This window comes from Lygodium microphyllum, chromosome 23, assembly GCF_053477565.2.
Source record: "Lygodium microphyllum isolate KBCC chromosome 23, Lygodium_microphyllum_v1.1.10, whole genome shotgun sequence".
Taxonomy (NCBI): Eukaryota; Viridiplantae; Streptophyta; class Polypodiopsida; order Schizaeales; family Lygodiaceae; genus Lygodium; species Lygodium microphyllum.
In genome coordinates this window covers 38,129,351-38,201,439 of record NC_141157.1, presented here as the reverse complement: position 1 = coordinate 38,201,439, position 72,089 = coordinate 38,129,351, and the positions used below count along the sequence as shown (strand labels likewise).

Genomic DNA, 72,089 nt, shown 5'->3' with positions numbered 1-72,089 from the left:
TGGCCAAACTCCTAAAAAATAGCCAAAAGTGCACAAAAAGAAATGCACCAATGTGCCCTCATCTAAAGTGTCTAAAATACATAAAATGATAGACAAAGACAATGTCAAAGCTCCTAATGTCCTCGTCTAACTCAAACTAAGGGTCACAGGCATGAGATAACTACACAAGGCACACATGACTGCTAACAACTTTTTAGCACTTAAAAGTGGGTAGTTGAAAGTACTTATAATTTTAAAGAGAATCTCAATAGTTAAATCCAATAAGATAATAAATTTGAAATTTTTAGACCTATAAATTTTTTTCTCTCCTTTTTAATAAAATGGAGAGGTTAACAATTGTAGTCGCACCCTATATTTATACACACGTGTATGCACATACACACATTGTGTGTGTGTGTGTGTGTGTGTGTGTGTGTGTGTGTGTGTGTGTGTGTGTGTGTGTGTGTGTGTGTGTGTGTGTGTGTGTGTGTGTGTGTGTGTTCACAAGTCTATAGAAGTTGAAGCACCGTCCTCCTCTCTCTAAGCTTTCTCTCTAATAGCATTTTATCTGGGACATCTCTAAGCTCCGTGTCTCCCTCCCTCCCTTCCCCTCTCACTCTCTTCCCTATGGAAGCTTAACATATGAGGAGGCTGTGGAAGCATCACAAATGACACACACATGCACACTTCAATGCATTCCTAGATTGTGCTCTCTTGGCTCCTCTTCTACATTTTCCTTAAGGTACAACTGCCTTCTATATGAATAGATAGTATTGTTGCAAATTAATGCAATATGTTTTCATGTTCCTACACAATGGAAGAGTCTAGTAACGATTTGTCTTGTTGTTCTTTTAGGTAAATGCCTTGCAAGGATGGAACTCTCCATCAGCTCTCCATCATTGAATAGAGAGGCTGAACTTCAGTGTAGAAAAATAAAGAGAAAATATTGGGCTTCTCAAAAGCATAAGTAATGAGTGGCAATTGTCAACTCTAGGATAAAATGTAATAATATGGTGCTCGATGAACGAAACAAATGCCAAATATGTTAATGCATGATAGAACACTTCAAGAAATTCACCGTTGGAATGGATGCATGTGCTAGGAAGAAAATCTTTGATGAAATTCTTCAAAATCCTTGCTTCCAATGCAAAGTCAAAAGAGTTGGAAGAGATTGTAATAAGAAACATCTGCAACCCTTTGAATCATTTGAAGATCCTAAGACCTTTAGATGAGTTTGTTATAAAAATTCACTGATGACAATGTTGATGGATGGAGAGTGTGTGGGCAAAGCACTAGCATCAATATACTACAAGCTGCCAAGCTTATGGGGACCCACAAAAGAAACCCATATACATCCAAACATCATGCATATCACAAATAGGATGGATGAAGAACCCACATCTCTTAAACCGTCAAAGACTTAGTCTTTCAATTTTGGATGTATGCGACAAGGATATCCCCCAATAAAAAGGATGCTTCTAGTAAAGGACTCGCTAGATGTTCATATGTAAGACATCGAGTCCACCTTCTAGAGGAACCTCGCATAGTTATTTGTTTATACATACCATTATTTACTGGTACTACAAGTTATCTTGGGTGTTTTGCACCAATTGCTAGTCATAGTGCAATGCTAAGAAGTTTGAAATATTTATTCTCTCTAGCAACTCCAAATGTAATTTTTGCTTCAACATGTCTCCATTTTTTAAGCAATGATGTTGGTGAATAGTGAAAGTGGAGTAAAGCTCTAACATTAGCACAGTGCAAGATGCCAAGCTTATGGGAATCTACAAAAGCAACCAATACACATCCAAACATAATTGTAATGGCGAGTGAAGCCAATGGTTTGTTACTAACATTTGAAAATTTAGTATACTCGTCTATAAAAAATTACAATGTTATTTTACTTTGGTATTTCTAATTATTTCTAGAGCACTTTATCCTTATGCTTATATCCCAATCCTTTCTATCTTTGAAAGAACAGCTTTTTCATCTTATTGGAGCTAGTCACAAGTGGTGTACTATAAGTCTTTTCTATCTCTAAATAAGTGTTCCATTTTATACACCGCTCTTCTATCTCTAAACCAGTTTTTCATTTTATTGGAGTTAGGTACAAGCAGTGCACTACAACTCATAGTGGTTGCCAACACTAACACTATTGTGCTACCACTAACAAGAGGCATGTGACCTGTTACAAGTGATGCTCTACCACTTACAAGTGATGCTTTACCACTTACAAGTGCTACGCTACCCATCACAAATTTTGTGCTTCACTTACAAGCACTTCACCACCACAATGTGCTACCACTTACAAGCTATGCACCTCCCATTTGAAAAGGTGTGTTACAATGTACAAGTAGTCACTCGGCCCATTACCACTTGTAAGTTGTCTCCTCTACAACTTGTAACTAGAATACTACCCCTAAAAAGTGGGATGCTACCAACCATAAGTGTTGTGCCACTTCATATAAGTGGACCACTACACACAAAAGCATTACAAAATATTTTCAAGGAGTCTATCTCTCTATTAAAGGTCCAACACCACTACAAGTAGCATACTACTTTGAAAATATTTCCTTAAAAAATCATCTAAAAGTGGTCCCCCTACCACTTACAACTACTCCTCTAAACTTTACAAGTGGTCTCAGCAAACCACTTGTTACAAGTGGTCCTCTACCACTTGCTTACAATTGGTGCACTAAGCTCCCAAGTGTTCCTATAGCACTTATACTTGGAGAACTACCACTTTGAGGTTGTGAGCTAACATTCTTAAGCGGTTTGCTTTTCCTTACAAGTGGTCCCCTACTACTTAAAGTCAGTGCATGCAACTCTCAAGTGGTCTATAGCCACTTATAGAAGAAATGTGATCTTTTCAAGTGTCTCACTACCACTTACAAAAGTTGTGTGCCCACCATACAAGTGTCTTTACCACTTACACATGGTGCACCACTATTTGAAAGTGGTCCCCTACCACTTAGAACTACTCTAAAATTTACAAGCTGTCCCAGCACTTGCAAGTGCCTCCCTACCACTTGCAAGTGGTCCCCTACCAATTGCAACCAAATGGTGTGCAAATGGTGTGCTAACAGTTATTACAATTGGTCCATTCACACTTACATGAGGTGCACTACTAGTTCCAAGTGTTCCCATAGAACTTGTAATTAGAACATGACCAGCTCTAGGCTAAGTCACTTTTAACCAAGTTTACAAGCCAACTCATATGAGTTGTTACACTAGACAAGTGGAATTTATTGCTAATATCCCTCACCCTAATGAACCTTTCTAGCCTTTTTTTGGGAACCTTGATTGTAGCAACTAGCTAAACCTCCATGGTTCAACTTGCATTGTAACATCAAACTACTACTTTGAATGGTTGATCATAGCTAGGTCACTAAATAGACACTATGACTATAGACCTAGGATCATCTATGGATTCTTGCCATCTCTCAAGGATCGCTCCTCGTAAATTACTCATGTCTCTTAATGATGGTTTATCCAAGATGGTTTCTTATTGACCTTTTGAAAGTTTACCTTGGAAATTAGATCGACTAATCTACAAGTTTCATTGTTTACATTCCTTATTATAGTTTTTCTCTCCTTCTTTAATAGAAACTAATTCTCTTTAGGAATTTAATAAAAAATTACTAAAAAGAAACAATCTAACATACAATAAAACCCATAAATTAATCCCTTTTTAAATGTGAAACCCTAGTTTGTAAACCCTTATGTGTTGCTACTCATAAAATGATTAAATAAGTAGTTTATTTTGGGATTCCAAGGATAACATCATTCCCTTTTTCTTTCATTTAGCTAGATAGAAAACAAGGTAAATCAACTTCCTTTCCCACTCTTACTCATATGCAAACATAATCTATTTTATAATCTTGACTTTGCACCCTGAATTAGAAATTTACTTCTACAAACCCTCTACTCTATTTCCTTGCTAAAATAAAAAAGTTGTGATTATTATGAATGAATTGACTTTTAACATCCACAATTGGCGGTAGGCTTATCCTCATACCACCAATTTGGTGTGAATAGAAAGATTATTTTCGAATATAACGATAAATTTATATACGTAAATCTTTTAAATTATTCATTTGCATAAAAAGAATAATTTTTTTTACTTGAATATTAATTTTAGACTATCTCTTAGCCCAAATACTCTTTTCAATCACATCTTGAAATAACAAGTATGTTTTTTTTTTAGTGAACATGTACAATATATTTTTTTAATTATTATATTTTTAAATAATATTTAAAATTATTATTAACTACAAATTATATAATATTTAAAAGAGTATTTTAAAATTATCTTAAATCATCATTTATTTTAAAAAAATTACATAATTTTCCATGAATTAAAATTGTTATTTTCAATTAAAATGGAGTATTTTTAAAGTTCTAAATATACTAATATTAATTTTAAATTTTGATAAAAAGTATCATGGACTTTTAATAGCATGAAAAATATTTTAAAAATATGGATTTTTATTATTATGGATTATGGTGTTTCTTAAAACATTTCAACTTATATTCCTAAAAAGGTTGAAAGACTTACATTGTCGAAGGGTTTTCGAAAACAAAGTTGCGACCACAAAGGTCCTTGAGAAATTCCAAGATGGAAGATCAGATCGAGACAGTTACAAAACAAGACTTTGATGACAAGGTTTAAGTGTATTACAATTTTGGTTCAAGTACAAGCGGCAAGACGAATTACAAATATAATGATCAATCAAGAGAGTCGATTCTCTCAAGAAAACCACATCAAGATTTATATCAGAATACAAGAGCTTCAAATATGTCACCCAGTCTTCAAGAGAATGTCTTCAACTCCAATAAATGGTCAAGGCAAGATAATCTGCTAATCCAACTGCTAGTAACTTCCAACAAGAGTATCCTCTTTGAACTCGCTTTGCAGAGTTTTCCAAGAGTCTTCAACGTTTACTACACTGTTTCAAACTCAAGAGTATTCCCCTTTGTTCAAAGCTCTGATTTTTATGAGTAATGAAAGATGACAATGGAAATTACTGTCCCAAAAAATCTACGCCTTCTTTCCCAAATATACCATGAGTAGCTTAAAAAGCTAAGCATCAATATAGCTTAAAGAAAGCTACCAAGTCTGTAGCTCCCCAATGCCCTGCTTGAGCTCTGATATGTCTTTTAAAGCTTCCCGCCTTCAGCGTTGTATCAAATCCATCGATTGCAATCACAGTGACAATAAACACTCCAGATTTCTGGGCATCATCAGACCATACGCTTTGTAGTGAAGCAAGGAACATCTGAAAAAGACCTCTTGAACTGTATGCGTTGTAGTGAAGCAGGGAACATCTCAAAAAGAAGTGTCAAAACTCTGGTGTAAAAATTTCTATGGAAGCGGATTCAAAGAGGCAAAAAAATGCTATGCAAGTAATCCAAGACAAAGGAGCCTTTCTAGAAGATTAAATATGGAGGAATGAGGGGAATGTGTGTCTCTAAACTGCCTGGAAATAAACCGTGTGATGGTGCGATGACGCACTCCATCCAAATTCTTGAAGGTCTGCTCTGCCCCGCAGATAGATGGCCTGCTCGATGAACAAAGAAAGAGGAAGAAAAATTGAAGATGCACGATTCCTCCCCTTGATGATTTATTAGTTGTGTAATTTGTACTTTTCCATTGGCACAGCCGAAGCCCCCAAACTCACCTCGCTCGTCATCATACTGCTTGGCATCGCTCTCGGTGTCTTCAAGAGGCATCTGGACCTCAGCTACTATAATCAAAGACATAAACCTCTGCACTGACAGTCTTACTTGCAATAAGAAAAGGATTCTGTGGCATATAGCAAGCCCAATTCACCTCCCCTTTCCTCCTTGCCTTCACACGATCGCGGCCTCTTCATCCACTCTCAACAAGAAGATAGGCCAACATCTACCTTCCGTCATGCGCCGCCTTGTCCATGAAACTTTCAGCTCTTCCGGATGCTTTTTCTCCAATTCCTTTCCCCAGCCCTCTTCTATCTCCCTGTTTTCTACTTCTCTCTCACCACAAGCGATGATCAGCCGAGACCTCCTTTTGCATGAGGCCCTTGGCACCGAGATAGTCTCACGGCCCTTCGGCAGCAGCAGGTTTGCCTCCCGAGATAGCACGACCCCTCTCAGCATCATCTCCTTCCCAAGGTTGTTATCTTCGTACCTTCATCATCATTGGCTTCCTCCACACAATTTGAGTGCTCTTTCTTTAGCACCACCTCCCAAAATTAATAGCTTCATCAAGCCTCCACTTTGACGTACGTTGCTATCAATGTGAAACATTGCCGTCTCTGTTCACAGCAAATATGCTAATCAAGAGAGTGAAATTTTTGCTCGTAAAGCAGGATCTGGTCATGAAGAAGCCGCGCCAACTGCGAAGCCAAAGAAGCTGCCTTTTTTTTTCATTTGCAGGCCTTGACTCCTTCTCATAAAGCATGTCGATCTGCTCTGATGCTTTTCTCCAATCCTCCTTAAACTCCGCTTTTCGTTCTGCTTAGTATGTCCCCCCCAATAGCTAGCTAGCCCATCTGCTAAACACGGCTCCCTCATCCTTGCAATCACATTGCTTTTACTCCTTAAGCCCTGCTCCTGTCTTAGATGGCCACTGCCTTTCCCAAAACACATTCAGCATGCCCCCAAAAAGCAGTGCGTTCCGAAAAAGCTTCCTTTTTAGTCTCGAAAAAGCTCGTTTCTATTCAAGCTTTGTTAGAAGCTTGTAGAAGCTTCTTCTCTCCAATCATTATTTATCCCCTTTCACACATAGCATATTTGAATTAGATCAAGCAAGGGCTTTTGCACTCACTAAAGTGCGGGTTTCTCGACCTTGATTGAATACACACACATTCACACGTAATCATGCACACATAGGCTAAAGAAAATACGGGTACTACCTGAATAGGTACAAAAAAATATAGGGAAAAAACATCACACACATAGGAAAATGCAAACACAATGACTAGGTATGCACAAAACACAAATGTCACACACACAAACTTTTTGGTGGATTCCACACCTCGGATGCGCAGCAGCACGACATCCACCCCCTCTGATCTTGCGCATCCTCCAGATGGGCCAACTACCCATGATCATTGTTGTCCAGATCCACGAACAAGTCAATCTCTTCGTCTTCTACTTCGGTTATACCTGCAAGGTTATCTGGCACGTCATCCACATCATCTATCTCTTCTGCTGGAACTTCTTCTCGTTGCTCTTCTCTTGCAAATTCTTCCAATGCATAATCCTCCTCATCTCTTTTCTTGAAAATCTTGATTCTTTTTCCTGCAATGGGCACTTTAAGCACTGTCCCACGCAATTCTGTCAGCTCATATGTTGCATTGTCAAAGACATGTCTGACTATGTACAGCCCAAACCATCTTTTCACCATCTTCCGAAGTGCAGTATGCTGATTTTCAAGGCTGTTATCAAAGACTAATACCCACTCTCCCTCTTCTATTGCTCTAGGCCGCAAGCGATGCCTGCTATCAAACATGTCCTTATTTCTAAGTCTAGCAACCTTCAACCTATCAATAGCTAGCTGAATATCCTCTGGTCTTCTCTCCAACTGCCGGATTCGAAGAGCTAAGAGCTCCTCTCTTGTCAAATCCTCCTGCCAAGGTAAAACTGACCAAGTCAAAGCATAACTCTCAATCGGCATAACCGGTTTCTGGCCATACATCAACTTTGCAGGCATATATCCTGTGGTAACATTGTGAGTCGTACGATCAGCCCACAAAGCAAATGGTAGAAGTCTTGGCCATTCTCCAATCCGTCCTTTGCATGCTTTGGCTAATGCTTTCACTATCGATGGATGCCCTCTTTGACTCTTTCCATTTCCCTCTGGATTGTATGCTGTGGTTAGAGCCAACTTGATTCCTAGTTGAGAGAAAAACTCCCTAGCTTCATCTGCATCTAATTCACCGCAATCTGCAGTGATCTTACCCACACAACCATACCTGCAGAAAATTTCTTCCAATAAGAACTTACACACTGCACTAGTGGTCTTCGTTCTCAAAGGTCTGCCCTCAACATGATTGGTAAGATCCTCACTAGCCAATACAATATATCTCATCTGCCATAGACCCATTAGCATAGTAACCAAGTCAACTAACCGCTTATAATGAATGCATAGCGGATAGGTCGATTGAAGCTCGTCTCGATGACGCACTACGGAATACATCTGACAGTCTCTGCAAGTCTCTACAAAGCGAGAAACATCTCTGTACATGCCTTTCCACCAATATTTTTCCTTGATTTTCTCATAAGTAGCCCGCCATCCTCTATGGCTAACCCAAGGACTCTCATGAAACTCTCTCATCACCTGTAACTGGATCTCTTTATCTCGCAGACAACCCGCAAGGGTAATCCACCTCTTTTCTTCGGGTGCTTCGAAAGAAATCCATCCTTGAGAAAATAACCATAGGCTTTTCTTCTGATCTTCTTGAACTCTTCATCTTTCCATTCATCTCTTTTGCTTAGTATACTAAGGTACTTGCCAATCTGCAACCAATCTCCAACATAGAGTTCTTCTATGAAAGCCACAATATCATAGACATGGCAAACATGATCAACCATAGCGGCTGAAATTTCTGCATCATCCTCTTCTGTAAGTAGTGTCTCCTCATCATCATATCTGGCTCTAGACAGTATATCCGCCACTAGATTATCCCTCCCTGCTATGTGTTTAAATTCTGGATTTAATGACTTGATGCTTCGCAGGTGAAGGTTCCTACCATAATACCCACACATATGTCCAACAATGATGACCTCATTTACTCCAAAAACAGATTTCTGCCCTGATAGTGTCAAGTTCACTTCTTCTAACCTAGCCAAAATATTTTCACAAGCTGCAATATGATGAGCCACAAAGTATCTGCATCCCTGCTCATTTAGACTCTCATTCTTCTCTTCTTCTGCACACCCCTTAATGGGCACATCATCCAAGAAAGGCATGGTAAGCTGAGGTATGTACTCGCGAAGGACCTTATGCATGGCATTCATCATATGCACAACAGAATTAGTGGCACCTTGAGGCAAGGTACACATCCTGACAAGCCCAATAGGAGTTCTTATAATGGTTAGGTCCCTGCTTTCCAAGGCCAACTGAAACTGATCATATCCCGAATACAAGTCACCTAAAGAATAGATGGCACATCCAACAAATGCTTTTGCAAACTCATCCACAACTGGACCTATACCAACATTCCTGATAGTAACTCTATTTACTGGCTACATGTCCTGTATAAATCGGAGAGTACCGTTCTTCTTTGGAACCGTAAACCATCTATTTGAGTATGCGCAAATGACGACTCTAGGATTCTCATCCTGATTTTCTCATTCAGCAAGTCAAGTAGCTTTGGCAGGTGTACCCTAGGCACTGGAATAGGTCGGAGGTTCCAGGGAATATGAGGGATAGTAAAGATCACCATAGGGGCAACAATATCCGGATTCACACAGCTAATCTCATGCGAGAAGAAAGCAAACCCCCTTCCATGTCGCTCAAGCATATCCTGAAAGCACTACTTCTCTGAGGGTAGCAAGAAATCACCATTTTCAATTTTTAATTCAGCAAGAGTCTTTGCTGAAAATTTATGGCCTATCAAGCTCTGGGTTCCTCAAAATTGGCTGCTTGGCAGCCCTCTCTATTTGCTGATCACTGTCAGGTGGAAGCGGTCCAGCTACTAGCTTCACCTTCTTATCCAAATTCTTGTATTTCGTGTCAACCCTGGCTTCATTATGATCCTCTGCACTACTCAAATCTTGCTGTAAATCAACAATTCTATCCTCTAGTGGTTGAATATCCTCAGCCCTCTGCTCTATGGACTGCATAGAAACAACCCTAAACTCTGGATGCTGAAATATTTCAACAGTAAACTCTGTTGGCTGAAAGTTTTCAGTCCTTTGTGTCTCTATAGGCTGATCATAATCAGTTGAAAACTCTATTTGCTGAATTTCTTCAGCACTCAACACTTTTTGCTGAGTCACCTTAGCCTTTGACTCTATCTGTGACACAAAATCTGAAATTTCATGAAACATGTCCAGGGACTGCACTGATACATTACTGCGACAACTCTGTATATCAGCTTTTAGCATATTTTCCATCTCTGTCATCGTATCTACACAAACCATACTATCATACATCCCGTCTATATGCTCATCGTCCTCTAAAATACCTGCATTTTTCAAATCTTTCTCCTTCTTGCATATGTACATATAATGATAGTATTTTTCAAAACTCAAAAATCTAGGAGAAAACACTGCTGCCAGGAGGCGAGAACTCCAATCTCCTCTGCTTTGTACCACCATTGTCTCATGGGACAGTGGTACCTAATGAAAATCCGAATCCCTTGCAGTAGGCAAAGGCGCATCTCGAAGAGTATCCCTGTTTCTAGCATGATTTACACACACAGTCATAAATTGGACTGCTCTCATACCATCTTTACTGCGAATCTGTGCATAAGCAGATCCGTCATCCATTACTTTTGTCTCCATGCGCATCTCTGTGATGAATGGCTGTCCTAGGATTATGGGGTAAGAGCATGGATCCTGCACAAAGAAATGGAAATCCTCCTCTACATCTCCAATAGAAATCCTGACACTGGGACAGGCAGCATACAAATTACTTGCAGTGTTGTTGGCGGCTCTCATACGCCACCCATGCTCTGCATCCATAGGCCATCTATTACTTTCATAAACTTCGCGAACTAGAGGCGAACTATGAGATTAATCCACCAAAGCAACATAAGGCACCTGTTTCTCTCCAATTTTTACCATTGTTTCTGTAGTTGCCCTAGCCCAATGACTCCGCGAAAAGTGACTGTGCGGTACCAAGATAGGCTCATCAGTTTCAGCATAATGCATAGGCTGAATCCTCTTCTCTATCTGCGGAAAAACAAAAGCATTCTCGACCATAACCTCATCCTCATCCTCATCCAACTCCCCAATCAAAACTCCCTGTGTATCAGTAGTAGGCAATGTATGTCTTTTTCTCTTTAGGACTTCTTGGAACTGATCTTGAAACTCTCTTTTCAAGATGCCCAAAACCTCAGAAATAGTAAAAGTCACCTCACTGCCAAGTATCTTGTCATTAAAGATTTTCTTCATGTCCGTAGATATCTCAATATCGGACATTAATCTAAATCCTGGCTGCTTTCTCTGTCTAGGTTCCTACCTCTTTTCTTTCTTCTGAGCATCCTCCATTTGTCGTTCTGGCCCTGGTCTCGAAGACAGCCCTGCAGTAGGTGGAGTAACAAACTCACCCCCTCTAGTCTTTTTAGTTGCATTTGGATTCTCTTCATCTCTCTTATGCTTCTCCTCAACAAGTACATCTGCTCCTTGAGATTTAGCCAGGTAGGCATAAATAGTGTACCTGTCAATAGGCGAATCCCAACCTGTCTCAGATCTGATGCTAGAACCTGCATTAGACAAAACAGTTTGCTGGATTTTTCCCTTGTTTGCCATCTCTATAGCATAGGTCCATAATGCTGACTGATTCTCTGACCCTTTCTCAATCTGGACTCCATATGCAGAGGCATCTCCTCTAGCTGCTACATAAGAAGTACGCGCAGCCATGTCATCCACTAATTTCTTCATTCCACCTTTCCCAAAATTGGTAACAAGCGGAGCTCCTGTTTCAGTCAACCAGATCTTGCCATCTTGTCCCCAAAATACCAAATTCTTCCTCCTTGCAATGATGGTCCGTACTATCACACCAAATACATCTTCAATCTCTCCTAGGTGCACTAGGAGCACTAGAAGAAATAGTAGGCGCGGTCGAGGCAAACTGCTCTTTTAATTTTCCCACCAATTCTTCTTTAACTGACTCCAGTGTCAAATCCGTTATGCCTTTGATTATGTCGTCAAGAGAGGAAGGAACCAAAGGAGCGGATAATTTCGGAGTAGAAGGAGCCGGCATCGGTCTAGGAACACGAGGAACGGGAGGATTAGAAACAATAGGCACTAGCATAGGCCAGGTAACTGGCTGAGGAAGAGAAGAAATGACAGGGGTAGAAGCAGACATAGGAGCAGAAGACAACATCGGAGTCATAGATCCATTCTGTAGGCAAGTCTTCCATATCCGCCTCTTGGTCAAAGTCGAGACCGCATCTTGAGCATCCTGCCAATCTGTTTTAAGACCCATTGGCTTCGTGCAATCCTCAAGAAGCTCTCCTAATTCTTCCTGAAGAGCAGGATCTATAGCTTGCAAGAAAAGCTCAACTTTCTCGATATCTAATGCTCTTTGTTCAGTGGCATCAAGCTGACTATACCTCTCTTCAAATTCTCGTATCAATTCTGAAGCAGCTAGACCTTTGTTTGGCATGTAGACACACTCTCGGAATGACCGCCGTGTAGCCATCCCAAATTAGGCCACTAAAAATTTGTTACATATTACTAGATAAAGCCATATTAGCACTCGATGCAGAATGGGTGATCATTGAGTTATTCGAGATAGACCCAAAAACTTTCTTATTTTGAAACTCTTGGGCATGCCCTAAAAACATGTTGTACCAAAGTGTATAGGATAGTCACTCAATTGCATCATTGTAAAGAGACAAATTTTTAGCAAAGGATTTCCCTTTAGCCACTCGGTTTGGCCCATTTGTTAACCTCCACTTCTCTAATCTTCTATCAAGTTTGTTTTGTTGTTGTATCAGCCTGACTATGCCCTTTGCAAAATTGGCCCATGCCACAAGACTAGGGCTATAATTTGTCCATCTACATTTCTACCACATGAATTCACGTGCAAAATGCAAGCTTACCTCATTATTCAGATGTGCTCCTTAATATATCTTATTGTGTAAATGGATGCACTCTTTGAAGAATTCTAGCCTTAAGGTCCTCAAGTGAACCTTCTCTCTTTGATATCATTTATGTAGCCACACTATCAACCACTCCAAGTTCGCAAAATCATTTTCATAAAGAAGTTTCTAATCTTGCCTATCCTAACTCGCCCCATATTCTGATTCGAAGTTTTACTTTTAAAACAAATCTAGTTTGAATTCATAATACTAATCATAATGCCAACCACCTCCTTGCAAAAAAACATATATAATATGAAGTCATTATGCAATTAGATTATTAAAAAAAAAACCTCATGTATTTTTAGTGTGTGCAACATCACAGTGGTGCTTTTTAGCTTTGTGCCAGCACTTAAAAGTGGTATACAACTACTAAATGCAAAGTGGTGGTCCAATGCTTTTAAAAGTGCTAGAGCACCACTTTTCAAGTGATAAAGCAATCAAAATAAACTTTAAAGTTCTTCATCACATTCTAACATTGGTTGTAAACCACTTTGGAATGGTTCTCCCTTGGTTCTCCACACCTTATAGGTGGTGGAACAAAACTACAAAGCATTTAATTGGTGCAACACCAATATAAAGTGATATTACACTACTAGCAAGTGATGCTAGAACTCTAGACTAGAATAGAACCACTTTATTATAGTATTGAAATGATTATAAGCCACTTTCAAATGAATTTACTTTACTTTTTATTGTTGTATCAATACAAAAAGTGGAATTACACAACAAGAAAGCGATAACGGACCACCTAAACTAAGTGAAGCACCATTAACTTTAGAATAGGAATGGTTATTACCACTTTCAAGTGGTTATTGTCCACTTTTTGTTTATGTTTTACAAAAAAAATAAAAATTCACCAAAATAAGTGGTTTTGAATCACTTTAATTCAAATTAGAGGAACATCACTTTTTCACATTGTAATAGAGACTGCACACCACTTTCAAATGGTTTTATTCCAGTATATATTGGTGATCATTGCAAAAAAGTAGATTATAGCAATTGAAAGTGGAAATGCAAGCTATACAACACCACTTTTGAGTGTTGGAGTATCACTTTTTAAGTGCTGGAAGATAGATTTCTAGTAGAAGAAACCCTACCAATTAACCAAAAAAAGAGAAACACATAACACAAAATACAACCAAACTTTAAAAAGAAAGAACACATAAAGTAAGATTGCACATGCACATGTTTAGTTACTTGGTGTAGTTAGTTACATGCATGGTTAGGGTAATCCTTTTAATGCTATGAGTTAGTGACAATTAAGCTCCGATAAGTGGATGGCTACATATGAGAGAATACAAACAAGGTGAAGATGCACAATGCTATAAGGGAATGGTTTAGTTGAAGAAAGATTAACATAGAAAGGTAAATCAAGATTATGACATGGGAGTACTAGAACTATTATTTCCCAGGAAAGTTCTTTATGGACAAATCTAACTCATTAACAAGATAGTGGTTAATGTATGATCTATGTGTAGATTTGGTTATCGTTTCGATTTGGGAACTACTGAATGCTTCTACCAAGAGTCAATTGGAGTTGCAATGTCATTATCCAAATATAGGTTGTTTTGTACCTAACCCATATAATTATTCTTTTTGAAATGAAAGAAATGATATATCACTTTAGTTACTTAGAATTAATTAGCATTCAAACATAAGATATTATTACAAAAAAAGAAGAAGAAAAAGGCTATATATCTAACATGATTAGGAAAATATGAGGGCCTACTCACATGAGATGGGACATTAGCACTAGGAAGTGATCTTAGGGGATGGTATGTTTGCATGACTTGGTGAATTTCATTATTTCAGTGATTTATTGGAAATCCAATAGAGGTTAATCATGTATTTGTTTCACTTTCTTCAGTGATATAGTGTAGTTGAGTAACAAGGGTCTCTCCACAAAATTTTAACTAGAAATAGTGTGGATGAGAGGTGCTGATTTGGTTAGTATATTGTGTTTTTATTTTACTAGGCAACAAGGTGATTGATATCATATGCTACATTACATTCCTCAAGTGAAGATGTTAAGTTGAGATGTTTGAACACTCAACTTTGTGATGACTTAATAGCCTTCTAATCATTTCCTCTAAGTATAGAGACCTAACATAAATTTAAAAAAATAATGTTCAAAAGACCATATGTATTTATTTTTCAAAGAAAGAAAAAAACCCTCAATGGATGAATAAAAATTTTTAAAAATGAAAAAAAAACCAAAAGAAGATAACCATCGCGCCTGTAAAGTCCTAGTAGGATGTGGGAATCTTTTTTATGCCCTATGTTTGATGCCTTGCATCTCTTTGGCGTGCGACATTTTTGGATGAAGAATAAATATATATGCTCTTTTGACTCAAATAGATAAGAAAGAAAATTTTTAAAGGAAGAGAGAGAGAAAAAAAGAAACAATGGAAGTTAGGGACCATTGACTAGTTGTTCTAGTGGGACATGGAGGGTTAGCAGTTAAACCATAGGAGTCCTATTTCATATTATGGTGTTAGCTTGCCTTGTATGGGTTCCTTAATAGGTAATGTACTTATTAGTGATGCTTTTTCATAAGAAAGCAATGTAGCATTTTATTGCCTAGAGGGATTGTTGTTGCTTAGTGGCTCTAGAATGCTTCCTAGTTGGTATGCTCCATGCATTGGATGAACCTATGTTGTGCACTTTAGTGGGGAGAGTGAGTAAGGGAATAGCTAGATTGCACAAGTTTTTAAGCACTTTAAATGAAATATTTGTCTTGCTTGACCTATAATTAGATGCACGTTGTCATGCTGTTGCGCATTCGAGGTGTGGAATCCACCAAAAAGTTTGTGTGTGTGACATTCGTGTTTTGTGCATACCTAGTCATTGTGTTTGCATTTTCCTATGTGTGTGATGTTTTTTCCCTATATTTTTTTGTACCTATTCAGGTGGTACCCTTATTTTCTTTAGCCTATGTGTGCATGATTGTGTGTGAATGTGTGTGTATTCAATCAAGGTTGAGAAACCCGCACTTTAGTGAGTGCAAAAGCCCTTGCTTGATCTAATTCAAACATGCTCTGTGTGAAAGGGGATAAATAATGATCGGAGAGAAGAAGCTTCTACAAGCTTCTAACAAAGCTTGAATAGAAACGAGCTTTTTCGGGACTAAAAAGGAAGCTTTTTCGGAACACACTGCTTTTTGGGGGCATGCTGAATGTGTTTTGGGAAAGGCAGTGGCCATCTAAGACAGGAGCAGGGCGTAAGGAGTAAAAGCAATGTGATTGCAAGGATGAGGGAGCCGTGTTTAGCAGATGGGCTAGCTAGCTATTGGGGGGACATACCGAGCAGAACGAAAAGCGGAGTTTAAGGGGGATTGGAGAAAAGCATCAGAGCAGATTGACATGCTTTATGAGAAGGAGTCAAGGCCTGCAAATGAAAAAAAAGGCAGCTTCTTTGGCTTCGCGGTTGGTGCAGCTTCTTCATGACCAGATCCTGCTTTACGAGCAAAAATTTCACTCTCTTGATGAGCATATTTGCTGTGAACAGAGACGGCAATGTTTCACATTGATAGCAACGTACGTCAAAGTGGAGGCTTGATGAAGCTATTAATTTTGGGAGGCAATGCTAAAGAAATAGCACTCAAACTGTGTGGAGGAAGCCAGTGATGAAGGTACAAAGATAACCTTGGGAAGGAGATGACGCTGAGAGGGGGTCGTGCTATCTTGGGAGGCAAACCTGCTGCTGCAGAAGGGCCGTGAGATTGTCTCGGTGCCAAGGGACTCATGCAAAAGGAGGTCTCGGCTGATCATCGCTTGTGGTGAGAGAGAAGCAAAAAACAGGGAGATAGAAGAGGACTGGGGAAAGGAATTGGAGAAAAAGCATCCGGAAGAGCTGGAAGTTTCATGGACAAGGCGACGCATGACGGAAGGTAGATGTTGGCCTATCTTCTTGTTGAGAGTGGATGAAGAGGCCGCGATTGTGTGAAGGCAAGGAGGAAAGGGAAATTGAATCGGGCTCGCTACATGCCACAGAATCCTTTTCTCATTGCAACTAAGATTGTCAGTGTAGAGGTTTATGTCTTTGATTATAGTAGGCTAAGGTCTAGATGCCTCTTGAAGACACCGAGAGTGATGCCAAGCAGTATGATGACGAGCAAGGTGAGTTTAGGGGCTTCGGCTATGCCAATGGAAAAGTACAAATTACACAACTAATAAATCATCAAGGGGAGGAATCATGCATCTTCAATTTCTCTTCCTCTTTCTTTGTTCATCGAGCAAGCCATCTATCTGCGGGTGACAGAGCAAACCTTCAAGAATTTGGACGGAGTGCGTCATCGCACCGTCGCACGGTTTATTTCCAGGTAGTTCAAAGACACACATTCCCCTCATTCCTCCATATTTAATCTTCCAGAAAGGCTCCTTTGTCTTGGATTACTTGCAGAGCATTTTTTTGCCTCTTTGAATCCGCTTCCATAGATTTTTTTACACCAGAGTTCTGACACTTCTTTTTGAGATGTTCCCTGCTTCACTACAACGTATATAGTTCAAGAGGTTTTTTTCAGATGTTCCTTGCTTCACTACAAAGCGTATGGTCTGATGATGCCCAGAAATCTGGAGTGTTTATTGTCACTGTGATTGCAATCGATGGATTTGATACAGCGCTAAAGGCGGGAAGCTTTAAAAGACATATCAAAGCTCAAGCAGGGCATTGGGGAGCTACAGACTTGATAGCTTTCTTTAAGCTATATTGATGCTTAGCTTTTTAAGCTACTCATGGTATATTTGGGAAAGAAGGCGTAGAGTTTTTGGGACAGTAATTTCCATTGTCATCTTTCATTACTCATAAAAATCAGAGCTTTGAACAAAGGGGAATACTCTTGAGTTTGAAACAGTGTAGTAAACGTTGAAGACTCTTGGAAAACTCTACAATGCGAGTTCAAAGAGGATACTCTTGTTGGAAGATACTAGCAGTTGGATTAGCATATTATCTTGCCTTGATCATTTATTGGAGTTGAAGACATTCTCTTGAAGACTGGGTGATATATTTGAAGCTCTTGTATTTTGATATAGATCTTGATGTGGTTTTCTTGAGAGAATTGACTCTCTTGATTGATCATTATATTTGTAATCTGTCTTACTGCTTGTACTTGAACCAAAATTGTAATACACTTAAACCTTGTCATCAAAGTCTCGTCTTGTAATTGTCTCGATCTGATCTTCCGTCTTGGAATTTCTCAAGGACCTTTGTGGTCACGACTTTGTTTTTGAAAACCCTTCGACATCTTTGGTGAACCCGACGTGGAAGTGTCGCATTTAAAAATTTCAGGATGGAAGATACTTCAGCATCAACTTCAGCGCCTTCTAGATTTTGCAGAACATGTCTATGTATATGCAACTTCAAAATCAGCAGACGCAATTGTATATGCAGCAGCAACAGCTGTTACATCAACAATAGTTGTCTCAGCAAAGGCAACTATATTCAAAGCAAGAGAATGCAATCAGCGCAACTAAGGCGATTGAAGCAGTTGAAAATGAAAAGAAGTTATTCGATGGTCGTAATGTATCGGCTTATTTGAAGATGTATGAGATTAAGATGGGATTTTTTGGAGTACCGATAGGACTTATGAGCAAATATTTTCTTCGCCTTGTCACACCCGCCTTGAGGGTAAAAGTGACTGATCTCTTCCTTCAAATTTCGCATTGGCAAGATTTTAAGAAGGCCCTGAAAGAGGAGTATTTTCTTGAGGACTTACTATGGTCTCAACATGAAGAACCACTTTTTAGTGGTCTATATCAATTTTTAGTTGTGGTGACTTACCATTTTTTAATGGACCACTTTTTAGCAATGTTCTACAACTCTATATTGGTACAATACCAGGGTCTAAATATGAAGAATTACTTTAGAGCACTTTATAAACAAGATTTAGAGAGCCCCAAATATTCTGGACCCAAAATGGTCATGATGACCATTTTATGCCAAATGTAACCAATCATGCAAATTTGCATGCATGAAATAAACCTATCTTGCTAGGTGGCCCTTATGCAATGTTATTTTCCTTACGAGGTGCACCCTTCCCTAAGTCTAAATAAGACCCTTTCAAATCATGGTTCCTCATCCTGAATTTTGTTACAAAATACAATATGTACATGACAAATGATGATCTCTATAAACAATCACAAAAATACAATACCTTGAGAACAACCCTTTCGAAACTTGAGTGATGATTCCTATAAGCATATGTGTGTTCCATAATTTATGCATGATGCTTTCAAAACCTTCAAACCTATATGTAGCCACACATGTACTAACTACATGATGTACATAACCATGGGCCAAAACATTCGAGAAATAGAGCAAAATAGACTATCTTCTACTTTAAAAACGGGTTGATTTGGCTAATAGAGATCTACTGATAGAGAGAGGAGAGAGAGAGAGAGAAGAAAATGCTAAAATATCACACAAGAAATCAAGGAGACAAGAGAGAGAGGAGAAGAGAGCTCGATTGTGGAGAGGAGAGAGAGAGAGAGAGAGAGAGAGAGAGAGAGAGAGTTATTCGTGATTATTGGCATTCATTATGATGCTAGTATATCTGAGGTCATAATGTAGTTATATGACAACTTGGCCTTTCTTTTCACACATTTGAAATCTAAGCCTTTTTTAAAAAATAAACTTGTATTTTGAGCAACCACTATTTGTAATATATCAAAGGCCTAAAGTATCCACTTTTTAGCCCCCTAAAACTATCTACCTTTTAGCACCAAAAGTAAGCTACACATACATGCTTTCATCCTAGTTTTGTTTTGCTTGCATAAGACATATATTTCTAAATTGAGAGATGGATCGAACTCCAAGAAATCATAGAGTGTAGTCTCACACTTGAGGACCCCAATCCTTGTATAGAGGATTATGCAATGGTATCATGTTGAGATGTAAAAGCTAATTGGACTTATTAGTTGATAGAACTACATATGCCTATTGATATTGGTTCTTGTATTGGTTGGACTTATTGGTTGATACAATTGTGTATACCTAACGATATGGTTGTTTATGGATGTGGCTAAGATAGGACTATCATTTTATGAGACTATTGTGGTATTGTGAGGCGTGTGCTCTCCCCTACGTCTTGTTGTGATTGGCTTACCACTTAGCCAAATATATTCATCCAAAATGTAGATTGTCACCTGACAAGAGGTTAAACATATAAGGAAATTTCTCCCTTATGGTAGTACAAAAACCAATGGGCTTTAGTCAAATAGGTAATACTAATTATATGATGACTAGTGCTCCAATAAGGAAGACATCATTGGTACAAGAATGATGCACAATGATGGGTATTGTAAAGGCTTCGATTAGACTAGAGGGATTGGGTAAGAAAGGGACTAGGATTGGGTCAAAGTATCCAATGGCTAGGATAAAAATATTAAACTTGAGGATAGAGATATGATTAAATAAAAGCAAACTAATTTTTCTTTCAAAAGATTGTTTTCAATTACTTTCTTGTTATGATAAAAGGTGTTCAATGAACCCTATGTAATGGCTAATTAATAAAGCTTCTTTTATGTGTTTTCATAGTACGGTAGGAGCCTAATTAAATCATTAAGTATGTCAAATGCATATGTTGAAAGAAAGTGGATGGTGGTCATGATGATGCTATCCTATAGATGGGTGGACCCAATTAATCATGTGCTTTTTGAAAGAACAAGATAGGAAAAGAGCTAAGTGGTGACTTCTTAAGGTCATTATCTAGATCCCAACTAACACCAATTTAGAGATTCCAAGTTGAGATCGTGCCTTATGGGTAGAGGGATCAAGCTCATCTCCAATTCGTCTTTCACTTTCTTTGAACCAAGCACAATGATTGTAATGAAAATTTTCTTGGCTACATGCTAGGTTATTGTTAGAGATTATTAGGCCTTAGGTCCCTCAAGTCAATCCTAGTGGATCGAGGACAAACATTCTACTCTACAAGAGGTAGATTCTGACTAGCTAACTTCGGAATCCTAAGGGGTCCAAACAGTGCTAGTCAGGCTTTACTAAGAAAAGGCATCCAAGCAACTATCAAATTTCCTCTCCACTAACTTAGTTTAGAGACATGTATGTCACACATGATAGGACTATCAAGTACCTTATGCAAGTAACAATCCTAAGATATTTTGCTAGTGCTTTGCAAGGAAGGTTCATAGTACTCAAGGCAATCAAAACTACAACTACTTCAAATGTGGCAAGCCATGATATATTAAGAAGAACTATCTCTACTGTTAGTGCTCTAAGTGTTACAAGATGGCCAGCACATTGCAGTTGTGATAGTCATCAATGCTGGTTGTTCCTAGCTTATTCCTTCTTGGTTGCTCACAATTGGCTATTGGCATGTTACAAAAACCTATCATTTCAATTTTATGCATTCTATTTGAGGTCACCTAGTCTTAGTCTTTTGCTTACAATCTGTGGAAGCTCATTACTTGGGCAGTATCTCTTGTCTCCCCACTTGATTTAGTAGTGGGTTTGGGGCTAATTTGCAAGGTATTACAACAGCCCATTTTGCCCTTCTGTGCACTTGCTTGGTCTCATTATGGCTAGTGGTTCTCCTGACAATGCTATCTTCAATATTGAGAAACTAGATGGGACCAACTATAGCTATTGGAAGACCCAAATATGGCAGGTTTTAGTGCAAAAATTACAAGTTAGACCACTCAAAAATGGGGGTGCCAAACATGAAACCATTATAGCTGAGGATTGGGATGAACTAGATGAGCTATGCAAGTCCACAATCTTTTTATCACTCTCTAAGAAAGTTCACTACAATGTTGTAATTGGAAATTAAATTGCATATGAGCTTTGGATACATATTAAGAATCTTTATGACAAGCAAAGTCTTGCATCTCAAATGTATTGGCTGAAACAGTTGATGGACCTTCCCATGAAGGAAGAGACTTCTATGTTTGTACACTTGAATGAGTTTCACTCCATCATCAACCATTTAGCTTTGCAAGAGATTGAGTTCAAGGATACTTTGCATCCTTTATTTCTACTTGGTACTGTCCTTGAGTTATAGGACACCTTCTGTACGATTCTTTATGCTAAAGATGGGTTGAAATCGTAGGATGTTGAGAGTGCTCTTTTAACAGAAGAGGTGAATAGAAAGAATGTGGATGCTTCCCATATATCACATGCATTAACTATGAGAGGCCAAAAAGATGGAAGTGGCCGTGGTAGAGACTCTAACATGTCTCAATCTAGGACATGTGGACAATCTCACAATAAGTCTCATGGCTATAAGTGTAGTCTTACTTGTCATTATTGTGGGAAAGCAAGTTATATTTGGCCACAATTCCATAAAATACATAAAGACAAGCGCAAGGAAAAGGGAAATGGTAAAGTGTAGGATAAGAATGATGATCGCAGTATTGTGCCTAGGAAGTCTACACTTAAGATTGAGGAGATCAATATAGTGCAACTTGATATATCTAATGATCTTATCTTGGCAACTTCTTCTTTGGATGCTTCATATCTAACTAATGCTTTGTCAAGCTATTCTCAGTGTTGGTTAATAGATTTCGAAGCTTCCTTTCATGTGACCTCTCATAGAGAGTGGTTTCACTCCTATTGCAGTATGACTAGATCTTTCCATTTGGACTTTGATCGAATATTAGAGATAGTTGATATTGTTGATGTCCAGCTATGTTTGGGTTCAAGGAGCATGTTCACTCTTCATGATGTACGTCATGTGTATTGAGTCTCACAAAGAGCCTTGTCTTTATTGGCACCTTGGATTATGCAAGTTATGTTGTCTCTTTTGGTGATTTCTTATGGAGGATTCCCCATGGAAATCTTGTTATTACACATGGTACTAAGTCTAGTACCCTCTAGCCTTTGCTTGTATTTGGGTCAATTGACCATGTTTTGGCTATGGTTGCAGTTCCACATGTATCTCTTTAGCATCGTTGCCTTGAACACATGTCTTTGAAAGGAATAAAAATGCTTACTAGTTTTCAATATCTTTCGCCCCTAGACTATAAGTGTTTTGAATCTTTTGATTACTATGTATATGGCAATCAATCACTTCGTATGCATAAGAAGTCTAGCATTAAGTGCATGGGTGAGCCTTTGGCTCTTGTTCATTTGGATGTATATGGTTCCATGCCCAATCAGTCATTAGGTGGTGCGAAGTACTTTGTTACATTCATCAACAATGATTACTCACATAAGGTTTAGGCTTACCTTGTTAAGGAGAAATTGGATATCTTGTCTACCTTTTAGCATTGGCTTGCTCTTGTTGAGAACCAGTCTAAGTATAGTTTGAAACACCTAAGGTCAAATAATGGGGGTGAGTATGTACCAAAAGCTTTTGAGCAGCTTTGCGATGAGCGGGATATTAAGCGTTAGTTGACCACCCTCTATACCCCTCCCTAGAATGGTATTATCGAATGCATGAATAAGACGATTGATGAGTGAGTCTATAATATGCTTAGCTAGGCAAGCTTACCACAATACTTTTGGGCTGAGGTAGTAACTACTACTGTACACTTGATTAACCGATCCCCTTGCACTACTATTGATTGCTAAGTTGCAAAGGAGATTTAGACTAGGAAACCTCCATCATATGCTCATTTGCACCTCTTTGGTTGTGAGGCAATCTACCATGTTCCCAAAGATAAGTGGAATAAGCTAGATCCTAAGCCTGTGAAATGCAACTTTCTTGGTTATGGTGGGGATGCAAGTGAGATGGACTATTGCCTATGGGATCTATAGGCTTGCAAGGTTACCACAGCTATGATGTCATTTTCCATGAGAAGAATATGCATAAGCAACCTGAGTAGGGTGGTTGAGATACATAGGGTGATCTTTCAAGAGAAGCCTCTTGCTCTTATACAGCCAACTAGACAACTTCCCAACAGTTGATGCTCTCGTGGCCCAAGCCCCATTTATTATGTAGAATCAACATGCTTTGAGACACTCTACTAGAGCTAGACATTAGCCGTACGCCCTCCATGGATTATGTTATGGTGTGACAGATGCATGTGAGCCTCTCTTGTATGATGAGGCCATGCATAGAGATGACATTCACTCATGGGACAGGGCTATGCAATCGAAGTTTGGACTAACCATACATGGGATTTGGTTCCTTTTTCTAGTAGCAAGAAGGCATTGCCATGCAAGTGGATATAAAAGTTGAAAAGTATTCTTGGACATCCCAAGCCTGCTTATAAGGCTAGATTGGTAGTTAAGGGTTTCAAGCAGGAATATGGTGTTGACTTCGATGAAGTCTTTTCTTCTATGATCAAAATGATGACCTTGTGCTCGGTACTAGCATTGGTTGCTCAAACCTTTATCAGATGGATGAAAAAATGACTTTTTTACATGGGGGCTTGCATGATGAGATCTATATGTAGAAGCCTAAGGGCTTTGAAGAAAGAGGCAAGGAACACCTAGTGTGCAAGTTGAGAAAGAGCCTTTATGGCCTTAAGCAAGCACCTAGGAAATGATACACAAGTTTAATACTTTTATGTATTCACAGGGATATAGCCATAGTGCTATGGATTCGTGTTTATACATAAAAAAACTCGTGATAGCACCCTTATGACTTTGGTACTCTATGTGGATGATATGCTTATTGCTGGGAGAGCTCATGATGAGTTGGACACCTTGAAAACTCAGCTCAAGTAGAGTTTTGAGATGAAGGACATGGAATAGGCCTTGCATATTCTTGGGATGTGCATCATGCATGATCACTCTAAGAGGCTCCTTTATCTATCACAAAAGGAGTATATCCAAAACATCCTTGACCGATTTCATATGTAGGATGGTAAGCCTATTGCCTACCCTCTACCTTCTCATGTGAAGGTTAGTTAGGCCGACTATTTGCAATCTAATGAGCAGAAGGGTGAGATGGCCAAGATTCCTTATTTATCTTCTATAGGAAGTTTGATGTATGCCATGATAGCCACTCGTCTTGACATAGCATTTGTAGTGGAAATTGTGGCACATTATATGGGTACACTAGGCAGACATCATTGGAATGCCGTCAAGGGTATCATGCGATATCTAAAGGGCACAACATCTATGTGCATGTATTATGGTGGCCATGATATAGGAGTCATGGGATACAATGACTCTAATTATGTAGCACATATAATTAATAGGAAGTCTACCCCTCTAGCTATGTCTTCACCTTTGTTGGAGGTGCTATTTCTTGGATGTCCAAGGTGTAGAAATGCACCACCCTCTCTACTACTGAGGACGAGTATGTTACAGCCACTGAGGCTTGCAAGGAGGCTCTCTGGTTAGGCCTAGACCTTAGTATTATTGATGTGGTCTCTACACTACATTTGAATTCTATGAGTGCTATCTAGTTAGCCAATGTCTTCCATGCAAAGATGAAACACATTGAGATGCATTACCATTTCATGAGAGAGGTCATTAAGGGTACATCTATTGATCTTTTCAAGATCTCAATTGACCAAAATCTTGTAGAATTGCTCAAGAAAAGTTTCTCAGTAGTAGTGGAGCATTTTGACTTCCTTAGGAAGTTGATGGGCGTTTGATGAGATGACATTGTTCCTCATCCTGTTATACTTATGTTCATTTGTACTTTGTTACTTTTTTCTTGTTCTCTCCTCATAAGGACACATTCGCCTTTAAGTGGGAGGTTGTTGGTGGTAAAGACACATGTTCTTAGCTACTCACGTATTACTATATTGACAGTACTCGCATACCTATACACTATAGGTGGCATGCACCCGTCACTGTCACTTCATTCATTATTCTTCTAGTGACATTTGAATTTAAAAAAGGCTAGTCACACATTGTGACTATTAGAGTTGCCACATCTTGTATGTGTCTCCTCTTGCTCTTGCTCCGCTCGCATGCTTCCGCTCTAGGCTCACTCCCTTCAAACTTGATGGTTCTAACTAACTTTTGAGAGCTTTATGTTAAAGCATATATTAATTGCAAGAGACCTCTAGGACGTGGTTACAAGGCAAGAGCCTCATCTAGGAACCACAATAATGTCCTCCTCTTCCACGTTGACATCATCATCCTTATGAAGTGGGCATACGACCACCCAAATCATAGTAGGAACTTTAGCATCGACATCACAACCATCATCTCCAAGTGATGAGCAACAATGATGATATTCTCATAATGCCAAAACCATATCAATGATTGCTTTTACCATAAAGTGATATATTATTCCCCATATCTACTCATGTCACACTCCCAAATTAGCATGGGAAACTCTCAGACCTCGAGGAACAACTTCTTAACATTAATGAAATAGCTTATGAAAATAAGTTAATTTCCACCACACTCAAGTCTTTGCCTCCTTATCAAAGCTGTCACACCTCATTAAGTCTCTCTATGAGAGGTGATAGATGATCCCTCTCTTTTGAAGAACTTGTAGGTTTGTTATTACAAGAGGAGCATACAATGAAGAATTGCTCAAAGGGAGAAAGTAGAATTCAAGGATTGGCCTTTCTTATAAAGGGTAAAGTGGGCTAGTTACAAAGTGATACTAAAAAGAAAAAAGGAAAATGTCACTATTGCCATAAACATGGGCACTACATTGCGGAGGTGCCAAAACATGCTTGCAAAATTAAAGGTTGAAGAAAGAGCGGTCAAGAAAGGAGAGGCCAACATTGCTACTACCAAATCTTCTTCCAAGGACCAAGGGGAGCAAGAAGCAAATTTAGTCCATGATGACTGGGCATTCTAAAAGTCTTGCAAATTACCACCAAAGAGGGGATTGTTAAATAAGTGGTGATAATTTGTAAAATTATTTCTAGGTGGTGATAGTTCCACAACCACCTAGCACCATACTTTATCCTTATAATAAATGTTTTTAAGTATGTGAGTGGTTGCTATTGTTGGAGAGTGTTTTTATATGTAAACTTCCTTTACATGGACTATTCTGGCCAATGTGACACCTATGAGTACACTTGACATTTGAATTTGTGACACATAGCAAGGTGTGGTTGTAATGCACTTTTCACTCATGCAAAGGGAGATTCTCCTTTAAAAGGACCACTACATAATAGGAGTATATGCATCTACCTACAATATTGTACCTAACCTTGAACATTCCCTTCCTTTTCTTTCTATTCACCTCAATTGCACCAAATAAATCTAGTCAATTTTTCTTGGTTTTATTTCATATGTTTAATTCAATCCACTCCCAGCCCATTAATCCTAACCTAGCCACACCATAATGGAGAGTGTAAGTTCAATCCAATGATAACGATAAGGGTGTTTTACATTCCGCTAAATTAATATGGATTTAAGCTCCCAAGAATGAGCAATGTTCCTCATAGACCTAGGTTAGTCCTTCAATATGTATCACTTATTCTATGGTTTTCTTATCTCAATGGAATCCCAAAATTCTACATTTTCCCCATCTGCTCTTCTACTTTGTCTACTTTGAGCATGCAATCTAGATGATAAAGAAAGCTCTAGAGATACATAGAAGAATCATTGATACGTTCACCTACATCATTGTAAAGGGAAGAGGCTCCCAATAGGAATTTTTATTGAAGCACACACTCCAATGGTGTTGCCTTGATCTAAACCCCTTCAATCCAACCTTTGGCTCCCATGAGCAACTTAGAAAAGAGAGAGCTCAAAATAGAAAAGGAGATTCTCTCTCTCTCTCTCTCTCTCTCTCTCTCTCTCTCTCTCTCTCTCTCTCTCTCTCTCTCTCTCTCTCTCTCTCTCTCTCTCTCAAGAGCACTCCCTCACTATAAGCAATACCCCCTTGTTCAAGCTCAATCTATGGAGAGAAGAGAGGAGTGGACAGTAGAGAATAGAAGCTCCAAGTTTGCAAACATAAGAGTAACTCTTCTTTATTTCATTAAAAATTTCAATACACAGTCTTTCAATTGTGTTTCCACCCTTCTTTTTGCCATATTTTTCCTTTACAATGTCTATAGGCCTTCATGGCATAATTGCAAGATTTTGCAATGTGAATAGGAGAGAATTGAGCTCTTATATTTTACGTTTGCATGCACTTACATTTATGTGAATTCACATTTTTTGTGGGATTTTTATATTTCTACAAGATTTATGTTTTATGCAAGTGAAGCCTAAAACATTCTCAAGAAATGAGATATTAATTTGGTTCCTACTTAAGATTCTACTCGTTTTCTTTAGTAGCTACTATTTTTAATTGATGCACTTTGTCTCAACTTCATTCTTTAGATTTGTTGTTCTTACTCTTTTTGTTGATTTTTTAAAGAAGCTACTATTTTTAATTTGATGTTGTCCATTTGAGTTTCGTTCTTTAGATTTTCCATTCTTCTTTTCCACAACTTCTTCTTGTTATTTTTCCCTTTTCTACCATATCTCTTCTTCATGTTGCCATATCTTGGTAACACCGTGTCAACCCATGGACTGTGGTACTATTCAACAATCCACAACCCGATGTTAGTATATAGTTACATAAACCTACAAAAACTTTCATGTGTATATACTTGTCCATAGCATACCTAAGGATGCACATTTATGCATATACATGCATAGAACATTTCTTTCACCCAAAATATATCTCGAATTTGTATACACCCACACATTCTAAAATATATACTTAAAATTCTCACATGAATTCAAACCCAAACCCCCAATATACCAATGCATATACACAACAAACCATAGAAGTTACACAAACTTGCACCTTCTACACCTATCCACACCATACACCCATATAGACATATACATGAACCATGCATGCCATGAAATAAAACCTTTTTGAACTTACTCACAAAGTCTTGAATGTAAACTCTTTCCACTCCATCCACACTTACATGCATGCATGCACACTCATGTTCACATGCTGCATGAAACGCCATGCACATAGCCAAATCCATAGTTGTGCAACACTAAGATATGCAATGCCTTGACACTTGACTTTATACTCAAAAATATACTTTTGATCACTATATAAAGCCACAAATTTGAATGAAGATGCACCCAAACCAATACACATTCAAACTTTCTTTTGAAGGCACAAACACAAACTATACAAATGCACAAAACTGCAAAGAGTACATGCTCATGTTTATAAACAAACAAACACACGTCATTTGCTTGTGGAAAACCCAATGAAAAAAGCTAAATGAGTGAGATAGAAGAGAGATAAAAGCACATGGATCCACGTTAAATGCAATATCAGATTTGTATTGGGCACATGTGTGCATAGGACATAGTGGGGAATTAGATGTTCTTTTGTTGCACATATGTATGCATAGATTATATCGACTTAGGCTGATTACACACCAAATGGTGGACACCCACTTTGCAAGTATCAACCAATCAAAATACTTATTTAGGGATTGGGTATCCACAATCCTTTACACACCCAAGAGGACATGACCCATTGTTTACATGTTAAACAAGAGAACTCCCCACCCACTTTTGGATGGGGAGTCCCCCCACCCAGTTTATAAAGTGAAGGACAAGGGTGCACATTTTGCACTTGCAACCAATCAAAAATATATAAATATAATAATTTTCACTTTTTCACAAATGGTGTCCTTTTAGTGTGTAAAGGCTTTGTGCCCATGTCCACGCCCAATTTCAAAAATTGTGTGTCCACACTTTGGGCAAGGGTTGGTGGGCATTCAGCATTTGGTGTGTAACTAGCCGCCTTCTTGATTCTAATTGCTTGATATTTTTAATGCACACATACTTCTCTCGACAATTGCTCTAATATCGCCCTTCCACCCTTTGAGCAACATTGTAGGTGCCTAAACATATCAATCATGACCTTAGTATACCTACATCCAAAAAAAAAGCATGTGGTAGGATCACCTTGTCATTTTGTTTTTTCATCATAGTTGATCTTAACTATTTTGTTGTTGCCTTTATATTTTTGCATGCAATAATTTACTATATGTCTACAAATAGGGGAGAATACAAAATGAGAGTGAGAGGATCTATACTTAACAAGAGAGTTTATAGGATCTAGGAAATTATATTCATGAGCCTTTTAAACCTGACAACATGGATTAGAGATACATATTTTTTCCCATCTTGGATAGGCAATAGGCTTCTCAATATCTAACTTCCTACACATAAAGGACCTTTAAAAGCTTTGTAACCACATTGTTTTTCTTTATGCCCTTTATTCTATTGGTTGAATCTCAAAATCATTCAAAGCCTGCAACCTTGATGTGAATACATACTTTTACTACCTACAGGAAGGCACAATTCCATGGCAACTAGTAGCCTCAACATTCATCATCCCCTTCTTAACCTCCCTATGCAACTTATAGCTATGGTCTAAAATAACAAATTGAGCCTCTCTCTCTCTCTCTCTCTCTCTCTCTCTCTCTCTCTCTCTCTCTCTCTCTCTCTCTCTCTCCGCTGTGTGTGTGTGTGTGTGTGTGTGTGTGTGTGTGTGTGTGTGTGTGTGTGTGTGTGTGTGTGAACCTCCTTATTTTGTAGTCATCATCACAATGTCAACACCATCAATGAGTTAGAGGAATCACAATAGATGAGTTAATCACACTTAAACATGATATTGACCACCCTATTGCCATTCCTAATATCCTTATCTTTAACATCACTTGCCATTGGAGATGAATATATTCTCTCAGTGGACTCACTATCTTGGATCACTCTTTGAAAAATATGCTTGCCTTAAGAGAATCATTGAGAGAGAATTTTGCACGTCATAGGAGTCTATGCTCAAAGTCATAAGGATTATAAGCACTAATATGCTTAGCTATTTTTCATTTTCATTCTTGTTCTTGAGTTGAGACAATATGGCCACATGTACACATTTCTTTGTCTTATGGGCCATTCTGGATTTTTGGAGATGCATGCATGCATATATATATATATATATATATATATATATATATATATATATATGTATATATATATATATATATATATATATATATATATATATATATATATATATGTATATATAATATCCTCCCCTATGCACCCTATGCAAGGCATGATCTCAAGGTTAATCTCAAGTTAGTGCTTGAGAGCAACAACCTATATTCATGTTCAATGCATCCAAATCATAGTTGTTGAGAACCCTTGAACAAAGTGTTGATTTATTTCCAAGCCAATAGACGTTGAACTCGATCACACAGCCATCTCTGCAAGCATTACCATGTAGAACTATGCCCAGTGCCCATAGAAAATAAATTTCAAAGTAGATACAAAAATCTTCAACCTTGACAACTTACAAATCTTTTCTAAGATTTTGTAGGTTTTTTGGTCACATAGCTAAGCTAACCCTAGATATTGAAAATTTAAAAACATTTTCTCTAATAAGTTTATTATTTTCTTTTTAAATTTAAGAATTCACATTGACACTAAACCTTGGCTTTTTCTGAACATTGGATGTGTCCAATCTTGGTATAACTTTACATGAATTGTACATCTTGGGTGCCCTTATGCACATATAGGCCATCCACCTCCTTTCTACTTACAAGAAGCAATAGACATCCCAAATATATTCTTTTATAGTCTTACTACTATATTATTTTAGCTATAGGTTCGAAAAGCCCCGAACCTCTAGAGGGCTTCCCGAACCTACCCCCTTTTCAATCAAAACCCCTTCCTCTCCTCTCTTTCTCACGTGCAATATCTCACTTTCTCTTCCCCTTCTCTTTTTTCATTAAAGCCTTCCCCCCCCCCCTCCCTTTTTAAAATTAAAACCCCTTCCCCTCTCTCTCATTTATAATCTCTCTCTTTCTTTTCCCCATCCCCTTTTTAATTAAATTCTTCCCCCCTCCCCCCTCTCTCTCTCATGTGTAGGGCTTAGGTTTCTCTCTCTCTCTCTCTCTCTCTCTCTCTCTTAATTACATCAAACTTCTTTTTAAAACAATTTTTTTTTCTCTCTCTCTCTCTCTCTTAGATTAAACTTTTTAATTTAAATTTTTCTTTAATTAAATATTTAAAATGCTTTTTTAAATTAAAAATTTTCAAACATAGTTTTTCACACACTTTGAGAAGGAGATAGAATAAAAGAGAAAGAGAGAGAGAGAAAAAGAAGAAGACGGAGAGAGAATGGGAAGAAAGAGGAAAGAGAATAGTCTTTTTTTAATTAAACATTTTTCTTCTTCCCCTCCCCCCTCTCTCATGCATAGGGCCTAGGTTTTGTCTCTCTCTCTCTCTCTCTCTCTCTATGTTAGATTAAACTTTTTAATATAAATATTTTGTTTAATTAAAATAAGGAGAGAGAGAGAGAGAGAGAGAGAGAGAGAGAGAAATATACAAATAGCAAAAAAGAAAGAAGAGAAGAGGGAGTGAGAGAGAGGGGAAACAGAGAGAGAGAATTATAGAGAGAGAAAATATAAAATTTAAGACAGAGAGAGAGAGAGAAAAAGAAAAAAGGAAAAGAGAAGAGAGAGGGGGGACAGAGACAGAGAGAAAATAAGAAGAAGAGAGAGAATTTGAACATAGAGAGAATTATAGAGAGAGGAAAGATAAAATTTAAAAGAAAGAGAAATGAAAAAAATTTAAAGAGAGAAGAAAAAAGGAAAAAAGAGGAGAGAGAGAGAGAGAGAGAAGAAGAAGAAGAATAATAATAATAAGAATAAGAATAAGAAAGAGGAACAGAGGAGAAGAGATGGGGAAAAAGAGAAAAGAAAAAATTCTTTTTAAAATTTAAATATTTTTTGAGAGAGAGAGGAATGGAGAGAGGAGAGATGAGGGAAGAGAGAGAGGGATAGAGAGAAGATAAAATTTAAAAGAGAGAGAAGGAGAGAAGAAAAAGATAAAATTTAAAAGGAAGAGAGGGAGAGAATAATAGAGAGAGAGAGGAGAAGAAGAGAGAAAATATAAACATAAAAAGAGAATTATATATAGGGAAGAGATTAAATTTACATACTTTAAGAGAGACTGAGGGGGGGGGGAGGGAAGAAAGTGAAAGAAGAAGAAGAAGAAGAAGAGAGAGAGAGAGAGAGAGAGAGAGAACATGCAGAGAGAATTATAGAGAGAGAAAAGATAAAATTTAAAAAAAGAGAGAATAAAAAATAAAGGAGAAAGAGAGAGAGAGAGAGAGAGAGAGAGAGAGAGAGAGAGAGAGAGAAGAAAAGCGCAAAGAGAAGAAAAGGTGAGAGAGAGAGATAAAAGAAAAATTTAAAAAAGAGAATGAAGAGAGAGAGAGAGACGAATAAAAAAAGGAAAAAAGAGGAGAGGGAGAGAGAAGGAAAAGAGAGGGGGGAGGGGGGAGAATAAAAGGAGAGAGAGAGAGAGAGAAAAGAAAAATTTTAAAAAGAGAATGAAGAGAGAGAGAGAGAGAGAAGAAGAAAAAAAAGGAAAAAAGAGGAGAGGGAGAGAGAAGGAAAAGAGAGGGGGGAGGGGGGAGAATAAAAGGGGAGAGAGAGAGAGAGAGAGAAAATAGACATAGGGAATTTGGGGAGAGAGAGGAAAAAGAGGAGAGAGAAAGATGAGAAATGGATTGTTGAGCGAAGTTGCCGTGCTATCAGCGAAGTTGCTGTGCGATAGCACGGCAACTTCGCTTGCCGCTTCGAGGCAGCGGAGCTGTCGCGAAGTGACCTAGCGTTCTATGCGCGGAACACTAGTTGTAATTATGGTAGGTCCAACTTGGTTGGCACAAAATAGCAAACTTGTACAAGACTTCAAATTCAAATTTGAATGCAAATTGCATCTTTATCATAACTAGACATCAACTCTTTTAAACTATCTTGGGAAAACACTATGTCCATGTTATTCATAAGCAAAAAACTAGGTTGATGTAAAACTTCAAATTCCATTGTATACATACTGTGCATCTCTCTAGCATCCTTTGTCACTACCTTTACGGAAACCATGCCCTTTTGCATATCATGTGTCTTATCATCCCATACAAAATAATATCACATCCATTGTGCTACTCAAAAACTATCAATGAAGAGAAAGAGACTCTTTTTCAAATTCAACTCAAACTACATACTCAAATGCATTGAAATCATAGTCGTTGTTCGTTTTTGTAAGTGGCATTTATACTTGTTGAAAACTAGCTCGTTGAATTAGAATTACAAAAGTACCATGTTTAGTAGAAAGTTTATCCTTGAACAGGACATTTCAAATATAGACATGACAAATTCCTTTGTAACCTTCAACAATCCTATTCTATCATAGGTTCGGATGAAGCATGCCTCGATGCTTTAAACCCTCGAAATAGTTGTATATTTAATATGGCAACGTCAATCCCTCTCATTTGGATACCTTTCGATGTATACTCCTTGTTTGATCACTACATGTTGCATCTTGCACAACTTGACAAATGTTTGTATTGATATGCTTTTGTTAATGCAAGGTTGAATGACTCTTTTGCTAATGCAAGATTGGACTACTCTTTTTGGATGCTTTGATAGGTGTATGCATATGTGATAACCTTCTAGTAGTGTAGATTCACATGAGAGATATGTAAACGTAAACCCATCCTTCATCCCCTCCTTCCTCCGACATGAGGGATGCGTGATATTGTATCGATGTACTGAACCTTTGAAACTTCTCCATGAGGGATGCATGATATTGTATCAATGTATTGAACCTTTGAAACTTCTCCGTGAGGGATGTGTGAATATTGTATCAATGTACTAAACCTTTGAAACTTTTCCATGATTTATTTGAATTATTACAACTTGCATGCATTTTTCTTTACACGATCATTTTTAATTTGAATGAATTCACAAAATAAGGAAGCAAAACCTAGATCCAACATACTAAGCCTCATTCACTACTAACATGAAGATCCATAGTTGCAAAGTGCATTCATTTAGTGTGTCAAACATTTGGAAATTTGAGAGGGAGAACCAAAAACTAGTTATGAGAATAGTTTCATGTTTTCATTCCATAAACGAGTTCTCATCTCATGGTTTTAAAAATGAGTTATATTTATAAATAAATAATATTTATTCTTCACTCTATCCAAATTTAGTGAATGAAAGGTTTTAAAAAAAGATCATATTTGCCATTTGTGTTTAAGATATACTTTCTTTTTGAGGTACATAGAAGCTAAAAAAAAGCAATCCTCTCGATAGTGGCAGGTGCTCTTGATCATGGCCCATGACATTAGTTTCAAAGTGACACAAGAAGTCTTAGACAAATTCCCACTACAATCCCCACATTGTGAATTACGAAACGTTGTGCTGTGAGGGAGGGACCACATACCTAGCTAGGTGTGGTTGAGGTAGGGGCTATCAACCTCCACCCTGAACAGACAACCCTTGGCCCCCCAATCACACATGGTGGGGGCTGACAACCCCCTGTCCCCAACCACACACCTACCTAGGTATGTGGTGGTTCTCAAGTAGAAGCTCATGATGTTGAACACTATAGGGAAAAACAAGAGAAAAGACCTCCTTTATCCACGTGAGAAAATGTCAGAAACTTCTTGTGTGAGCACACGATCCCTTGCATGTTAGTAGGTCCAATATTGGTTTCACATAAATTCCAGGTTTTCCTTGATCCAAACTCCTTTGCTTACATGTGAAGGAAACCAATCACAGTGTATTCCCAGTTTCACCCGTGCGTGAACACCTCCTTAGAAATGAATGCGAATCTTGGGAAATCTTGATTCATGGATGCCACGTCGGATGTAGCTGACGTGGACGGGTTGCCTGAGAAGTAATCCACGCAAGCGATGGCTATCAACTAAGGCCAATGCCACGTCGGACGGGGATGACGTGGCCTCGTTCTGTAACGTAGGCCATCATGGTCAAGCGTGGGCATCTATCATTATTGTCTCGCGATCGTGAAGGTTTGTTGACCTGCGTCCGCCATAGCCGCGCCCGCCGCCATAGCCACGCTCGTCTCAGTCAGAGGAGAAGAGGCGGATACAGAGAGAGAGAGAGAGAGAGAGAGAGATGGCGTCGAAGCGCATTCAGAAGGAGCTTCAAGACCTGCAGAAGGACCCCCCCACATCCTGCAGCGCTGGGCCTGTCGGCGAGGACCTGTTCCACTGGCAAGCCACCATCATGGGCCCTGCCGATAGCCCCTACGCAGGCGGTGTCTTCTTCGTCATGATCCATTTCCCTCCCGACTACCCTTTCAAGCCTCCTAAAGTGAACTTTCAGACAAAGGTTAGTCCCAAATCTTCTTCCTCGTTTTCTGTTTTCTCGATCCCTCGTTCGAGAGAACTGCTTGTTTTGATCTCTTGAATGCGCAAATAAGGGCTTTTGTGTCCTGATCTCTTATAAACGCGAATAAGCTTCCACCACTGGAGGAAACTGCTTCTTCCGATCTCTTATAGATAGGTAGTTAGGGTTTTGCAATCGCTTACTGGAGAAAACTTCCAGTTCAGATCTCTCCTACCAGGATTACTGTGAATTAGGTTTCTAAGATGCCTTACTGGAGAAAACTGCTGGTTTTGATCTCTCATAGTAAGAAAACTGCCAATTAGATTTTTTGATCCCTCACTAGAGAATTAGTGCAAATTAGGGCATTCTGTATGTGACCACTAGAAAGCGTTTCCTCAACTGTCAATGCAGATGACTTAAGGTTCTTACGGGATGGCGTGCACAGGCTAGATACAATCTTTATCTCTCTGCCTTGAGTCTGTTGAAGTACAAGCCTCTTTGCTTCCCGTGCAGGGTTAGTACTTTTGCACAGCACATTCACTCAGAATACTCGTGGTCTCTAGGTGTTGTATATCTATGTTTGAACAGCCTTTTTCTTGGGAAGAACTGCAATTATACAATAATGAATCCCCTAAAAAATTATCCAGTGATCAACAGATATTCAAGATCTGATTGATAGGAAACAAGGCATCGGCAAATCACTGCCAACACATAATTTAGCTTGGAACTCCTTGCTAAGTCTGTGCACTTTTTTCTGAAGCATGGTGCTAATTTATGGTTTTTCTGTTAATGGATCAAACATTCATTCGCCAGTATTCTTGGTTAGTTCAATACTTGAGTTTGAAGCGGTAAAACATATAAATCACTAGAATTGGTATTTAAGGCAATTCTTATTTTGAAGGAAATTTATATGATAGTGTTACCGGAATAGAAGTTGGAGAAATTTATATGATAGTGACAGGACTTAAATAAACAAATTTATGGCTTCAGTTTTGGTTCAATTTGTGACAGCAGGACAGCTGGTGCAGTTGCCTCTTGGACCTTCAGGCATACATCAAATTTGATGTGGAGACTGGGTGTATAATAATCTGTACTTAAACGTTTAGACTGGTCCTATAACTCAACTATTTGACGCACCAGCATGCTGGAAAACTCTGTTTGGATCAAGCACAACAAGCTATGTATAATGAAATTGTGCTAGAAGCATTATGGATTGGACTTTGAAGATTGAAACAAGAGGGTGACGACTGAGAAACAATCAAACTTATTTATTGCAAGCATACAAAGTGGCCTAAATGGACCCGAACCCTAGACCCTAGACAATAACAAGGTAATTCTTCTCGTTGATCTAATCCAGCGACCTACTTTCAACAACAGTTATATGTCCAATTCTTCTACTGCTTTGACATTACCCTCCCCCATGGGGCCCTAGAAACCAATGAAAAGGGGGGAAAAAGCTGTAAACGAGGACTCTATAGAACTAATGAGAGTAGCTACGATAGGATGAGCCTAATCGAGGCAAAAGGGAGTCTGATAATGCAAGTAAAACGTGAATTGGTGCAGGAATCATGGAGGAGTCACAATTCTGAGGGCTCAAAACAGGTATGCTGATGCTTCACTTCAGGAGACCTCTTCTTTTGCTTCATCTTCAGTCTACATCATGATACAAGCACAAAACTGAAAATTTGAAGTGTTCAAGGTAGGTGCTGGTTCTTTATCACATGGGGGCTTTGCTTTTGGGTTAGTTCTGGTATCAATGGGCTCCCTTACTGGAAAGTCATAGTAGCAATATAACATTGCATTTAAGTTGCTGGTGACAGTGGATCCTCTTCCTCTGCCTCTTTTGGACACTCTGCCTGTAATCAAGAGATTGCCAGTGGTAGCACTTGGGTTTTTCTACTTCTTTACATCTTGAATCTTCACATTAGACGTGTTTTTAAAGTTTGGCCACCATGGTTTCATATGCATTTTTTGTCGATACTTTTCAACTCATTTCAACAACACCTCCATGAGGTTGATATTCAATTTTTTTGCAAGATGTGTCTTGATGCTTTGAAAGTATGAGTGGGAATGGTTGTTATTCATTCTCTTTTAAATTCAATTTATACGATAGCATGTGATGCAAGATTTCATTTGGCAAACCCAAGGCTATTGTATCTAAGGCTTTTTAGTTTTTCTTAATCGATATAATATGGTGATTATCAAGGCATTCTTGGGTTAGAATCTTGTAAAGCTTGCCTTCCTCTTGATGAACTTACATTAGTGGAAGACCTTCGAAAAAAACAATTAATTGTGATCGGAGCTACCTACTCTCCTCTCCATCATCATTCTTCTCCCTTCTCTAACACACACTTTACAACCATAAATAAGGATAAGGCTTTTTCTTTATTTCTCAACCTTATTTCTCAACACTCCCCCTCAAGTTCAGAAGGAGCTTGCAAAGGTAATATTCCAAGTGCACTCCTGAAATACTCAAACTTATCTTTACCTAATGCTTTGGTAAAGATATCAGCAACTTGGTCATTTGTTTTGACATGGACCAAGTCAATCTCACCATCAATGACTTTTTCTCTAATGAAGTGATAGTGCACTTCTATGTATTTTGTCCTTGCATGGTAGACTGGGTTCTTTGCCAACATTATGCTGCTAACATTGTCACAATACATAATGACTCCACCATCAATCTCTATCCCCATGTTATATAAGATCAATCTCAGCCATGTCTGCCCACATGTTGCCAATGCAATGCCTCTATACTCTGCTTCAGTGCTTGATAGAGCAATTGTAGGTTGCTTCTTACTGCTCCAACTTACCATGGCTGAACCAAATGAGAATGCATAGCCACTAGTAGATCTTCTATCCATAGAGCTACCTGCCCAATTTGCATCTGAGTATCCAAACAATGTAGGCTTGATTCCTTTTTCATAAAACAAGCCATAGCCAACTGTCTTCTTCACATACCTAAGAACTCTAATCACTATATCCAAATGTGATTTGAATGGTTTCTACATAAACCGACTTATCAATCCAACAGCATAACTCAAGTCTGGTCTTGTAATGGTCAAGTAGATAAGAATACCAACCATCTTTCTGAACATAGTGACATCCTCAACATAAGATCCATCATCCATTAACTTAACATTTTGATCCAATGGTGTATCAACCGGTTTACATCTTGTCATCCCATGTTTTTCCAACATCTCCAATGCATATTGCATTTGTATCAGCCATATACCATGAGGTGTATCAATAACCTCAATACCCAAGAAGTATCTCAATAAACCAAGGTCCTTTATATCAAATTCTTTATGTAACCCATGCTTTAGCAATCTCCCTCTCAAATGTACGTGTAATAATGAGGTCATCAACATAGATGATAACAACAATCATATCATCTTCTGTATGTCTCACATAAAGTGAATAATCAGCTTTGCTCTGCTGAAATCCCATACTGCATAAGAATTTGCTGATTCTATCACACCATGCTCTTGGTGCTTGCTTCAATCCATATAAAGCCTTCTTCAACTTGTATACATAATGTGGGTATTTTGGATCTACATAGCCCTTTGGCTGATCCATGTACACTTCCTCTTCTAAGTTGCCATTAAAAAATGCATTTTTCACATCCATTTGATAAAGCTTCCAACCATAGATAGAAGCCAAGGCAATCACCGATCTCACTGTCGTCATTTTAGCTACTGGATTGAATGTTTCTTCATAGTCTAAACCGTAAGTTTGTGCATATCCTTTTGCAACCAGCTTTGCTTTATACCTCTCAAGGAAACCATCCGACTTACATTTGACCTTATAAATCCATTTATATCCAATGGATTTCTTGCCATGAGGTAATTTCACCAAATCCCAAGTCTTGTTTTTCCTTAGTGCATCCTCTCTTCATCCATTTCTTGTCTCCACTCTTTGCTCTCTACTACTACTTCAAAGCAAGTAGGCTCCACATGTTGTACATAAGAAACCATGTATGCATAATGCATCTTCATGAACCCATTATAAGTCAATCTATCAACCGGATGTCTTACCCTTTTTGATCTTCTCAATTGAGGTGCACTACCATGTGTCTCAACCGATCTAGTGTATGGTGGAACATACTTTCTTGCACTTCTAGTGCCTGGTGTTTTAACATGTGGAATGCCATACTCATCATCTATAGATTCATCTTCTGAACTTTCAGCCATAGGTCTCTTTCCTTTTGCAACTTTTGCACTCCTTTGTGTATTTCTCAATCTACCACTCCATGGACTGTAACTGTTACTGCTTTCCACATTCTCTTGAGGTCCTGAAGCATCTTCCACATGCTGATTTTCAGCCTTGTTGCTTGCTGAAATTTTCCTTCTATAGCCATCATCATCACTGCTTTCATAGGAATCAACATCCACTACAATTTTGGGCTTGTACCATGATTCATATTCATTGAATTTGACAACCCTGCTTATGGATACTTCCTTACTTACTGGATCATAGCATTTGTATCCCTTCTTCTCATGAGGATATCCAAGGAAAATACATTTTACAGCCTTTGGTTCCATCGTCTTTCTCAAATCATCCGGAACATGAACATAACAAACACATCCAAAGACTCTAAGGTATGCAACGGTGGGTGTCCTACCATACATTTTCTCATATGGTGACATATTATGAGTCAAGGCTATAGGTGTTCTATTCATAATGTGAACTGCAATATGCACTGCTTCTACCCAATATGACAATGGCATGTTCATTTGGTTTATCATTGTCCTTGCAACCTCTGCAATGATCCGATTCTTCCTTTCAGCCACACCATTTTGCTGAGGTGTGTACCTGAATGTCAATCGCCTTTTGATACCATGATCTCTCAAGAAATCACAAAACTCATATGACATGTATTCTCCACCATTATCTAACCTCAAACATTTTATGTAGCATCCAAACTGCTTTTCAGCCATATATTTAAATTCCAAAAACTTTTCAAATGCTTCACTTTTATGCTGCATAAAATACACCCAAGTCATTCTGCTAAAATCATCAATGAAGGTGATATAGAATCTACATCTTCCGCTCATGGAAACATTTTGACATGGGCCCCAAATATCTGAGTGTACCATTTCCAAAGGATAGCTGCTTATTCTCCCCTTCTTTGAAAATGGCAATCTGGACTGCTTACCAAATTGACAAGCCTCACATATATGATCAAAATTTACATATCCAAAATGCGGTAGACCACGGACTATCTGTCTTGATTGCATTTGCTTCAATCTTTGCAAATTGACATGACCAATCCTTCTATGCCATAATTCCACATCCTTATCTTGCCCATGTCCTTTCTCAACATACATAGAGTTTTGAATCACTGGAATACCTACACCCAAAGCAAATAATCTTTCTTTCTTTCTACCATGAGCAATTACCTTGCCAGTTCTTCCATTATGGAACTTCTCGATGAAACATCCAAACTTATTGAATCTCACCTGCAATCCTTGATTTGTCATTTGACCAACCGATGCTAAGTTCTTAGTTATTGTGGGCACATAAAGTACATCTTCAAGATTATTCTTAATCCCATCTTTCGTAACAAGTGGCACACTAACAATATGAGTGATTTTATGTAAAGTATCATCACCAGTGGCAACATATTCCTCATTCTGCATCTGCTCCTTGCTATCAAACCATTTAGCATGATGAGTCATGTGGTTTGTAGCTCCTGAATCCAAAAACTAGTCATTCTCACGAGGAGAGTGAGTCATGTTGTGCTAAGAAATGCACTTAGCCACTTAAACAACCCAAAACATGCTTATTTTAGGCTTATTTTAGCCAAAACCCTAAAACATGGAGCGGATCGAGAAAGTTAAGTGGGAGAGGATCTAGAACCCTAATTTTCTATAAATTGACAGCCAACCCTCCACTCTTTTACAATCTCGTTTTTGCAGGTTTCAGGTGTTACCAGCTTGCAGCTTGCTGTCCACACCCCGGTCATGGAGGACATCTCAGCCCTTGCTGTCCATCACTGTTCCCTACAGTCTGGCGCCTGTTTGGAGCCCTCCACACGCTGATTGCTGTTGTTTCTGCCTGGCGATTGACTGCTGTTCATCTGCATTGCTGTCATACATGCCATGCCAGCAAATTGTTGCGTTTGCAGACTCCATCTGCTGCCCTGACAGTTTTCTCTCTTTTGTCTGTAGTTTTTAGTCTTTCTCTCTCCTACAGGCTGTCCTGCCTGCGTTTTCAGTCTCTCTCTCTTGCAGGCTCCATTTTTAGTCTTTCTCTCTCCTGCAGGCTGTCCTGCCTGCGTTTTCAGTCTTTCTCTCTTCTCCAGGCCTTTCTCCTCCAGGCTGTCTTGCCTGTGTTTTCAGTCTTTCTCTCTCTTGTAGGCTCCGTTTTTATAAAGTCTTTCTCTCTCTTGCAGGCTGTCCTGCCTGCGTTTTCAGTCTTTCACTCTCCTGTAGGCTCCATTTTTAGTGTTTCTCTCTCCTGTAGGCTATCTTGCCTGCGTTTTTAGTATTTCTCTCTCCTGCAGGCTTTGCTTTTAGTCTTTCTCTCTCATTGTTGTCTGCATCAGATCCAGCTTCTCACTGCTGCATTTGCTGGTGTTCGACATCCGGAGGTTGCCTTGCTGCGATTTGGGATCCATTCGGAGTACAACACACTCTCCAGCTCATTACCCCTGCCCTGATCCTAGAGATATAGGGGTTTGAGGTTCAGTATTCATTCACTGCATAGTGTGTTTGCTGCATGAGCATCGTATTATTAGTAGTCATATCATTTCATTTATTCACTGTGTTCATTGTCTCTGAGTTACACTAACCCTAACTCTAACTGTGTTCTTTTTATCAGCCTGTGCTTTGTCGTACGATTTCTGTTTATGTTTCTGTGTTAGGGTATTTTTCTTTACAAGTCGTGCTTCCAAGCACATGCTCCATAGCAAATAGGTGACCTCTAGGCGATCCACCTCTAGATCCATAACCTGTACCACCATAAGTGCCTGCATAGTGGCTATATTGGATCCTTCCATAACCCCTAGACATAGCATTCTGTTTATGATAACAATCCCTCTCAAAATGACCAAACTGCCCACAATAATGACAAGCGCCATCTCTTTGTGAAGGACTAGACCGTCCTCTACCTCTAGGGAAAGATCTCCCCTTGCCTGTATGCATGAAGTCATTACGACCAAAGTTACCTCTTCCATGAGCAAAACCATAATTACTACGACCAAGTGAAGAACCTCTAGCTCTAGATGAGCTGCCATGACCTCTTTGGTGATAGAAAACACTGTCTCCACCTGCATTTTTGCCACTACTAGATGCATTCAATCCCAACTTGATTTCTTCTGTAAGTAGTAATCCAATAAGCTCCTCAAAGTCAGGCATAGAGCCTCCTCTAACTGAAATAGAGGTATCCAGAGATTTGGAAGCTGGTCCAAGTCCATTTAGTGTCACTGACATTAAATCATTATCATCAATATGTGCATTAATGGATGCAAGGTCTTCTGCAATTTGCTTGATTTCTGCCACATAGTCACTGATACTGCGATTGCCTTTCCATGCACCATGTAATCTCTGCTTGAGTTGTATCTTACGAGCCTTTGTACATGTTCCATACATTTTTTCTATGATTTCCCATGCCTCCTTACAAGTACTTGCCTTTTTGATATGAGGAATCGAGGTTTCTGAAATACATATGGAGATCCAATGCAAAACCTTCCTATTCTTCCCTGTCCAATCCTTGTATGCTTTCTTTTGCTCTTCAGTTGGATGTTTAGGAACTTCTGGACATTCATCATCACCTGTTATGAGATCCCATAGACCTCTACCCATCAAAAAATTCTCCATCCTATAAGACCAAACACTATAATTGTCTTTGGTCAATTTGTCTCCCACAATCTGAGTGATCTGTGCCGTGTGAGACATTATGACTGCTGCAAATTTAGAAAAACCAGCAATATAAAGTATCCACAAATGGTATTCAGCAGCATGCTTGAATCCAAAACATCAATGGTCCAATCCGAGACCAAAAAAACATAAAAAATAGTCCAAAAATGCATGTAAAAATAGCTTCCAGCAATATGACTGTCATATATGTGTCCAAAAAATTGTCATATACATCCATCCATGATGCCGACATATCATACATTCAGTTCCCAACAAGAACCATTCAAATCGGATCCCAAATGATGTCCATATCACCCAAAATGCATCAAAACACGGATCTAGAATTAACCATTTTTCTGCAATTTTTCTGCAGTTTTTTAATGCCAAACTAGAAGTACAGATCAAGCTGAAGCTATAGAAAATTTCCCAAAATTTTTGAGCAAAAAACTGGCCTCCAAATAGCCTTCCGTAAGTTGCATAGAACCTGCCCTTGATTTCTACACATTCCCAGAACAGATATTGAGTAGATTCTTCATGCATTTTACATCTATTATAGATATGTCACAGGATGGAGTCTGTTCCTTTCATGAGGGCCATAAACAGTCGTCAAAATTCTTAACTGTGCATTTGAAAGTGCTGGTCCACTTCCAAGATCAAACCAATACACCTTGCTCTACTCATATGGGGTGCTGCAACCTGTAGTTCATTTTGCATACATTCAAAATGAGGTGTCGTTATGCATTCTCTTAGCAGAGAGGATGCTACCTCTGCTTATAGCATCTCTATGCATGGAAGCTTAATTTATGAAATGTTACCTTTGTCAACAGCCGGAAAGGTAAACTTACCATGACGCATCAACACGAAATCCCTGCTCCCTCAATGGTGTATGCCTCTCTTTGTCTAGGCTTGTGTGTGTGGATTAGCAAGCCTTGCTGCACGACCTCCATGGCTCTAAGGCTCCTCTTCCACATCCAAATCTGAAAAATAGTCCTTGCTCTCTGTTTCTACTTTGGCATCTTCATTCTCTGAATCCTTTTCTTCTTGGGAAGACAAACAACTATCTTCTGCTTCTTTGTATTCTTCCTGAAAATCTGACACACCTGTCTCACATTCTATGTCCTTGTGTTCCTTCTCAGCTACCGATCGCTTGCCAGCCTCATCATCTCTTTTTTTTTTTTCCTTGCTTGTTGATGAGGACTGCTGTTGTAACCATGTGACGGAATCGGATAACCGTTGGAAGAAAGCTCCGCCCGCCTCTTGATTAGAGAACTTGAGAGGCAGCTAGCTGACGGCTGCATAAGATGACGGGACAAGCCGACAGGAATCCTTCTACTTCTTGCTGCTGCTCCTACTAGTCGAACCATTGTTCGCTCCAACCTTGGGCTTCTTCCATCCTTGGACTATCGTCCAGTTGTGTCCAGTCATGTGGATCTTTTAGAACATGATGCCTATCAACGACAGCTGCTACGGTCCAGGCAGTTGCAGGGAGCAGCTCAGAGTTTGGAACCACTGGACTACTCAATTAGGACAGAGCTCACAGCTGAATTGGCAAGAGGAAATATTTGGAGGATCCTTACACAGAGCACAGCTCTGATACCAACTGATGAACTTACATTAGTGGAAGACCTTCGAAAAAAACAATTAGTTGTGATCAGAGCTACCTACTCTCCTCTCCATCATCATTCTTCTCCCTTCTCTAACACACACTTTACAACCATAAATAAGGATAAGGCTTTTTCCTTATTTCTCAACCTTATTTCTCAACACCTCTATTAATATCCGCAGGGTTGTCCCAAGATCCTTCCTCACATGGTTATAAAATTGTTGTTTGTGTAAGGAATCTTGGGGGTAGAATGGTTAGTGGAAGAGTTTCCAGAATTTTCAGGTTGAGCTCATTCAAAACTTGGATTGAGTCCACCAGAGTGGTACTGGGTTGTTATATTATAACATGTCCACCCGGGCCCCCCGCCCGGTATGCATATGTTGCCAGAGCTTCTCCACCCTCAAGTAATAGCTGTATTCTGTATAGTTTCTTATTTCAAGTTTTGTTATGTGCTTTCCTTTAGCAAGCATGCTTCTTACATGAATGCATAAGAAAAACCTTGGGAGCCCTTTCAACAAGCTGCATCTGGTTCAGTATAGCCAGATGTTGTTGAGCAACCAAAATCCTCACATGCATTAAAATTAATTGCAGTGCATTAACACTTAATTTGGGTTTTCCTTAACAGCCCCAAAAAGGCTTTATTTGTATTTATTGGCACTTAATTCGCACACCAATATCCCCATATAAATAGGGCATGTTTTGGATTTTGTCCCTCCTTTTGATAACTCTTCTGATTCACATCACTCTCTCACTTTTCTTCTGCTGCAATCTGATCTGGAGGTCTTCTTCATCATTGACATCATCTTCTTCAGTCTGCTCAGCAGTCATCTGATCTGCTACCACTTCTTCCGCAGCTGGAGACCTCTTCCTGACCACGATGACCTGCAGTTAGTCAACTGTGATCTGTGTTTTTTCTGTGTTGGGGCGCCTCCAGTTACTGTTGTCACATGCTTCATCATTTATGCTGTACCTGGGGGCCTGATCTAGCTGGCAGTCTTCCTGATAGCTTGTGTTGAAACTCCAAATCTACTGTCACACCTGTGTTTTGCCATGCTGGAGACTCCCCGTCTGCTGGTGTCATCATCCTCATTGAGTGCACCCAGCTAGCAGTCCTCTCACTGCTGCATTTGGTGGACAAATGCTCTGTGCAGCCCTTCAGCGTCAGATTGCAGCCTTCATCCGAAGCAGGTTCTCATTTTTGTCATCACCTACAGCTCCTTAGGATCGCGTTTCACTTCCTCTACTTCTGTCCATCATCATCCAATGTCTTTTTTGACTCCCCCCTGCTTGGAGGATTGCGCTTTGCTCCCTTCACAAAGCATTCTCATCCACAGGTGATGTTGCTTGATCAGCAAAGACAGTGCAGTCATCTCTAAGCTCCGATCAGCGTCTTCAAGTCAACTCTGCTCACCTCAGTACCGGTCCTAGAGACGTGGAACCCTAAGGGTCCTCCATTGTATCAGCATTGTCCATGATTTATTATTTCATTCAATTTCTATGTTTTTGAGTTTTGTGTCTTAGTGTTGTCATACATACTATGCTCCTCCTCGCATTTCCTACCGTTTCTTTATAGATGTCTTTTTTTGGGTATTGGATTAGCTGTAGCAGTGTTATCCGAGTCATCACCCTTGTAGATTTGCAGCAGCCTATACGGCTGCAAAGTACCATTGCCTTTAGATTAGATGAGACTAGCTGGGTTTTGCCTTGAGCAACTAGCTTCCTACTACCTAAGATGCTTAAAAGCTTTTGGGACCCTCCTTGAAAGGTCCCTCTAGGATCCAACCTACACACAAGACATGACACAAGTTGCATTCACAATGAAAGGGATTGGACATTGGACTCACCTTCCAGCCATAGGGCCAAATGGGCTCACCCCCGAGCTTGGAAGCTAGCAATACTTCGAGTCACAACCACATCCCAAGGGTTGGTCAACACCCTAGTGTATAGATACGTTAGCCAATGGGCCAAGAGTCCAAGAGTGGTGATCACACAATAATGTGCACAATAGGGCCTTGAGTCCTATAAATAGGACTCAACTACCCTAACCTTGAAGTGTCCTTAGTGCATTCACACTAAGTCATTGCGTAACCATTGTGACCAATGCTACTAGCACCCATTTGGATGTCCAAGGACATAACACTTCCCCCCTTATGAATGATTGCTATCCTTAGCAATATCCTTAGGGGCAAAGTGAGGAAAATGACTCTTCAATGAACGTACTGACTCCCAAGTAGCCTCCTTATTCGGGCAGTTTTTTCACTTGACTAAATACTCGAGATAAATGGTCCAACCTTAGGATCGTTTAGTCCTAAGGTCAAGAACCAACTTAGGTTCGAGTGGAACAAAACGAGCAGCATGCTCAAGCTACGAGACTTCCTCAATTGGAACAATCAATTCACCTTGTCCCAATCGTTCTTTCAAACTACTGACGTGGAACACATGGTGAACTCTTGAATTTCTAAAGGTAAATCCAGCTCATAGGATATGGTGCTTATCTTCTTGGTAATTTGGAAAGGACCACAATACCTGAAAGACAATTTATAGTATTTGTCAGTAGTCATTGAATTTGAGTTCTTTGGGACTTTAATATAAATCCACGCTTCCTAGAGCTCCTGAGGAATATTGTGTTGGTTAGCATAAAATGTGGCACTTGATTTTGTCTCTGTTACTTTAACATTTCTAGGGCTGTAATTTTTTGAATAATTGTCACATTCAACTTTAAGTATTTGTTTTCTCCATGTCTTGAAATATTAAGTCTTGAAAACAAACGAATATTATAATTGTTAAGAATACTATGTTGTTCGGGGTGTTCACATTGAGGATGAGAATGCAACAGAGAAGATCTAGCCTAGATTGGACAATGAGGTGGCTCCTCCTTTGGCATTGATATCCATGGTTTAAGAGGAGGTTGCTTTTCGCACTTGGTACAATTAGGTTGTGTCTTCCACTCTGTCTTTGACATTGGTATCCTTCCCTTTTGTATGTACCCATGCATTCTTACATTGACCTTTCCATTGTAAAAGAGCACTCAGGTAAGTGAAAAATCCCCCTGTGAGGGTATTGTCCAAGTGAAACCCTTTTGCATCAACATGCTTGCAATTGCATTCCTTTACATAGCATTGTATTGTGTGTTTTGCACATTTAGAATAGACGATAATTTGTGATTGTGAGCATAGCAAAAAGGCATGCAATCGTACACCCTTTACCTCATTGACAGGAGCATAATGAAACCTAATGCTTCGTCCTCTTTGCTATAGGGGGAGGGTTTGGGCCACCTTGAATGTCCTTGTGATTTCTCCTTCAGCCTCCTTGAACATTCCCCTTGGGGGGCCTAGTTTTTTTTTTTTTGGGGGGGGGGGCGCTGGTTTCGCCCACTCTCTGTCTCTTATGTGGGGACACCCTTTGATGGCTCTTCAAATATCCCTCTTTGAGAAGGAACAAGCAATGATGGCAAAAAGATTGAGCATTCCAAACTTCAATGGCAAAGGAGATGGAAAGCTTGTCTACAATTTGGGTAAAGGAGATAGATAGTGCCCTTACTTCCATGTGGCAAATAGAGGCATGCACAATTCTTGATGCTCCGAAGAGTTTTACCGAAAATGTGGCTCTTTGGTGGAAGCTGTGCCTCAAGTCTCATGCAATGAGCACTTGGGCCAAGATGTGTTACCATTTTACTCTGATATGACAAGTTGCAACAAAGGAAAGTGTGGTAATCCTTTGAGTGGAAGCAAGAGGGGGATGTCGATACATGCTTCATGCACATCACCAAATTCTTGTATCCTCTCTCTCTCTCTCTCATGATAAGGTTGTTTCTAACTTTGTGTACAATGTACATGGCACATGGCACTATCTTGGTAGTTATCTAGTGCACCTGATGATGTGGGCTGTCCCATGTGATGGCACAAGACGTAGTAGGTTGCCTTGTTGAGATCCCTCACATCGAGGACAATTGTGCAAGTCGTAGGTAGATTGGTAGCTAGACAATTATTTGGGCAAAAAAGCATCTTGGGTTTTTGTTTATTTATGGCAATGGCAGGTAGGATTGAACCATCATCTTCTCGACTCCTTGAGCACTTTCATGATCTAGACTGATAGTGGTTGACCTTGGTGAGTCTACAACAAGATCGTGAGTGTTGGATAGTGTGAGCGTGAGCACATGGATTGGGGACTGCAAGCAAGAGTGTCCATGGCTGCTTGAGATGGAGTGAAAATTGATTGTCCCCAATTGAGGATTGGTCAAGGACTTAATTTGTTGACCCAAAGTATGGGAGTGTACTGGAGAGCGCATGGGGCTGGAGCATAGGGTGGATATGCTATCTACAGCCTATACCTTGTACACATCCATATGATTGCTGTAATGTGAGATTTGAAGGTTTCTTCTACCTTTTGGGCTCTCATATTTCTTAAGGTTTGCATTTAGGACCTTGTGTCTTACCTAGAGAATGATTAGATTAGTATCTTGTTTTTCTTTGAAGCCTTTGATGTTGGTGCAACATTTTCAGACCATGTAGACATGCAAATGGCATGTGTGAGGTGGAAATACTAGTGAAGGTACTTTGAGCTGCAGCCTGCAGTTTAATTGGCTAAGTGTACATAACCTGAGACAAATTTCATACATTGTGATTAGTCAAAGCTCATCGATGACTTCTAGAAGAGCAGCCCTTGGAATGGGTTCATGACCTAGTTTGTTGCTAGTTGTCAGGCTCGGGGGTGAGTCCATTTGGCTTTATGTCTGAGAGGTGAGTCTGATGTCCACTCATTTGTTTGTGGATATAGTTTGTGTTGTGTCTTGTGTGCAGTTTGGATCCCATGTGGACGTTTCATTGGTATTAGAGCATCAACATGCTATCTAGTATGAGATTCGATAACATGCTCAAAACCATTGTTTGTTTACAGGACTGTGACGGTCTACGCTAGACAAGTACGCTTTCATCTTGCATAGGGTTATACGGGATAGTACTAGTGAGAGGGGCGTTCACGAGGGGCATGTGTTGTAGGTGGTGGGTACGAGAAGGTACACTTCTTGTTTGGTACTCCTATTAGGGTTGTGTTGAGGTGATACTTAAGGGCAAGTATTTTTGTGGTACTAACGATTAGAGCCCTAAGGGCTGCCAGTTCAAGGCTATGATAGATTTAATTGGTAATTGAAAACTTGTTGGTTGGATTAGCATCATTGACTTTTTAACTTTGACATTTAATGCTAACATAAGCATTATCTTCAAATGTTATTGTAGTAGTTATTGTTATTGCAATGCTAAAATTTAATGCCGTCATGATCATAACTTTTAATGTCACATAAATGTTATTGCTAATGTGAGTGTTAGTTAACTTTATGGCTATAAGCTTGGTGATGTTGGTGTCGAGGAGTGAGAAGGTGTTAAGTAGAGAGAAAAATTGTCGGGTTCAACAGTTGTGGTGAGGGAGCGGCTAGATGTTGCCTGCATTGGACAATGTAGTGGCTATTGCAATCACACATAGATGTGTGTGTGTGTGTGTGAAATGATATATTAATGTTTGCAAAAGGCCAAAATGACCTATGATATATTAATGTAAATGTAAATGAATAGCAAAAGAAAGTTACAAGCTATTAAATGCTAAAAAGGAGAACCCTAGTTGGTAAAGAAAGCTCTCGTTGATGTAACCTCATGGGGGTATACATGGGCTAGAGCTCACTAAGGCGATGAAGAAAACTTGCTGCGCCTATCTTGTCATGCTACACGAGCAGCTGTTGCCTCTCTTAGAGCTCATTTGATAGTGGCTTCTTCCTCCTTCAGTGTCTGAGTGCTCGAATAACCCTTAGCCAGTCCCCCAAACAACCTTCTCTCAGCATGCATGGGTAATTTTGACGACTAGTAGCCTCTTTTGCCATGGCAGCTTTCTAATTGTAATTTTGGGCATTAATTAATTAATTTTCAAATTTTAAATTTTGAAAAGTAATTAATTATCCATTTGACCTTGCCCAAGAACTAGCTTGTGCCCATTCACAATTAATGTGCTAATTGCCATGGGACATTTAATGGTCCCAACATTAATTGGCCTTGGGCTAGCATTAACTTATTAATGAATCAACAATTGGTATAGAGAATGCTAGCACCCAAAAAACGGGGATCATAGCATTGACATCTGTCAAGAAGCACAGCTGTGTGGAGAGAGTTGAGATGAGGGAGGTTGCCACCAAAGAACACGACAGGGGAGCACCTTTTGCAATAGAAGGGTGGAAGAAGGACCTCATTGGTGCATTGGCTGAGAAAGAGGTGGCTATGGAGCTTGTAAGAAAGAAGGTTTTTGGAGAACCATTTAGGCTATGGAAGATTTCAATAGCTCTAGGTACATGTCTTCAAGAATATATGCTGATGTCAAAAGAAAGAAAGAGAAGAAGATGATGAAGAGCATTATGTCATTCTTCTTCTGCCCATCTGTTGCCAAAGATGCTCCCTTATCGTGTTCTTTGGTGGCAACCTCCCTCATCTGAACGCCCTCCACACAGCTGTACTTCCTGATAGATCTCAAGGCTGTGATCCCTGTTTTTTTGGCTCTGACTTTCTCTGTACCAATTGCTGCATCAGCCTCCCCTCATCATCAAATTCCTTACAGAGGCCATCATAATCATGCTGTTTGCTCCTTCCCTGTCAACATTCAACTCTGTTCCAACCATACCTTCAAGACTGGCAACATCAAAACTGTCCAGCCCTGTGCTTTGTTTAAACCGAGTGGCAGCCCAAACAAGTTTTGTCTCTTCCCTAACCTTATACTGTTCCTTCCCACGTACCCCTCTCACCCTTCCCTGCCTGCCTCCCCATCCCTCCCTTGCTATGCTCCACTTCCCCATGCAGCTCTGTCATCTTCCTTTTCTCTGGTCCCAACCTCTTCTTCCAACAAACCAAACCTTGTGGTCACACAAGCAGCCTTCGAGATCTACATTGCAGAAACACTCCCCCATGCTACGTAATTCTCATGGCAGCCTGCAACATCTTCTGCCTCCACATCTCCTTCTACTCGCACAACATTACTACTCTTCACGATTCTTCTTCTTTCCTTATCCCCACATGGCATCATATTCTTCCAACTCTTAACCTTAAATCAAAAATATTTCCCTGCCTGTTGCTCCTCTTCCTTCCCTTCTGCCTACCCCCCTCAGCCCTTCCCTGCCTGCCCAACCTGTCCTTCCTTCCTTTCCTCACTTACAGTGCCTCCCTTGCTCTGCTCCGCCTCCCCATGCAGCTCTGTCATCTTTGTTTTCTCTGGTCCTGACATCTTCTTCCAGCAAATCAAACCCGGTGTTCATGCAAGGAGCTCTTTGAGACCTACATTGCAAAAACACTCCCCCGTGCTGTGCCAGGCAGCTTGCAGCATCTTCTGCCTCCATATCACCCTTTCTTCACGCAACATTATTATTCTTCACAATTCTTCTTCTTTCCGTATGCCCATGTGGCATTCTATTCTTCCAACTCTTAACCTTAAAACAAAAACATAAATATAAATATGTAATATGATCAATTACCCTTTTCATAAAAGCCCTTTCTTGTGCTTGCTTTCAATCGTCTTCATGCCCCTTCATCATCATCAAGAATTTTCTTGCTCATCAAATTGCATGCAAAGTTATTTTTTTCTACTTTTTTGTTTTATTGCTAATAAGAATTTACCTTTTTTTTTGGGTGGATGGATAACTTCATTGTCATATCCTTAGCGAGGGTGTACGAAATAGTTATATCTTTTTCCAGTTTTATTTTTGTGCTCCATAGAATAGTAGTTTTTAAGCTATATTGTGTGTGATGCATATGTTGTTCCAAATTGTGGAAAAGTCTTATCTTTTGTATGATGTATGATTTTATTTGAAGTGTTTGTGACCTAGGAAAATACGACATAGTGTGATTTTTCTTTTTCTTAAGTGTGTTAATTTCTTTCTCCTTCGAAAAGAAGACAAGAAGATTAATGAAGGAAGATGAAGATAAAGACTTTTTCAAAAGATGAATGTGGTTCTTCTTCAATTTGTTTATGGAGACATTTCATTTGTTAGTGTAGGCGGAATGATAACCATGATATATGTGCAAAGAAAGGCTTAAAATTTCACTCGTGATGGAAATATATTTTATATAATGGCTCTTTGTATTTGTGGCATTTGTCAAAAATCATATATGAAGCAATGTAAAAGTATGGGCATTAGCGAGTCTACGTATGTGAAAGCCCAAGGCTTTTTAAGTATGTGGTTCTTCTTCAATTTGTTTATGGAGACATTTCATTTGTTAGTGTAGGCGGAATGATAACCATGATATATGTGCAAAGAAAGGCTTAAAAATTTCACTCGTGATGGAAATATATTTTATATAATGGCTCTTTGTATTTGTGGCATTTGTCAAAAATCATATATGAAGCAATGTAAAAGTATGGGCATTAGCGAGTCTACGTATGTGAAAGCCCAAGGCTTTTTAAATATTGTGAAAGGAAAAAGAAAACGTCAAACACCTTTTGTCCCATTTCAAAATTAATGGTTCTCTTAGACCTTAGTCCAATGTATGCAAATTTCAATATCATAATGCAAGAAAAGGAAAAAGTGGTTTGTGTTGTGGGATTTGAGGTGGGTGGTTGAGTTTGTTACAACCTCTCTCTTTCTTTATCTTCTCTTCTCATCATCCATTTCTCTCTCTTTCTCCCTCATTTGGCACAACTCTTGTTCTTTCTCTCTTGTGCTTTCTTGCTTTATCACTTTCATGAAAGAAAAGAGTGAGACTAGATGGTATAATGAGAGATGATGCAATGGTTTCTTGGTGAGGAAGAGTGTTTTTCACGTAGGTTTTGTAGCTAGCAAGCTAATTGCAACCTCTACTTGCCCGGATCAAGGTTTATTTTGTGCCATGGTAGGGTGCTCTCCATGAAGACTTTGGTTGAGTCTTATGTGCGTGAGTGCCCACAATGTTAGCATAATAAAGTTGAATGACACGAGCAAGTGGGGATGTTTCATCCTTTACAAATTCTCAATAAGACGTGGAGTAATTAAATACTGGAAAGTGCTATAAATTACTTTCAAGTTCACCTGGTCTTCCACGTGAGCTGTTTGGAAGAATGATTGGGTAGATTAGTTAGCTCATGAACAAGTTTGTGTGATTGAGTGGGCTAGGTATAGGAGATTATTTATTGTTGGGTGTAAAGGCCCCTTACACTCTCCTGTGTGTATATTACTTTACACATCTGAACTCACCCTTGCGGTAAGTGTACCATACCCTAAGTATAAATACATTATTTTATTCTTTGTGTGTACCACACTGGTACACACCTATATGTCGGCTCTTACTCTCACACTTACTCATTGTTCACCAAACTCCTGGTGTACCTAGATTAATGTGTGTGCTCTCTTTGCTTCTTCTCATACTTATCAAACTGGTATTAGAGCATGACGGTCCAAGCAGGCGGTAGTCATGTAGCTGTAACAACGTCTACCATAGGTAGTAGTTGCTAGTTGCAGGCAATAGCCATAGTCGCCAGTTGCAGGAGATAGCCACATGCGCTAGTTGCAGGTGACAACTAAGGCTCAGGTTGACAGGGCCAACAACAGGCGTCAGACAGGCGACGGGGCTGACCAGCACGCGGTGTCAGACGGGCTGACCAGCAGACGACCAACGGACCAGCGCGACAGGTCAACGGGGCTAGGCGTATGACAGGCAGCGTGTGACGGGCTGATGGGGCCAAGTGGGAGATCAGCATGTCAACGACCTTTTTTTTAAATAAGAAATTTTTTGTTTCTCTCCCTTCTCTACCGGGCATTTGCATGCGCAAGCATAGAACACAAATGTGTGCAAATTTGCTCGTGAAAGTTGGGGCTTTTTCCAGATTTGGTGTGGGACACACATAATAGTGACAGTCGCGACCCATAAATTGCAGACATTGTGTGTATAGGCCTCAAAAATTTTGGGGCTTTTCACGTGTAAGTGAAATTTTGCTCAGTTGAGCAAATTTCATTGAAATTTGTGAACTCTTGAAAATTTAGGGCTTTTGCAGAATTTGTAAATTTTTTGCAACATTTACCTGCATTTGATGCTCGGGAAGGTGTATTGATGCAATTGGGGCAGATTTACTATAAAAATTTTGAGACTTTCCACATTGGTGATGCATTTTGAGTTGATTTGAGACTTGACAATGAAATTTGCAGCAGATTCACTCTGAGTGGGAGAATTTTGAACTTTGAATGTTTCAAATGTTGTAAAAGGGCAGCTTCTCTTGGTATATGTATTGCTGAATGCTCATTATGCAGTGAAACAACGATATATACATCATTCGGACATTATGGTGATGTATTATTGAAGTGGGAGCTGTCGTTAATGCAAATGTATTAGATTTGATTCGTATATATGCTGTAATTAGTACTTGAGACTGAAATTATAGCTAAACATGTGCTTCTTGGACACCTTGGAAGTACAAGTGCGTGTACTTGCTATTACATTCAACAGCCTTGCTATTGACTGGAAGCATTCAGTACTTTATTGCAGTTTTTTATTGCTGAAGATGGTTGGCAGTGCATCTATATCTGACACAAAGAATCTCTTTGAGATTTGTAAATTTGATGGCAATGGCTTTGATCTTTGGAAAGATCGTATGCAGGGTATACTCTTTCTAAAGGATTTTGATGATGCTTTGGTAGAACATAAGCTTGTTGCTTTGCCAAATGAGGATGGGGCTAAAATGAATAAAAAGGCCCTTACTTACATTAAAATGGCAATCACAGATGATACCTTGGTTTATATAAAGGGGCTTGATACTGCCTATGCAGTTTGGGAGAAACTCAAGGCTACTTATGAGAATACAACTCCTGTCAATCAGGTACATCTCATGCGAAAGTTGGTCAACTTGAAGCTTGATGAGTCTAAGTAAGCCTCAGAGCATTTGAATGCTTTCACTGGTATTTTGAGTCAGTTTACAGGATGGAGGCTTGCCAGCTTTTGATCCTAAATTGAGGGCTATCTTCTTGCTCACGACGTTGCTCAATTCATAGGAAGCGTTGGTCGTGTCATTGAGCAATAACTCCAAATTGACATTTGATAGTGTGTGTAGTTCTATTCTCAATGAAGAGATTAGATGCAAGGCAAGTAGGGAAAACAATGGATTAGCCTACAATGTAAGAGGAAGAACTGAAAAAAGATCTAATGCTGCAAATAAGAACAAAAATCACAGCAAAAGCAAGGAAAAACAGCAAGATATAACTTGTTATCAATGTGGTTACAAAGGGCATAAAAAACCCGATTGTAGGTACTTTAAAAGGGAACAAGAACGCAAGAAGCAGGCTAATGCAAAAGGCAAAAAGAATGCAAGGATGGTAGCTCTATCCCTAACAAGACAGAAAAAGCAAATGTGGTATCTAGTGTCGTTATTGATGAGATATAAGAGGATAAAGTCTAGGGACCGATTAGGCACGACGATTGAGACAGGCTGTCCTACGCGCAGTGAGAGCCAGAGAGAGTGAGAGAGAGCAGAGTAGAGAGTGAACACGTTTTTAGATACAATGACGAGAGCATACCTTTAGGTTTTTAGATAGATATATATGTGTAAGTATAAGTGCTAAGGGTGTGTTCACACCCGAGCACATTTAAAAGGCATGAGGCCTTTATTCCCAACAACCTCCCACCTAAAGGCAATGTGCCTTAAGAGGAGAAAAGAATCAGCTAAGTCTAGGTATGTACAAAGCTGAAATACATATATCTATTCAACTCCCATCATCTGTCGGCAATGAGCAAACTGCTCTGCTGGAAGACCCTTCGTGAGGTCTGCAGGGTTCTCATCTGTATGTACTTTGACAAGCTCAATGCTCTTGCTGTCAAGTACATCTCTAATGAAGTGGTACTTCACTTGTATGTGCTGTCTTTGCATGAAAGACAGGATTCCATGCTAGCATGATAGCACTCTGACTATCACAATGGCGAATAAGTAACTCTGTGATGCCAAGCTCTCCTACCAGACGTGAAAGCCATAAAGACTCCTTGCATGCCTAAATGGCAGCCACATACTCTGCCTATGTAGTAGACAATGCATCACACTTTTGTAGCCTGGAGATCCAAGAGACTGCTCCTCCTGTGAAAGTAAACACATACCCAGAAGTGGACTTCCAATCCGCATGACCAACATAGTCTGCATCCGTAAAGCCAACAACCGATGCCTTCTGCTTTCCAAAGCAGTCATAACTCCTTTGTGCCTTTGAGGTATCTCGTAATACCTTTCATTGCATCCCAATGCTTCTTGCCAGGGATTGCCATGTATCTGCTAACCACTCCCATTGCAAAGGCAATGCCAGGACATGTAGCAACCATAGCATACATCAAACTACCAATAGTTGAAGCATATGGTATCTTGGCCACTTCAGCCTTCTCATCATCAGATGCAAAGCTATCCTCTGCACTGACTTTCACATATGGAGGCAATAGAACCCCAATTGTTTTCCCCTCCTCCATATTGAAACGTTGCAAAACTTTGGAGATATACTCTTGCTAAGTTAGATAGAGTAAGCCTTTCGATCTATCTCTGAGTATTCCCATGCCAAGAATGTGATTTGCATCACCAAGATCCTTCATGTCAAAGCTGCCATGAAAACTTTGCTTCAATGAATCCAAGGCATGAGTATCCCTACTAGCAATCATCATGTCATTAACATACAAAACCAAGATAATCAGGCTGCCATCTGCTGCCTTCTTGGTGTACAAGCAATGATCCACTTGACTTCTATGAAAGCCTTGGGATTGCATGAATGTATCAAACTTATGATACCATTCTCTCGGTGCTCGTTTCAGCCCATACAAACTCCTTTTGAGTTTACATACCATTTTTCTCTCCCTTGTTCAACAAACCCTTCAGGCTACTGCATATATCTGTCTTCATGCAGATCACCATGTAAAAACACAGTCCTTACATCCATCTGTATGAGCTCCATATCCTCAACTGCAACCAAGCCCAAAACGGTTCTCAATGTAGTCATCTTGACTACAGGAGAAAATCTCATCAAAGTCAATTCCATGCTCTTGCTTGTACCCCTTTGCAACCAATCTTGCTTTGTATTTTAGTGAGGAACGAGAAGTGACCTTCATCTTGTAAACCCATTTGCATGGAAGGGTTTTTTGCCTTTTAGGCAACTGCACCAAGTCCCAAGTGCCATTTTTTTCAAGAGATTCCATCTCTGACAACATGGCTTTATATCATTTCTTGCTGTCCTGTCTGTCCATTGCTTCCTTGAAGTAAGACGGTTCACCACAGTCTGTCAATATGACATAGTCAGCCACATTGTTTACACCAGGAACAAATGTGTCAGGTTGTCTAGTAGCCCTAGACGATCTCCTAACGCACTGGTCATTGTTTGCTGGCTGTTCTTGCAAATTTCCATCTTCAGCATGTTGTCCTGGCGTTTCAGCCTGCAAATCAGCATTAACAGCTTGCTGTCTTGGTTGTTCTTGCACATGTAATGGCTCATTTTCATGGGCAATGGCTGGCTGATCATTTCCTGCATTTACAGGTTCATTTTACAGCAGGTATTTGCTACTGTACAATGGACACATTTTGCTGTCCAAAAGGTATTTCTTCCCGGAATACAACCCTACGGACCTCCTCCGTCTTTTCGGGCTGTTTGTGCATGCGATCTTCTCGGAAGATAACATCATTGCTGAGTACTACTTTCCTTTTCTCGGGATCCCACAATTTATACCCCATTTCACCCTTGTCACCATATCCTAGGAAAAGGCATTTAGAGGACTTTGGCTCAAGTTTGCTGCGTTTTTCTTTACGAATGTGCACAAAAGCCTTGCAGCCAAACACTTTCAGATGAGTATATGAAGGTGGCTTGCCTGACCACGCTTCTTGGGTAACTCCCCCCCTTAAAGACCTGTTTGGTGACCGATTAATCAAGTGAATGGCTGTCATAACAGCCTCTACCCAAAAACCATGGGGTAATGCAACATGAGACAACATTGTATGGACCTTATCCTGTATGGTCTGATTCATACGCTCTACAACTCCATTTTGGGGCGGATTATGAGAGCCAGTGAGCTCCCTCTTTATTCCTTTGCTGTCACAAAATGCCTGAAAGACCTTGGACACATATTTTCCACCATTATCAGAGCAAAGACACTCAAGTGTCTTATCTGTCAGTTTTTCAGCCAATGCCAAGAATTTTTTAAACTTGTTAAGCACTTCATCCTTGCTACGAATGGGATAAACCTATACCTTCCGTGTAGCATCATCGATAAAGGTAACAAAATATTTCTTTCCCCCTAAAGATAATCCTGGCATTTGACATACATCTGAATGTACTAACTCTAGAGGAGAAGATTTCAAAGAAAGAGACTTTTTATGTGACGTCTGTGCATGTTTGCCATAAATGCAATGATCACAATGCTCAAAATCAGCATAACAAAGACAAGGCAAGTAATCCAAACGAGAAAGCACTTTCATTCCTATTTAACTCATGTGCCCCAACCGGCCATGCCACAAAGAAACGCTTGGCTGCTCGGTCACGGTAACAACATGGTCACGCACACTAGATACATGAAGTGGATACAAAGTATTACTCTTGCAACTTTCTGGCAATAACCCTAGATCCCTTACAGATCTTCCATTTTCCATCACCAAAGGTGGTATGAAAACCATCATCATCTAGTTGCCTTGTACTAATCAAGCTCTTCTTGAGGTGAGGTACATGCAATACATGCTGAAGTGTAAAGACAAAGCCATGTTGGAACTGTAACTGCACATTGCCAATACCTGCAATCTCACATACATAGTTGTCCCCAAGATGGACAACACCATGTCGACCCCCTGTATAGGCAAAGAACCACTCACGATGAGGGGTGATATGAGAGGAAGCACCTGAATCGAGAATCCAGGTATGCGTGTCATCATCTGTATCTGCAAGTAAAGCATGTGTACCAAAGTGTGAAGAGAAAGAGTACGTCACTCCCACTGTCACTGTTATGAGTGACTATATTCACCTCTTCAATTTTTACATTGCTCTTCTTAGGCTGACTGTCCTTCTTCTCTTCTTTGCTATCATCTGTCTTCTTGCCTTTTCCTTTCTCTTTCTTCCATTTGTAGCAGTCACGTTTAAAGTGACCCTTCTTGCCACAATGATGGCATTCAACATCTTTGCCACGTGATTTACTGCGTCCCTTGCCATCATATTTGCCCTTTTGCTGTGATCTGCCTCTAGTATGTAAAGCACTGGAAGACTTATTGGATGCATTGTTTTGCTGATTCATCTCTTCCATAAGTAGAGCACTCTCTACATCAGCATACAAAAGGATTACATTAGAATTGCTCATAGTAGTCCTAAATGCATCCCAACTCTCTAGTAGAGTGCAAAGCAAGAAAGTAGCCTTAAATTCCTCATCAATCATGAACTTCAAGGCAACCAGCCGGCTGAAAATGGAGTTAAACTCACTCAAGTGAGTAGACATTGTTGTACTCTCTTTCATATGCAAATCCATAAGCTTTTTCAGCCAATACACTTTGCTTGCAGAACTCTTTTGTACATACAGTTCTTCCAATCTAGTCCATATAGCATATGCAGAATCCAAATCTTCAATGTTGAAGAGCAAGGCATAAAAAATCGATAGCTCTATGGTTGAGCGTGCAAGCTCATTTAACTCATCCCAATCGTCTTGATCCATGTCCGCAGGCTTTGCCCCTTTGGTTTTGATCGGCTTTGCCTGCTTCTTTTGTAACAGGATATTGTAGCACTGCTTTTGCCAAACTGCAAAGTTATGTGTGCCTTCAAGCTTCTTTATGTGCATAAGATTACTGCTGTTATTGCTGCTAGCCATGATTTTCAGCCCAAATGTGACAAAAAAACCAGCAAATGCAGGCCCAAACTGTCACTCCAAGTGACCAAGGTACAAAGAAGTACCAATCAGCAAGAAATGACCACGCAGAAGCACGGATTTCAGATCTGTAATGAAATTTTCAGACATACCAAACCATGTGCTACAGCATTATCCAACTGATTACAACTGTTTCAAGGGCATGTGCATCACATTACATGAGGAATCCCAAAATTTCAGCTGCAATTTCTGTTGTACATGTACCCACGGGCATAAAATTTAACACGAACGGTCAAAAGCCCCAAAATTTTGTGCTCAAAGTATCAACCACACATTTGCATTTTCTCTGTCATGCATAGGACAGGCTAGTTTTGACAAAATAGAGCAATTTCAGCAAAACCCCCAAATTTTACTAAGTGTTGATGTCCAAATTGCACGGAATTTGACCTGCATGTACATAAAATTCCCAAATGCTACACAAATTTTGCCCAAACTGCAAAAGCCCCAAATTGCACGGGGTCCAATGTGCATCAATGTTGAGAAATTGGGTAAATTTCAGCCCAATTTGCGCATATACATGAAAAGCCCCAAATGTCGGAGACAAAATGTCACAAAGTTCTTGCAATTTCTGAGATAGATATCACTGTTGTATCTTGCTCGCATCAAATCTGGACAAATCCCCAAATTTTCCAAGTCGTGCGTGTACTAATTTCAGTGAAATTGAAAGAATTTCACTAAAAGCCCCAAAATTCCTGAGCAAATGTGCACCGACTTTGCTATTTCTGAGTCAGATTGTTCAATTCTGTGTTGAGACCCCCAAATTCGTAAAAAGCCACAAATTTTTGGGCCTAAATTTGCCCAAAATCCTAATTGTGCTTACACGTATGAATGCTCGTCAGTGGGCAAAGGGAGTTTCAAGAAGAAATTTATTTTGTAAGAAAATTATGACGAATCCGTTGACCTGCCAGGTGGGTCGCGTGACCTGGAGCTCGTCAGTCGCGCAGGACGCAGGACCCCCCCGTCGACAGCTGCCCGTTTGACTTTGGTTGCACGCTCGTTGGCGCCCGTCAGCTGCCGTGCCATCCCGCCTTGTTGCGTGTTGTCAGCTCGTCTGACGTGTGGCTGTCGTCTTGTCAGTTGCTACCCGTCACGTTTTTGCACAGGTCAATTGCCTTGCACTTGTCGCTTGGTCTCCAACATGTCGCTTGCTCTCGCTGCGATTGACTGCCATCTGCCGCTGCCACCGCCTACATGTCATGTCGGTGACTCTACTGCTTGCCTTTCTTGTTCAAACTCCGAGAGGCACGAACACCTCAACCGCAGCTCTGATATCAGTTTGTAGGGACAGATTAGGCACAACAATTGAGATAGACTGTCCTACGCGCAGTGAGAGCTAGAGAGAGTGAGAGAGAGCAGAGTAGAGAGTGAACACGTTTTTAGGTATAATGACGAGAGCGTACCTTTAGGTTTTTAGATAGATATATATGTGTAAGTACAAGTGCTAAGGGTGTGTTCACATTTGAGCACATTTAAAAGGCACGAGGCCTTTATTCCCAACATAAAGATGTTGATTTGATGGTTGCATTTTGAGATCCACATGCTATGACAGTGGAGGACATGTATATCACTAAAACGGATGTGATAGATACTTTGTTGTCATCTCATGATGGTTTGTCACAACCGTGGATTGTTGACAACGGTGCTTCATTTCATGTAACTCCATCTTTGGAGCGTTCATCTTCTTATGTAGAAGGTAATCTTGGAAAAGTCTACCTAGGCAACAATCATGCATGTGATATTGAAGGAATGGGCACCATACACTTGGCTCTTGAAAATGGTCAAGAATTGATCCTTCATGATGTTAGGTATGTACTTGGCATCAAGAAAAGCTTGCTTTCAGTTGGGTAGCTAGACAACAAAGGTTACTTTACTACTTTTGGTGGTGGAATGTGGAAAATACAGAAAGGGTCTATGCTAGTCACTAGAGGTGGTAAAAAAGGGACTCTATATTATCTCTACTGCAAGGCACTTCCTAGAAAGTTAGTTGCAATTGTTGAAGTCTAGTCACACATGGAGTTATGGCACAAGCATCTTGGATACATGAGCCAAAAGGATTTGCAGGCACTTTCTTCACTAGAAAAAGTTGATGTGAAAAACTCAAAGCTCCACTTTTGTAATGACTGTGTTCTGGGTAAACATGTAAAGAGTCCATACTCTCATGGAGCCTCTAGGAAGGTATGTATCTTGGATTTAGTCCATTTTGATATATGCACCATCATATGAAGAAGGCTTGCTAGACCAAACCTCTTCAGGAATGCCACTTTCAAGTGCACGATGCGGAGATCGGTTGCAGATATGCACCGCGGTTTTAAGTGCCTCTCCCCAAAATAATTGCGGGAAATTAGCTGTGGACAGCATGCACCGTATCTTCTCACATAACGCGCGATTCATTTGCTCAACCACACCATTGGATGACGAATTATAAGGAGCTGTAAGTTCCCTTTTAATCCCATTGGTATCACAAAATTTATTGAATTCTTCAAATACATACTCTCTTCCGTTATCTGTTCTTATGCATTTTAATTTTAAATCCTTTTGAGTACTAGCAAATACATAAAACCTTTTAAAAGTATCCAATGCCTCGCTTTTTTGCTTAAGCAAGTCTTTGGCTCTGCGAATACTATGTACATGTACGTGTTGATAGCAGAACCAAACTTGACATGAAATCTCATAGAGGCATCTTTATGGATTATGGAGATGAAGGTAAAATGGGCTATAGAGTTTGGGTTCCAAGCATAAAAAAGGTGCTACGCAATCGGGATGTGGTATTTAGTGAGTCAAATCTGCTGAAAAATGTCACATCTAATGACTCAGACAAAAAGAAAGTGAAGTTTCAGCACGATCAGCCTTTTGAAAAGTCATCAATCCACTGAAGATTCAGCTCCATTTGATACTGATTATGAGAATCAGCATATCATCATTGAGCCAAATGAATTTGGGCAACAAGGGGATGTTGAAAATCAGCTAGGGCAACAAAATCAGCATGTTGAAAATGAATTACTGTAGCTTGAACTTGTATTACAGCAACCTGAACATGTAGTTTAGCAACCAAATAATGAGGCCGTTGACATTCCTTTGGATGTGGATCCATTACTTGATAACACAGATCATTGGGTAAGAAGATCTACACGTGTCAAAAGACCTATACAAAGGTTTGATCTCTCTTTGGACTGCATTTTACTTACAGATGACGGTGAGCCTCTTATGTATAAAGAGACTTTATCATGTGAATTAAAGAAAAAGTGGGAGCTAGCTATGCATGAATATTGTATCAGAATGATACTTGGGATTTGGTTTCATTACCCAAGGATAGGAAAGCCATTCCTAACAAATGGGTCTATAAAATCAAATGTGTGGATGGCAAACCCAAATACAAAGCAAGACTTGTGGCTAAGGGCTATATACAAAAAGAGGGCATTGATTTTTAGGAAGTCTTTTCTCCTGTTGTCAAAATGACCACTCTTTGGGTATTATTTGCCATTGTAGCATCTATGGATCTTAAACTTGATCAAATGGATGTTAGAATTGCATTTCTACATGGTGATCTGGAAGAAGAGCTGTACATGAAACAGTCCAAAGGTTTTGTTGTACAAGGAAAGGAGCATTTGGTATGTAAGCTTAAGAGAAGCTTGTATAGTTTGAAACAGGCTCCTAGACAATGGTATAAAAAGTTTGATGCCTTCATGCTCTCACATGGGTTTCAAAGAAGTAATACATATCATTGCTTATATATTAAGAAGGCTGATGATGGAAGCCTTATTATACTTGTGCTTTATGTGGATGATATGCTTATTACTGGTGAGCATAAAAGCAAGATTAATTCATTGAAAAAACAGCTGAATTCAGCTTTTTCCATTAAGGACTTGGGTGCAGCTAAACACATTTTGGGCATGCGTGTGACAAGAGATAGAGAGCAACAACTCTTATTTCTCTCTCAAGAAAAGTACATCATCAATGTACTTGATCATTTTTCTATGGTAGATGCTAAGCCCCTTGGTGTTGCTTTACTACCATATCTTAAGCTTAGCAAAGCAGATTGCCCAAAAGATGATAAGGCAGCTAGGTCTATGAAGGGTGTTCCTTATGCTTCAGCTTATGGATCACTTATGTATGCTATGGTTGCCACTAGACCTGACATTGCTCCTGCAGTGGGAATAGTGAGTAGGTTTATGTCAAATCCTGGCAAAGCACATTGGGAATCAATGAAATGCATCTTATGGTACCTTAAGGGCACACAAAGAAAATGTATTTGCTATGGAAAGTGTACGTTATATCTGCAGGGGTATTGTGATGCATACATGACAGGTGACTCGGATACTTTCAAGTCTACTAGTGGGTATATATTTACCTTGACTGATGGGGCAATTTCTTGGTGCTCTAGATTACAAAAGATAGTAGCACTCTTTACCATTCAGGCAGGGCTGGAGGAACGGGCAATTTCTTGGTGCTCTAGATTACAAAAGATAGTAGCACTCTCTACAAAAGATAGTAGCACTCTCTCCTCCAGCCCTGCCTGAGTGGGGTGCCTAACCCAACCAAAACAACCCAGCCTACACATACACTCTCTCAGCTCTCTCTTTCAAGTTTCTCCAACTTCAACCACACACACATTACACACATTCAGTACACCACCAACTCATGCCATTTACCCTCTTTTACAGTACATGCATTTAGTGCATTGATGTATTAAAGTACCTATGTGTGGTTTTACTACTAAAATCTGAAATTCCTCCCCCAATTTCCATTCTAAAACTCCATTTTCTGACATTTCTGCTTCCCTTTGCCTTGGTATTCCAACAAGTTTACTATAGATGCCTTGTTTCATCACGATGTGTCAGAGCACTTGGTCATCATGAGGGTTCAATGATCATTTCATGTCTGCAAATTGGAAAAATATTAGGAAATGTGCTATGCAATAGTACATAATGGATCTTCCTTTCTACTGCTAGTGCATTGGAAAAAAAATGTTAGTGAGGTTGCATTTTGTACTGCTAATATGAGGGTTCTCACCCAAAAACTTCCCTGTGATCATAAATCATAGGATATTGTGGAGCTGAGCCACAAAGTGCGCCACTCTATCATCTGTGCTACTCAATTGGGGAAGAGTCAGCTGATCAGTAATTTGAGCCAGGTTTTATGAGGCCTAGTTTGTCTCTTTGCGCAGCTCTGAAGGACAGATTTAAACTGGACTGAGGTCTAGTTAAGGGAGTAGGAGGTTGCAATTGTGTTGTTTCCTAACGCTTCATGTTTTACAACAGAAAACTGAGAATAGTTTTTCTCCACCTAGTTTCCTATAATCATACAACAGCTTAAATATTCTTCTGAGTGTTTTATTTACATCCTCCAATGTTTATGATAAAATGTTTGGGAGAGTATTTTCCATGTCCCACTCATAAGCATTAGTATATGCTATTGCACCAATGTTGGTGTTAGTGCACCAATATTTATATACATGATTGTAATCTGCCTGCCCAAACATGCAGCAGATTATTTCTAGTTGATTGCTTTGACTTGCATGTGGGGTGTCAATGCACCAAAGGCGAGACATGTAATCTTAACTTGTCACTTAAGACACACTTGCAATTTTTTCTAATTGATTGCTTTAGCTAAGTGTCTGCAATGCGTGAATCTTAGCTTAGTGTTACATGCTTTCAGTTCGTTCAAGGGTTGTAGTGTGTGCAGGTCTATCATCCCAACATCAGCTCAAATGGGAGCATCTGCCTTGACATTCTGAAAGAGCAATGGAGCCCAGCATTAACAATTTCAAAGGTTTTGTTATCCATTTGTTCTTTACTTACAGATCCCAACCCAGATGATCCTCTTGTTCCAGAAATAGCTCACATCTACAAGAACCAAAGAGCTCGGTATGAAGAGACAGCAAGAGCATGGACACAAAAGTATGCAATGAACTGAGTTTGGTGTAAGTGGGCTGCCAAGAGAAGCTTTAGACACAGCTGAGAAGCTACTTGTGACACACTGACACTGATGGAAAGCTTGAAAGGCAAGATAAGGTGGCTATGCTTAGAGGCCTGTACAGCTCTATATTGGTCTTGCATGATGCTCCCAATATTATTGTATTGACCTGCTGGACTGCAGGCTGTTGTACCTAGCAGAAGCATAAAGATCTGCAAACTGGCTGGATGACTTCTTCTGTAATGGACTTGCAGCTTGCCTCGTATCCAGAATTGTTTTTGTTGACTGTGATTTTTGAATGCTATTCTGCTATTTCAGTTATATACAAGAAGCAGAATTATGTAACTATTTTGGTAGGGCTATGTACCTATGTGGAAAGTAGAAGCTAAATTGATCAATGAGAAGATCTCCATGAGGGGCTAAGTCTGTTTAGCTAACAAAATATAATTAAAAATGCATTCTTTAATGATAGATTGCTTGTTTCATTTAAAGGTATCATAATAAATAGATATATCTTTGAAGGTGAGACATATAGTCAAAAGTAGTAGTGAAAGAGATCAGCTGATTTCCAGGAAGATCAACTGAGTATTGAGAAGAGAGAGAGAGAGAGAGAGAGAGAGAGAGAGAGAGAGAGAGAGCCTATGCAGAATGAAAATCAGCATAGATAATCCACAAAGCCCAAAACCTAGTCTGAGCAATGAAAAGTGAGCAATCCAGCCGAGGAGGAGAAAGTAAAGCAAAAAATCCAGAAATTTCTGTCAAGTGATTGTAGATTCACACACACACATCATCATCATCATGATCGCATGCTTGCATTCTCAAATATAATTGGTTTGCATACATATTTACATTTATAGGGATTATGAAATAGTACTTGACCAAATCTTATTGCTTTAAGCCATGCTTTTTAGATTGTGGACTCTACTATCTTTGATGCATACTCTATGATCATCCCTAAATGCTACAAACATTTTGCATGTTGGTGACAAGGAGCTCATGTAGGTTAGAGATGGGCTTTCACACAAGAAAATTCATTGTGCCTTACTACCTTAAAAAGCCCAGTGAGCATTGGACACATCTTGAAGCTGAGATAATCTTGCCTTTCACTCTAGAGATGTATCATTTAGACAAATGGGTAAGTGACAATTTCTTCATCACTCTTAATGGTCTTACAATGTAACAATGTCTAGGCGTACATGTGGGCTTTGCATGTTCTCCTTGTAGGTTGATTTTCATTGTGTCACAAATATTCTTTCTTTAAGCACCTAGCTAAACTGCAAATTTGACATCCTTAAACATGTCTTACGCGCTTTTATGACATATTCCTCATCAATGTGCAATATCTCAAGTTGTTTTTTGGTGGAAGAGAACCCTTTCCATTCGTCAAGTATGATTGGCCAAACTAACTTCTTTGATAGTTGTTTTATGTATGTCCAATCTAGACAAACACTCTCTTCCTTAACCCACTTCCTAAACTTTGATTTCAAAGCCACTAAAATCCTACTTCATTCCAATCACGATAGAAAGGCTTCCCTTCCCATTGGATGGCTTGTATGCAATCATCTAAGTACAATTGCTAATGCATAGTGTTTCTACATCAAGTTTGCAACATTTTGTATTCAAATGGTATTACTTAGGGTATGTCTACAACCTTATGTACCACTTCGCTAGCAACATCTTCGAATGCGCTTACCTTTGACAACTCATTGGAAGCTATTTCACTAACGAACAACATTGTTTGAATATGATTTTTGTGCTCAACATGCTATCAGTTTTACAACTTGGTGTGTTGTCGACAATTATCTATGTTATGCTATAGAGTGAAATATATCCTTTGGCCTTGAAGATTAACATTAGGGAATCGCTTGGAGGGTCTCTTAGTAAAGGGGATAAGCCCGGTCCCAAACCTACAAAGTTAGATCTAGCTCAAGAAGCAATAGAATTTTAGAGGGGGCAAACAACATTGAACTTTGTTGTGGATGTAGCTATTGTAATAGTGGAGGGTAGCTTAGGTTATGGGATGAAGGGATGTGCAAAGAAGTTGATTGCAATCGAGTAGGCAAAGAAGTTGGCACAGATGAATATACATTGCAATAATGGAGGGTAGCTTAATTTATATGACAAGTGGGGATGATATGGATAAAACAGTGCGACAACAATGATAATATAGCAAGCTTGAGTGACTCAAAGGGTTTGAGCTTGAGTGACTTAGGTTTGTGCTCTTCAGGATGTGCAACACATGTTTTGACATTTGAGAGGATGAGGCAATGTCCATGAAAGGAGTGGCCTATGATTCCTTCTCATTAATGAAACTATTACAATCCCAATGGAAGCCATTTCTCTCAAGCTTGGGGAGGGTGAAATGGCGATTGTAACTTTAGATGATATCATAGAGTCCCTGGAACATTTTGTATTCAAATGGTATTACTTAGGGTATGTCTACAACCTTATGTACCACTTCGCTAGCAACATCTTCGAATGCGCTTACCTTTGACAACTCATTGGAAGCTATTTCACTAACGAACAACATTGTTTGAATATGATTTTTGTGCTCAACATGCTATCAGTTTTACAACTTGGTGTGTTGTCGACAATTATCTATGTTATGCTATAGAGTGAAATATATCCTTTGGCCTTGAAGATTAACATTAGGGAATCGCTTGGAGGGTCTCTTAGTAAAGGGGATAAGCCCGGTCCCAAACCTACAAAGTTAGATCTAGCTCAAGAAGCAATAGAATTTTAGAGGGGGCAAACAACATTGAACTTTGTTGTGGATGTAGCTATTGTAATAGTGGAGGGTAGCTTAGGTTATGGGATGAAGGGATGTGCAAAGAAGTTGATTGCAATCGAGTAGGCAAAGAAGTTGGCACAGATGAATATACATTGCAATAATGGAGGGTAGCTTAATTTATATGACAAGTGGGGATGATATGGATAAAACAGTGCGACAACAATGATAATATAGCAAGCTTGAGTGACTCAAAGGGTTTGAGCTTGAGTGACTTAGGTTTGTGCTCTTCAGGATGTGCAACACATGTTTTGACATTTGAGAGGATGAGGCAATGTCCATGAAAGGAGTGGCCTATGATTCCTTCTCATTAATGAAACTATTACAATCCCAATGGAAGCCATTTCTCTCAAGCTTGGGGAGGGTGAAATGGCGATTGTAACTTTAGATGATATCATAGAGTCCCTGGAACATGTTGTAATGAGCGCAATCACTAGTACAGTGTGGGTTAGAGTAGTTTTGATGGTCTACAAACAAGCACCTAGATGAGCCAAAATCTAGTTTATATTTAGTAAAGTTTCTAATGTTATTGTTCTTGATGATGCCTAGGAAGTAAGTGTGGCAATTCCATTTTCTATTGATTTTCATAAAATTTTGAGACGAAATTGTATGAAGCTATATTACAAATGCATGCAATCGATCAAAAACATTGTTGAAATGGCTACAGTGGCCACATTCATATTGGCAACATTCTTGTTGTGCATTCAGCTTGCACACAAATTAGTCACAACATATCTTCCTCAAGGCCTTCTCTAGAGAGCGTCTCCGGAAGGGAAATCAACATAGATAATCCACAAAGCCCAAAACCTAGTCCAAGCAATGAAAAGTGAGAAATCCAGCCATGAAGGAGAGAGTAAAGCCAAAAATCCAAAAAATTCCATCAAGTGATTGTAGATTCACACACACACACACATCATCATCATCACGATCGCATGCTTGCATTCACAAATATAATTGGTTTGCGTACATATATACATTTATAGGGATTATGAAATAGTACTTGACCAAATCTTATTGCTTTAAGCAATGTTTTTTAGATTGTGGACTCCACAAATGTGGCATTCCTCAATTAACCATCTACTATCTTCGATGCATACTATGATCATCCCTAAATGCCACAAACATTTTGCATGTTGGTGACAGGGAGCTCACATAGGTTAGAGATGGGCTTTCACACAATAAAATTCATTCTGCCTTACTACCTTAAAAAGCCAAGTGAGCATTGGACTAACATCTTCAAGTTGAGTTAATCTTGCCCTTCTCTCTAGAGATATACATTTAGACAAATGGGTAAGTGACAATTTCTTCATCACTCTTAATGATCTTTGACAACTCATTGGAAGCTATTTCACTTACGAACAATATTGTTTGAATATCATTTTTGTGCTCAACATGCTATCAGTTTTACAACTTGGTGTGTTGTGGACAGTTATCTATGTTTTGCTATAGAGTGAAATATATCCCTTGGCCTTGAAGATAAACATTAGAGCAATGCTTGGAGGGTTTCTTAGTAGAGGGGATGCACCCGGTCCCAAACCTACAAAGTTAGATCTAGCTCAAGAAGCAATTTAATTTGAGAGGGGGCAAACAACATCAAACTTTGTTGTAGATGTAGCTATTTTAATAGTGGACGGTAGCTTAGGTTATGGGATGAAGAGATGTACAAAGAAGTTGATTGCAATCGAGTAGGAAAAGAAGTTGGCACAGATGAATATACATTGCAATAATGGAGGTAGGTTAATTTATATGACGAGTGGGTATGATGAGATGGATAAAAAATTGCGACAACAATGATAATATAGCAAGCTTGAGTGGCTCAAAGGGTTTGAGCTTGAGTGACTTAGTTTTGTGCTCTTCATGATGTGCAACACATGTTTTGACATTTGAGAGGATGAGGCAATGTCCATGAAAGGAGTGGCCTATGATTGCTTCTCATCAATGAAACTATTACAATCCCAATGGATGCCCTTTCTCTCAAGCTTGGAGAGGGTGAAATGGAATTGTAACTTTCGATGATATCATAGAGTCCCTGGAACATGTTGCAATGAGCGCAATCACTAGTACAATGTGGGTTAGAATAGTTTTGATGGTCTACAAACAAGCACCTAGATGAGCCAAAATCTAGTTTACATTTAGTAAAGTTTCTAATGTTAGTGTTCTTGATTATGCCTAGGAAGTAAGTGTGGCAATTCCATTTTCTATTGATTTTCATAAAATTTTGAGACGAAATTGTATGAAGTTACACAACAAATGCATGCAATCTATCAAAAGCATTGTGGAAATGGCTACAGTG

General features: G+C 39.4%; 1 protein-coding gene across 2 annotated transcripts; it reads left to right on the top strand.

The window, feature by feature from the left end:
• Nucleotides 1-35,431: 35,431 nt before the first annotated feature.
• On the top strand, nucleotides 35,432-67,299 carry LOC148016080 (ubiquitin-conjugating enzyme E2-17 kDa-like). 2 transcript variants are annotated; one of them, XM_087664024.1, is made up of 3 exons: nucleotides 35,432-35,788; nucleotides 37,349-37,387; nucleotides 37,489-37,545. In XM_087664024.1, the coding sequence occupies exons 1-3, from the start codon at nucleotides 35,573-35,575 to the stop codon at nucleotides 37,528-37,530; spliced, it is 297 nt and encodes a 98-aa protein (XP_087520150.1). In that variant the 5' UTR covers nucleotides 35,432-35,572; the 3' UTR covers nucleotides 37,531-37,545. The 2 variants fall into 2 exon arrangements, with proteins under 2 accessions (XP_087520150.1, XP_087520149.1); XM_087664023.1 differs by lacking the exons at nucleotides 37,349-37,387; nucleotides 37,489-37,545 and adding an exon at nucleotides 66,778-67,299 and having other exon boundaries at nucleotides 35,434-35,788.
• Nucleotides 67,300-72,089: the final 4,790 nt, after the last annotated feature.

What these genes read in the sequence shown, in the direction of transcription:
- LOC148016080 (XM_087664023.1), top strand. Translation starts at nt 35,573, where the DNA reads ATGGCGTCGAAGCGCATTCAGAAGGAGCTTCAAGACCTGCAGAAGGAC. An exon ending in AAGTGAACTTTCAGACAAAG is followed by an intron (nt 35,789 to 66,777) that starts GTTAGTCCCAAA and finishes TAGTGTGTGCAG; the next exon opens with GTCTATCATCCCAACATCAG.